General features: G+C 38.0%; 4 protein-coding genes across 5 annotated transcripts; all 4 read right to left on the minus strand.

The window, feature by feature from the left end:
* Positions 1-3,204: 3,204 nt before the first annotated feature.
* On the minus strand, positions 3,205-14,042 carry LOC140541802 (aldehyde dehydrogenase, mitochondrial-like). The gene is made up of 13 exons (XM_072664593.1): positions 13,806-14,042; positions 13,316-13,420; positions 12,669-12,809; positions 11,626-11,705; positions 9,980-10,091; positions 8,770-8,898; positions 7,543-7,656; positions 7,070-7,172; positions 6,698-6,882; positions 4,768-4,932; positions 4,496-4,653; positions 3,899-4,013; positions 3,205-3,694 (listed from the first exon to the last, which is right to left on the minus strand). Exons 1-13 carry the CDS (start codon positions 13,920-13,922, stop codon positions 3,662-3,664), a joined length of 1,557 nt encoding a protein of 518 aa, XP_072520694.1. The 5' UTR covers positions 13,923-14,042; the 3' UTR covers positions 3,205-3,661.
* A 2,294-nt stretch (positions 14,043-16,336) lies between these two features.
* Positions 16,337-29,320, minus strand: LOC140542141 (acyl-CoA dehydrogenase family member 10-like). Of its 2 annotated transcripts, XM_072664991.1 has the most exons (13): positions 29,082-29,320; positions 28,207-28,371; positions 27,761-27,909; positions 27,114-27,308; positions 26,698-26,856; positions 25,546-25,705; positions 22,238-22,367; positions 22,028-22,096; positions 21,706-21,887; positions 20,803-20,953; positions 20,208-20,353; positions 18,423-18,587; positions 16,337-18,048 (listed from the first exon to the last, which is right to left on the minus strand). In XM_072664991.1, the coding sequence occupies exons 2-13, from the start codon at positions 28,358-28,360 to the stop codon at positions 17,939-17,941; spliced, it is 1,770 nt and encodes a 589-aa protein (XP_072521092.1). In that variant the 5' UTR covers positions 28,361-28,371; positions 29,082-29,320; the 3' UTR covers positions 16,337-17,938. The 2 variants fall into 2 exon arrangements, with proteins under 2 accessions (XP_072521092.1, XP_072521093.1); XM_072664992.1 differs by lacking the exons at positions 28,207-28,371; positions 29,082-29,320 and having other exon boundaries at positions 27,114-27,304; positions 27,711-27,852.
* Positions 29,321-32,842: 3,522 nt separating this feature from the next.
* tmem116 (transmembrane protein 116) lies at positions 32,843-42,011 on the minus strand. The gene is made up of 11 exons (XM_072664676.1): positions 41,882-42,011; positions 41,339-41,385; positions 40,709-40,772; positions 40,486-40,614; positions 37,555-37,659; positions 37,389-37,438; positions 36,852-36,935; positions 36,339-36,474; positions 35,343-35,487; positions 34,874-34,953; positions 32,843-34,776 (listed from the first exon to the last, which is right to left on the minus strand). The coding sequence occupies exons 1-11, from the start codon at positions 41,945-41,947 to the stop codon at positions 34,597-34,599; spliced, it is 1,086 nt and encodes a 361-aa protein (XP_072520777.1). The 5' UTR covers positions 41,948-42,011; the 3' UTR covers positions 32,843-34,596.
* Positions 42,012-49,069: 7,058 nt separating this feature from the next.
* On the minus strand, positions 49,070-51,143 carry LOC140541966 (dual specificity protein phosphatase 18). Its single transcript, XM_072664779.1, has 2 exons — positions 51,076-51,143; positions 49,070-50,609 (listed from the first exon to the last, which is right to left on the minus strand). The coding sequence occupies exon 2, from the start codon at positions 50,590-50,592 to the stop codon at positions 50,050-50,052; it is 543 nt and encodes a 180-aa protein (XP_072520880.1). The 5' UTR covers positions 50,593-50,609; positions 51,076-51,143; the 3' UTR covers positions 49,070-50,049.
* Positions 51,144-72,089: the final 20,946 nt, after the last annotated feature.

Consider the following 72,089-nt stretch of genomic DNA (forward strand, 5'->3'; position numbering starts at 1 on the left):
TAACATAACAGTTCATGCTTAACAGCTGGTACAAGTGTTCTTACAATGTTCTGTTGATTTCAGATCCCAGCCCTTTAGAAATATTTTCCAGGATGATTGATGATGTTCTACATAAGCTGAGGCCTTGTTGGCTGCTTTAACAATTGTTGGGGAAGGTATTTAAAATGTCCAAACTTTGTAATCAGTAAGAGGACAAGAGATCAGCAAGACATAAAAAACAGATCCCCAGTGACAAAGCCAAAGGTGACAGTGGCAAGGAAAAAAACTCCCTCAGAGCTGGGGAAAGAAACCTTGGGAGAAACCAAGACTCACAAGGGGGACTCATCCTCCTCTGGTCAGAACTGTTTATAAATTATTCATAAAGTCACCATACCACCACATAAGACTGATCAGGTGTGCAACATAATATAATATATCATAATATAATAATCATAATATAGGATAACTAATATAATCATTGTAGTGATGGTAAGAGTAATGAGAGTAATGATGGTTAATGGTGGTAATAATGATAGCGTGGTTAAGAGTCCATATAAATTTGAACATAGTCATTAGGCAGGTAGTCTGACACAAGTGGCAGGGGACCCCCACGGTCAGTCTTCTAACAGGTCAGGCAGGATGAGTTGAGCAGTGTCAGAGTGTGGCTAAAGGCTCCAGTAGGTCTGACTATAAGGACCTAATTAAAAGGAGAGAGCCAGAGGGTAGCAGAGCCACGGGAGCACCCTAAAACACTGGTGTCCATCCGCTCTACCATAAACAAACCCACCTGTGAGTGATCACATGCAAGCGGTGGAACTCCCTATCTCATATAATTTGAAGACAAATCTTTTACCTTTATGAACTGGTAGCGTTCAGTCAGATCTGATTTGAACCACTGTAGGGCTGTTCCTGTGATTTCAACCATTTCTCTATTCTCTATTCCAAGAGAATAGTGTGATCTATTGTATCATTGGCTGCACATTTGTTATCTTCAATAGAGCTGTCTCAGAGTGTGAAACCAGATTGGAACATGGTTCTTACCCAGGTATGGACAGAGTTGTTGGACCATTGTCATTTGTCATTGTCATTTTACATTTAAGCGGCCAATTTGTTAGGTAGACCAAAAGATATTTTCTAGTCCGTTAGTTAATCTATCTAGCTCTGTTTGGTGTGATGGAGAGTAGTCAATGTATCAAAATGAATGTTAAATTCTCCTACAATTATTAGTTTGGCACTGCACACTGCTATATCTGCGACAAAATAACCAAATTAATTCGTAAAAAAAAAAAATAAAGAAAGAATTCATTTTTATTTATGACCGGATTGAATATAATAAGAAAGTGTTAAAGTGTTTCAGAATAATATTTAAAATATTTTGGTACATAATTATAACCTGCAGAGGTGGCTTCATTTAGTGCCAAATATGTATCAGGTCTAATCCAAGTTTCAGTGAGACAAAAACATCTCATTTCTGATCACTTATAATTTCATTTACAGTGACTGCTTTTGAGTTTAGTGATCTAATATTGATTAGGCCGAGCTTTAGATCTGAGGTGGTGCTGTTGCCGCTGAATGCGACAATTTAACACTGGTTCAATTATTAGGGTGAGCTGTTTAAGTTATGTTTAGATTTCATTCAGGGCACATATACAGTCTCAACATGGTTGAATCTAGGTAACACTCCAAGGCAGCTTGCAGACGGTCGGTTTGTCTTGTCTGCGGTCTGGTCCAGGCTCTGGATTGTCAGCAGTATAAATATATAGTCCTATAAGGACTTTGTACTCTGTACAGGCAACAAGTTCACAGTTATGCATGCCCACAAATCCTATCTAATCTAGAACCACATATGAAAGTGACAAAAAAAAAAATCAGATCTGTCTCACATTAAAGCAAAAACTCAGTTTTGAGTCACTTCAGCCAGGTAATGCTGAAGACACTTCAGCCAGGTAATGCTGAAGACACTTCAGCCAGACACAAGACACAGCCTTGTGTCTGCCTGTGTCATTTTTACACACCACTAGAGGGCAACACAAGCAGTTTATTACACGTATTTTGTGAAATGCTGCTTATGTTGAGTGGAAATGAGGGCAAGCTTCCCATTGGATATAATGGCTCACAATACACACTCTCATCTTAAGAACATAAACAAAATGACAGATTTAGGGACTAAACTAAACAAAAGTGTACAGTAATATTCTTCTAGCTGGACTCCCAGTAAAGACAATCAAATCTGACTCAAAGTGAGTTCTCACTATGAGCAAAATAAGAGGACACATACTGGAAGGTCTCTTTTGTAATATACCTACCAATATGTTATAGAATAGACATACTAGTGGTCTATAAATATTAATGGTCACTGATATGCTGCAGCATTGAGAAGATTTTAACATCTTTAGAGACCAGTGAGTTACTCAAAATATAAAGAACTTTAAATGACCCATGTGTTAAACATGCCATACAGTTAAACTTGCCTTACCATATGGTCATACAAATAAACATACACACAAAACAACCAGTGTTACATTATCTTTGTATACTCAAGCCACATTGTGGGTCAGATGAGAGTGGTCGTTGAGCTGAAGACCTTCCGTTTGCAATTCAAAGAGAAATTCCTAGGTCACACAAATTATGGAGTTTGGACATTTGGAGTGACTAATTCGTTGTGACTGTCACACCTGATTTTCAAGGTGTATTGGTCTTCTATACTGATAAGAATCCTAAGACTGTCAGACACAAGAACAGTTTTTACCCTCAGGCCATCATCTTCATCAACAGCTGATCACCATCATCAGCTATAGGCCATAGCTATTACTTATAACTATTCTCACTCTTATTTTACAATTACTGCATTACTGCACCATTATTCAGTTCACACAAGTTTACACTGCTGTGGTTACACAATATTTAATCTGTATGTAGTTGCATACTGCTTTTCTGTGAATAATACTGTAAAGCTTCTCTGTATATTGTGTATTATCTGTAAATTATATGTACAGTAGCTTTATACTGTTAATACTGGGGAGACACTAACAGCCGTAAACAAATTACTTGTGTGTGAACATCTAAAAACCAATAAATCTGATCATGCATCCAAGTGTATTGTACAACTTTGAAAATCATTCAGAAAATTCCAAGGATGACTTTACATTTTAGTTAAGATTTAGTTAAGATTTACATTTTAGCTACATTAGTACTAATATGATGAAAATGACAAAACCCCACAGAAATGCTTTGAGGCATTTATTGTAGAAAAGCTAGGGTGGAGCAATACAGTTAAACACCAGCGTAAAAAATGTTTGTGATTCAGTGTATCAAAATGGAACAAAAAGAATCATTCAACAGAATGTTTATATATATATATATATATATATATATATATATATATATATATATATATATATATATATATATATATAAATAAATGATCCATAATAGTAAATTATATTTCAAAGTTATTTATTATTTTAGATAATCTTTTTTTTTCAGTTTGAGTGTTTTTAAACAGGAGATTACAAAAATACAGTTTCTCCAAGAACTTCAGACAAGAAACGTATACATCACTAACAAATAATGGGTCATGCAGTTGTGTGCAACACAGAATTAATTAAAATTGCATTGTGCTAACATTGTATGCTTTTCATGCAGAGTTACTGAAGTTTTCTTCAGAAAATGAATGTGCCATTTAGGAATTTTTCTGGGGGATTTTAACCGTTACCTGTAAGGCAAAAACACAGAACACCGTATGCTCAGATTAGTTTTTAATTGATAAATTATACATACATTATATGAGTATGTGTATGTTATAAAGAAGCATACAGTGGCATGCAAGCGTTTGGGGATTCCTGGTCAAAATAAAAATAAATAAGTAAATAAAAATAAACGTGCATGCAACTACAAAGAACAAGTAAGTGTTACATACAGTTTTGACTTCGGTGTAGGCTTCCAGGCCATACTCTCCCATTTCACGTCCAGTCCCGGAAGTCTTGTAGCCACCAAAGGGAGCCTGGACTCCAAACACGTTGTAGCAATTAATCCTGTAAATATCCAATAAACAAACAGGAAAACTACAATGAGATACATTCACTGTTGAAATAGCACTAAAGTTCCCCACCAATTATAGAACGTGTCTACCATGTTCCTTGTTTTTATTGTTACTCTGATATATATATATATATATATATATATATATATATATATATATATATATATATATATATATATATATATATTTATTTATTTAACACTGTTCCCACTGTCCAGAGACGTTCACAATTCATCCAACAACAAAAAGAACCCTTGGGGGCTTTTCAATGGCAGGACAGAAAATATGCCTTTACACAGAAATCTCTCAGGTCACATGTTAATCCATTTGGTCAATGTGGACATGTACATGTCCCAACCACTCATAAAATCACATTAAAAAAACAAACAAACAAACAAAAAAAAAACAGGCTTTTCTTCTTCTATCTTAGAGCACAGCTGGGAGACAAGTGTTATTGGCCTTCTGCTGACATACCAGACCGTTCCAGCACGTAGACTGCTAGAGACATAGTGTGCCTTGTTGAGATCAGTGGTGAAGACAGCCGCAGCCAGTCCATATTGGGTGTCATTCGCTCTCTCAATAACCTCTTCTATAGACTTAAACTTTAGAATCTGCATTACGGGCCCAAAGATCTGAAAAACACAAAATTGCAGTGTTTCACTAAATGTGAACTTCCAATTTAAACATAATTGACCCCATTTTACTTTTGTCAAAAAAAAAGCAGTGTTTATTAGCTTAAAATGTACCTCTTCACGGGCAATTTTCATGTCATCCTGAACATTTCCAAATATCGTAGGTTGGATGAAATAACCACGGTCTGCTGCCGCACCACCTCCAAACATAAGCTTAGCTCCTTCCTTTTTCCCACTGCTGATGTAACCCAGAATCTTTTGGAACTGCTCATCATCAACCTTCAGTCAAGAAATCAAAATCTTTTTAAATGAAACATAACTGAAGGAATAGTGTGGCCCAGATGCAGATCAGCCAGGACAGTGTGGTATCTGGCGTGGTAGATGCTAGGCTAACACTGCTAACAAAGAGCAAAATCTCTTTTCTGTAATTACATACATCTATTGAAAAGCAAAGTAAACATTTTATATAAGGGATTTTCTGAAATTTGGGAAACAGCATGGATAGATCATTTTAATTGGAACTACATTATCAAACTTTCAAACTTGAACATAGAGGGTGTGTTCAAAAGAAAATTAAAAGAAAATTTTGAAAACAACTATGCAGGTATCACTTTTGTTTGTTAGCATAGCTAAGGTTTCATAAGTGTAAGACACATTGCATCTTAATTAAGATAAAGCTAATGCTAAGCACATTATACTTTGTATGTAGGAAACAATGAAAACTAGGTGTAGTCCAGTATTTTATTACCATTTGGCAGGATCAATTACATGAGCAGGGAGAGAGGGGGGAATAAATAAATATATAAATAAGGGAGTTTAAAACAAGTCTTCACCAGTCACTTTCATCAGTGAATGCCAGACTAAATGTATTAAAGGGGGGGGGGGCTGAGCTAGAAAGAAAAAGAGTTCAATCCCACCTCATTCTCAACTAATCCCTAACATACTTGATGAAGCATCATCATTCCAAAGAACTAGGCCTAGTGATTATGCCAAGTTCACACAAGTGGCCAATCATGTGACAGGTGTAAGGAGAGAGATCTAAAACCATGGGAAAAACTTTCAATTCAGCTTTCTGTCTGTCTAGCAACAGTCATAAGTGGGCTTTCAGTCAGCCAGTGTTCTGGGGTGGCACAGAATGTTATCCTGCAAACTAAACTAATGTTAAGCAGCTTGTCTGGTTCAGAGAAGTTTGCAGCTGTTGTCAGACAGATGGTTTAATGTTATTCAGTGATTTACAATTGTGCATGTTACTCACTTAGTCAGTCACTGTGAGCAAAACTTCCACACTGTGGGACTAATGAAGGACTATCTTATGTTTTAAAGTAATGCGGGATGAAATGGTATGAAAACCTTATACTTGTGCAGTACAAGCTACTACCTCCCTACACCTGTTAAATGCAGTGCCGCTTGCATGTCAATAGCTGCTTCATTATCAAGAAATATAATGGGTAGTTTATGGGCCAAAGTGGGCACTTGCATGGAATGTGTTCATAAAACCAAACCTGGCGTATTCATGCTTTCCTGGCAGCTTGCATTTAATGTGCAAACAATCAAACATTCTGCCAAAAATGTTTCTTCTTGCTATTGATTATGTGTCTATAGTTTTAATCGCCCGCAGAATCACACTGCTCAATTGTCATAAGGTAAATGTGGTCTTGGTGGTCAAATAATGCAACCACTATTCAGCTCTGAATACATTTTTTCTTTTGTTTGTTTTTATAGACTAAAGTCATCCTACATCCTAAACTATGCAAAACAAATTAATCTGGTTGAGAGGCTTTTTTGGGCATGTATTTACAGAGAAAAGTGACTATTCCGGAGTACAATTCCAGCACTTCTAAGCAGTGTAAACTCTGCATTACACTTTGGGTTCTAGAGAAGGACACTTCAGATGTCAAACATATCCTGGCTAATAAACTCTATCTGGGGCAAGCGATAAGTCGTGTTGACTAATTGTTCACCAAACTATAGCTAAATGGTAATGCTTTCATCAACATTATATTCACATCAAATGTTTCTATCAAGTTGTGCACCAGGGTTGTACCTGCGGCCCCTGCTCAGTTTGAAGGCTGAAAGGATTTCCCACCACCCTCTTCTTTGCTCTCTCTACACTGCGCTCCACAAACTCATTGTAGATGCTCTCATGCACGTAGGTGCGAGAGCCTGCAGTGCAGCACTGACCCTGGTTAAAGAAGATGGCAAAGTGGGACTGCTCCACAGCTTCTTCCACTGCCAGAGCAAAATAAAAAAGTTCAGTTAATCTTGTTAAAACGCTCACTGACCGTTTTGCCCAATCACCACCCCAAATCACAATTTTAACAACTGTGGCTAAAAGGAAATACATGCACTTTTCCAGACATTATAAAAATACCAGGAGGCATTAAGACTCATAAAAAATAATTCAAGATGTACTCACTGTTTGCATCAGACAAAATAATATTGGGGCTTTTCCCTCCCAGTTCCAGAGTAACTTTCTTCAGGTTACTGGCGCCTGCAGCTTGCTGGATAAGGTGACCTACCTATGGAACAAAAATGCAGGAAAATGTACATTAGCATACGGACAAAGTTACACTTGATTCACACATCCACTCGGCTTGGGTTACATGGCAATCAGATATCAGTGCAAACAGACACATTCACTATGCTTCAGAATTCCATGTTGAGAAAGAGAAATGATCAGTGTGCTAAATAATTTTATTTTATTTCATTTTCCCATTTAATAACAATGACTTATTTCAGGGTATCAAGTGATTGAGCTGTAGGCTTAATTTTCCAGGCATGTAGCACACGGTGCTATGTAGTCATGAAATTCCTATTTGTGAACAAAGAATATTGTCATAATTATGTATTGCACCATCCTAAGTAAATTACAAAAGTCTAAACCCTTGCCTCTGTGGAGCCAGTGAAGGCAATTTTTTCAATGTCCATGTGGGAAGAAATGGCTGCCCCAGCTGTATGACCCATTCCAGAGATGATGTTCACGACACCAGGAGGGAATCCCACCTAAAGGTTTACAAGCAAAGCAGTTATGAAATACGGAAAGCAAAGAAAGATTTTACCTTTGGCTGACGCATGTAATGATACTGTGCAAGTGTATTTTAGTACAAAGACTAAAAGAAGATATACACTATATTGCCAAAAGTATTCGCTCGCTTGCTTTTGCACACATATGAACACATATGTGACATCCCATTCTCATAGGGTTTAATATGATGTCGGGCCACGCTTTGCAGCTAGAACAGTTTCAACTCTTCTGGGAAGGCTTTCCACAAGGTTTAGGAGTGTGTTTATGGGAATTTCTGACCATTCTTCAGAAGTACATTTGTGAGGTCAGACACCTAAGTTGGACGAGAAGGCCTGTCTCACAGTCTCCGCTCCAATTCAGCCTATCTGTCCTATCGGGTTGAGGTCAGGACTTTCTTTGTGCAGTGGTATGCAGTCATGTTGGAACAGGAAGGGCCAACCCCAAACTGTTCCCGCAAAGTTTGGAGCATAAAATTTACCAAAATCTTGGTTCCTTTCACTGGAACCAAGGGGCCAACCCCAACTCCTGAAAAACAACCCCACACCATATTCCCTCCTCCACCAAACTTTACACTTGGCACAACGCAGTCAGACAAGTACCGTTCTCCTGGCAACCGACAAACCCCGACTCGTCCATTGGATTGCCAGATGGAGAATCGTCACTCCAGAAAACACGTCTCCACTGCTCTAGAGCCCAGTAGCGGCATGTTTTACGCCACTGCATCCTACGCTTTGCATTGCGATTGGTGATGTAAGGCTTGGATGCAGCTGCTCGGCCATGGAAACCCATTCCATGAAGCTCTCTACACACTGTTCATGAGCTAATCTTAAGGCCACATTAAGTTTAGAGGTCTGTAGCGATTGACTCTGCAGAAACTTGGCAGTCTGCATGCCTAGGTGCTTGGTTTTATACATCTGGGGTCAAGGAATTGATTGGAACACCTGAATTCAATGACTTGGATGGGTGAGTGAATATTTTGGCAATCTAGTATATATATAGCGCTGTAGAAGAGCTCAAGTGACAGTTTGTCTTTATCCATCTGCATCAAGATGCAGCAATGCAAGCAGGAGTGTGAATTTCATGAAACACACCTCCTTGATTAAACTGGCCACATAGAGTGCAGTGAGAGGCGTCTGTTCTGCTACTTTCATGACTATAGTGTTGCCAGTGGCCAGAGCGGGCCCAAGCTTCCAGGCTTGCATCAGTAGAGGGAAGTTCCACTAACAGAAATAGGGGGGAAAAACAGACAGAAAAAGTAATACATTAAAAATACATCATATGTTCATCAAAATGCAAACATCTGAAACACTGCTCAGGATGCTCCCAGCATACAACATGTTCATTTGCATTTTACAGTCTTTTGAAATATCAGCACTGCAAAAACCTATATTACAATAATGATTAACAAAGTCACCTCAAGTTCCCCAAAATCTTTGTTGTACACTGAATACACTTGGGTTTGAGATAAAAGATGACCATGAGACAAGAGATCAAAACACAGCTCTCATTACCCAATGTTCACACCTAGTTGCGTTAAACTACTACACACAACTTTGGGGGGGAGCAAAGTATGGGAACAGATAGTCCTTAAGCATAGACACATTCTGAAGAGATTTGGGTAAATGGTTGAAAAGAAGATGGCCAAGTCGGAGTCCAAATGCTGTGGCACGACCTGAAGAGGGCAACGGTCCAGAATATTAGATTCAAGAGAGTTCTGGCTGCACTATGGATGTTTATTCAATATGACAAAAAGGCATGAACAAAACAACTATGTGTAGTAGGAGTTTGTCTAGAATTGTTAACAATCCACCTTGTATAATAACATCTTGTCCTGCTCTACACACAAATTGAACACTAATAAAGGGAGAGTAATGCAAATTATCACTAGCAAAGAGAGGAACAACAAACTTTTTTTACATAAGCTGGCTTTTTCCTCAGCACAAGACTCTGGAGTTTAACTCGTTCTCTTGATTTATTTCTTTTTTTTTTTAATTCTTTTTTTTTTAGTTTCTCTGGTCTGTTTACTCATTACTTTCTTATATTTTTCTCTAGCTTCATGTCCATGACCTTTTCCACTTGCGTTTCAACAGCTTCCTTCCTTCCCACGGTCACGCCCACGTCCCCCCCCCCACCAAACACACACCCCACCCACCCACCTACCCACCCCTTAGCTAAATGTTGTAACATTATACACTCCTCAGTTAACCAGACTGTTCAAATGACAGATAATAATTATTAATAAATAAAAGAGCCAAGCTAGAAGAGAACGACGCTGACGAATGTATTTTTGGGAACACTTACAGGAATAATCTGGCCACACACTCCAATGGGCTCATGCCGGGTGTAACAGAAGTAATCACCATCAATAGGAATGGTTTTGCCCTCCCATTTGTCTGCCCAGCCAGCGTAGTATCTGCAAAACACCATGGCCACACACACACACACACACACACACACACACACACACACACACACACACACACACACACACACACACACACACACACACACACACACACACACTACTGAAGCAGAGTACCTCTGGTCACCTACATCCTGATGAAAGTAGTGGTTTCTTGTGAAGACAAGCCAGATTCTCTTCTGATACAGGGACTTGCAAAAGACTTAATACTGCCTACTACAGAATGTTCTCGATTTCAAGTAACATACATAGTACATAGAGGTGCATGTGAGTAAGCATGCCTATATGCAGGTCTTGGCTACACATTAGAAGTGCTCTGTCTGGGAGCTTCAAGATTCAGTTCATTTTTCTATAGCTTAATTACTTACTGATTAGTAGTAAACAGGATTGGGAGGGTTACTTTAAAAACAAGAGTCATATTTATTTATATATTTTTCAAAACGTCATGACAAACAGCAACAACTGCAGCATCTTAGAAACGAGTTTGCTCACTCGATTAGAAATATGGTAGGATGCTTGTATTCGCCCTTTTTAAAAATGTAACTAATCCAATTACCTACCCTTTTACTGTAACTGATAACGATTACTGATTTTGTATCCTGATTACATAATGCTGTTACATGCATCACATTACTACCCAACCATGATGGTGGAACTACTACACAGTATTGCTGTTTATATAATATATTTATTTATTTATTTATCTAATATGGTTTTCTTTTTGCTGTTGTTTGAACTGAAATATGATGTTAATGTGATCTAACATATCCACTGAGTGCTCAATAAGATGCTACACTTCTTCTGGAGGATGCCTTGCTTGCGGCCACATTAGTGTTACCTTGGCAAGACGATGTACACAAGAGATAACCACAGATCATGTAACCAGATTTGTGTCCTAGTAGACCATACTATATTTAGTCTTCTCTAGGTCCTCAGAGTCAAAATGCTTTATAATAAATAATATAAAGATTTATAATAAATAAGCAGGAGTATTTTGGTATTGAGCATCTGAAATATGACATTTTTATAAACTGATATTTTTTGGAAATTCATGTAATCAGTTGATTTTGAACACTTTTGAGACTCAAAACCGTGTTCGGCCTTGTCTGCCTGCATGTGTGCCAGTGTGAGAGGGCCCCTGCTTGCCCCTCCTTCCTGCACTGCTTTTGAGTAAACAGTGAGTGAGAGACTGGAGGCATAGTCGAGGACAGTTGCTGCTTAGCTAGGGTCTTGCTGTTTGCTATGATGTGTCTTGTGTCAATAGATAACTCTGATCCTGAGTTATGAAGCCTAGAATACTGGCGGAATACTGCTGGGATCTGATTCAGTGTATGGATCAGTCTTGTGGATCTGCCTTATTTTCTAAGACCCGATTAGGCTAATTTTATTAGTATCAAGAAAAACAAAACAATGTCCCATTCAAGCATCAGATCGGTGCATCCCTAATTACAACACAAACAAACACACAGGTTTGCCATTCAAATGTGATCCTATATTTACTTTATAAACTGACAGCAGGGCTCACCTCAAGCATTTGACCACCATGGGCACATCAACTGAGTATGCCACAGCATATGGCTTTCCATTGTCCAGAGTCTCCAGCTCCTGTCAAACAAAATGCTTAATGAAAATAAAATGAAACCAAATTGAAAGCACAAACTTCGGCTTTGTTTGGATAGAGATGTGGACAGGAAGCAGACAACAGTGTTTTGTTACATAACAGAGACCTGTCACTGTGATTAAAGAGAGTGGCCAAGCCTGTAAAGAGAGCCACATTCTTCTTTTTTGCAATGTAAGAAACGTCTTAATCCAAATCATTTTGAAATTGTACTGTCAAGTTTGGTATTGTAGACTTTTACAATGTCATAATCATTCAGGCTTTGTATTTTATCCTATTTCAATACTTCAACAAATATTACCTTTGGGTACCATTTGGTTAATAGGAGTTGTCGGCAAACATGACTTGCAGAATCACAAATGGCCAGACTGTAGAGCACTTTACCCTCCAGATAGTGTTAAATACTAATACCAAATAACACAAGGCAATAAAATATTGTGATGTGATGACTGGACAATTCAATTAATTCATGTAACAGGTGTTAAAGCAAGTTGGACGTTAGAGTCATGAAGTCATAACGGTACAACTGTGTAAATACTAGGGATGCCCCGATCAAATACTAGGATTGGATATCGGTCTTGATACTACAAAATTAGCTGGATCAGGTATCAGATAATTAGTCTGATCCACAGGACTGATCCATTCACATAACCAGATTCTCGCGTCGCCAGTATTCTAGCAGATCAGAGAATCAGAGTATCCTAAAGAAATCATACACGTATCACAGCAAACAGCAAGACTCCCTCTAAATCTAAATAGCATTCACAATGTTTGTGAAAACATTTCTGCAAAAATCACAACTATTTTTAAATGCATCACAATTGTCACACAAACAACATCTGTATTGCAGCCTATCAAGGTGCTAGTCTCTGAACAGGTGCTGCCCTAAAACTGAACCTTGCTTTGTGCACATTGCCTCCTCCCTACTCTGAAAACTAGCAATCACTCACAGCCAAGTAGGCAGCGTCTCTCTCAACGGCATCCGCCAGACGGTTCAGGAGCAGTCCACGCTGCGATGCGTCCATTCGTCGCCATGGTGACCCTAGCCTGAAGGCATCCTTGGCAGCCTTCACTGCTTTATCCACGTCCGCCTGAGCAGAAGAGCAAACAGACTGAGAAGTAAGACAGTGTCAAAACATCCTCAAGGTTTTTTTCTAGTGCCAGTCAAAGGTTTATGTTACTTCTTAGTAAAGACTAACACTATTCTAATACTGGGTACATTTTGCACCTAAAAGGTTTGAGTGCTGTTGTCTCTTCAAGATTAATAGCAATATAAAAAAGGCTTCTATGTAATTTGTTATACCACTGCAAACTAACAAATAAAAACAGGGAGGCAGAATGACATTGGAATAATACAATATAAATTGATACTACGAAAAAAAAAAAAAAATGATCAGCTGTAACATCAGACAGATGTTACGACTAATGCTTCAAACTCATATTTAATAATAAGAGCAGAATGTTTAGGTGATGTTGGGTTGCTGTGCTAAAATAAAATAATCTTAATTTATGATTACAAATGTTTGTGGAGGGAAGCTTCTGCCCTCTTGGCAAATTTAACACACACACATACAAACACATACACACATCTACCTACCTTATCTCCCTCTGCAACCTCGCAGATGACCTCCCCAGTAGCTGGATTGATGGTAGTGAAGGTTTTCTTGCTCAATGCATCGTGCCACTCATTGTTAATGAAGAGCTACGAGAAAGAAAGTCCAACACAGTTGAACAGTTTGCTTCTTCCAGACTGTTATATTTCTGTACTGGAAGACTCCCAGCTTTCATTCTCTGCAAAGAACTCCTAACAAGACATAATCTGATCTGCAGTAAACAACTCCGCAAATGTTAGCTAGCTCGCATAATCCCATGCCTGGCCAAGAAAGCCAAACACACAGCTAGCTTTAATATTTCACACTAACAACCTGAATTTAGTGTAGTAACATGGAGTAAAACAGCGCTGACCATACGGCGAGACAAAGTACACACAAGAAATGCTGAGTTTAAACTTTGTGACCCCACACGAAATATATGCGAACTCGGACAGTGCAGGAGTGGGAAACTGTCCAACTTAGCAAATTAGATACCTTGTTGTAGTGAACCTCGGGCTGAGGGTTCGGTGCAGGGATAGCTGCGGCCGAATAACGGCAGACTGAGAGGCGATGAAGGTGTGGGAAGGCTCGGTTTAGCACGGTGCGGAGCATGGTGGATTCACACAACAGGTCCCTCTGGAGTCAGCAACTGTAGAGACGGAGAAACCTTCACACTCTTATATGACAGTGCTGAAGCCTGGGATTTGGCCGGAGCGAAGCTGTCCGCCCCTTTGGAATGGCGGAAAGACGCTGAAATCAGTATTGCGCATGTGCAGAGATACGAACTCAAAACGCTTGAATGTAGTGTGCTTGTTTAGAGAGATATAAACATTAAATGTTCATATAAATGCTCAGAATGAATAAGTAAGTCGCTGCAACATAAGCTGCCAACACTAACGTCAAGCTTACATTTAAAGGAAAACTGAAACTTCTTTTTCAAATCAAAGATCAAAGACTTAAATGTAGTTTTAATGTTGTGAAGATTTTTAAAAGCACCATGCGCTCTTTAGTCCATAAAGTCCATAAATGGAAGCTCAGCTGCAAAAGTACATTTCCTAAAGAACCTAGGTAATTCTTATGTGGCTTCTAGGACCTTGACCATGGTTGCCAGGCGGTTGCTATGGTTGTCTAGGTGGTTTCTTTGCTGTTCCAAGTGGCGCCCAAAGTAGGCTGTTGCTATGGTGTCCCAGGTGGTTGCTGTGCAATTGCATGGCAATTGCTTTCATGTTCCAGTGGTTTGGTTTGCTCTGGTTTTGCTAAGCAGTTGCTGTAATATCTCAGGTAGGATGTTGCAAGCCGGTTGCTTTGAGATTCACAATCACTAATTTACTGTTTTTGTGTAGAACTGTTCAAATGCATCCACCTAGTAGCAGTTTAGCCCCTCTCATTGCTGTGTTGTGTTTCGGACTGATCTGCATTTTTGAACAAGGCACAATACAGAGCAGCCAAAGAGGCTGTTTACAGTATTAACTCTGACCAGACAGGAAAAAAAACAGATGGAGGGAGAAACTATAACTGCTCTAAGGTAAATGTTCTGGGGCATCATCAGGAATCCGCTAGGAATCTAAAAGCTGTGTCCCAAAGGAAGGCTCGCAGCAGTAAGCTGTGGTGTGTTGGTACAACCTGCCGCCTACACTCAAGAGAACACAGTTCGAACAGCACTCCCAAACATTAATCAAATCAGTTTTAGATATATATTTCTGAGATACAAGTGAGAGGTCCCACCCTTAAAATACATTAACATTTATTTTTATTGGCATAATAACAAAGACACTGATTGATATTGAGGTACAAATGGAGGTTGCAAAATGCTCACATACAATTGGATTGGATGAACTGTTCTGGAACATAAACCTATACAAACTTTATAAAAGAACATAATGAGGGTATAATATAGATGTAGGACAAGGGCCCTTTAAAGCAGCGAGCAGATATTGACCTAGATAATTGCACTACACTACAATCTCAGAAGAAAACGTGTGTAGGCTTTACATTTTTTTTTTTACTTCAGTGCCTACTGTGCACCCTGTGTAAGTGTGTAAGCCAGTAGGTACACAGATGCATTTTGTGTAAATAGTCATAAGCTATCTTTTGGAAAGAAAGTTACTAGTCGTTCTGCCACTAGCCTATCAACAATCACAGATGACAACTCAGCAAGCAAGCTGCTCTGAAGTAGAAGGAGGAAGTAATCTGATATGCCACCGTCCCTGCTTATCTCGTTGATCGTGACAAAGCAGATCCACAAACACAAAAATGAAAACCTACACATGTTTACTCAATGACCCATCAAAATACTGAGGATTATTCAGCATGCCTGAACGGTGAATAATTAAAAAGCATGGCCGTTTTACAGTTTTATTGCCCTGATCACTTGCTGTTGAGAGACTGATTGGGCTGTAGTGCAGCAGCAGTGAACTTCAGACTGTCAAACAAAACCTGCACAACGGAACAAGAGCGGACACGCTGGCTGAGTGCCGCTGGTTACATAATGACGAATAAGCTGTGTGTGTGTGTGTGTGTGTGTGTGTGTGTGTGTATGTGCTAGCAAATGACACATTTCAATCGAATATTTTATGCATATGTATACTAATAATACTGTACAATTAACAGACCCGTTCTTCTTAAAATTGCATTAAATAACACTTGTTGTATACATCAAGTCAATGTAATGAATTATTACAAATAATTTATTTTAGAGCACAGAACATTGTTCAGTATGTATCTTACCATTAAATAGGCTGTCTAATACAAAATACAATCCAATACAAAAATATTGTATACTGATCCACATCTAAAAAATAGTTGGTTATGTCTCTAATTTTTATCAACATACTAATTTTGCTTTTAGTTTAACACCTGCATTATTTAAAATCCCTGTATTGTGGCTTTTTTGAAATGCAAACATTGTTTAGGTTTAAAGAATGTCCTGAATCCTTTTTTCTTTATTTATTTATATACATTTATTATAGCTGTAGCTATTAAAACTTATGGCTAACATAATAAATGATAACCTTGTACAATTAAAACATGATATATTTCTTTATTTTAAACAAGATTGTTTTGAGTCTTTTACAGATTCAGAATAACAAAAAAGGAAAAGGTTGCAAAAGTACATAAGTACCACAGCATAGTAGCCTTTGAATTCTTTTCATTTTTTCATCCTCAGTTCCAGCTTTGTTTACATGGTGTATCAGAATTTGCTGGTATTTAATTGAATCAGTTTTAACTATGAGCTAACTATAGGTCTAACTATGTTATATTAAATGTTAAAGTTAGCTGTTGATTTGAACTACAGGGGCTCCTAAATGGCGCAGCTATCTAAGTGCTGGAAATTCAGTTCTGGGATCAGCTTGATTCTCAGTGATGAATGCCAAAGAGAACAATCCTTCAGATAGGTTGGCTATCTCCCTCACCATGACTCAGCATTATACTAGCCAAAACAGTTTATAAATTAGGATTATAAATTGAACCATATCTAACATTTGGTCATTTGAAATTCTACAGAAAATGGTTCTATTAAAACATTCATTTCCAGTATGTATTCATTTCCAATCTGTATCTGGTGTATATATTTGTATTATGAATCATGTATGACATTTTAACAGCCTTAAAAATAAAGGGCAAAATGTGTATGAATAATCCTCTTTTAATACTTCTAATCCAACAGGCCTCATCAAACGATTACAAACGATACAAACAACTTGAGCTAAATGAGCCCTATTGATACAAGTCTGACTGTCTTCCTTCAGCTTTACAGCAAATCAAATAGCAAGGTTATGGAAAAACAAATCTGTATGGAGAGGAGCCACAAGTATTCAATTTCCAACTGTATGTGCACGTTATGCACATAAAGATGTTGTAGTGCTTATGACTGCATCTGATAACAACTACTATATATATGTGTGTGTGTGTTTATTATAGCTTTAGCTATTAAAGCTAACATAATAAATGATAACCTTGTACAATTAAACATGATATATTTCTTCAACATTTTAAACAAGATTGTTTTGAGTCTTTTACAGATTCAGAATAACAAAAAGGGTAAGGGCCCCAAAACAAATTTCTGGCCACCAGCTTGATCCTCAGTGATAAGAGCCGAAGAGAACAATCCCTCAGAGAGGTTGGCCATCTTCATCACCATGACTCCGCATTATACTAGCCAATGCAGGATCATAAATTAAACCTTATCTAACATTTGGTCATTTGGAATTCTATTACAGAAAATGGTTCTATTAAAACATTCATTTCCAGTATTTTACATTTATTTTGTTGGCTCTGTATCTCATGTATATATTTGCATTATGAATCATGTATGACGTTTTAACAGCCTTAAAAACAAAAGGGCAAAATGTGTATGTATAATCCTACTTTAATACTTCTAATTCAACAGGCCTCATCATTACAAATAATATTTGTGTGTGTGTGTGTGTGTGCACACCTGCTTCTTCGTGAGTAGGTCTTACTTTTGTCTGTAATTATTACTGGACTTTTGTCCACAAAGTGAAGCCATATCATATCACATTACATATCACACAGTTCCCTGATCTGATTCTAAGTGCACATCAGGACAAGAATTAAGCTTCTTGGTGAGAAGTCTGCATGTTCAGCTGTGAACGGACAGTTTTTCTTTAAAAGCCTGCTGCCCTGGGCATAGCATTGAAGATACGAAAGCCCTCCTTTGTAGCGAAGTCCCATGCCACTTCTGCCATATCTTCTATGTGTCTTGTACCTGCAGTGCCTGGACAATTAGAAATTTAAATGTTAGCCATAATCTTAAAAACTATTTAAATGATATGAAATGACAAATCCTATGTCCTATTAATTCTGCTTTTATGTGATTTTCTAAATTAAAAATAAGTAAGTTGTAAGTTGTTTACCATGTTTCAAAAGTTTGGGAGTACTTTGCCTTCTTGTATAGTTCAAATTTAATTTAGTTATAGTTGAAATTTAATTAGAATTTCTTTAATTAGAAATTATAATCATCCTGTTACATGGAACTGTTTTTGCTGCAAAGATGCAACAGTAAGCCAGACATTTGCAAGATGTGGGAGCCTGAACAACCTTTACATTGAGGTCAAGTTCTTTAGACCTTTAAAAGGTTTGTTCAATTACCTTTGAGGAAGTTTGTATTATGATTCTGCAGGATAACAGCCTGGTGGAAAAAGCAGAAGGCCATGAAGAACTGCCAGTTGGGAATGCTCTTGAGTCCCATTGCTTTGCTGTACAGCTCAAACATTTCCTCTGCACTGGGAATGCCCACTGAAGCATGCTTGTTCTCTACGAAGGCACAACAAAAAGTCAACAACTTGCCTTGTGCAAGGTCAGCACCAACATTAAAAACACATTTCAAAAGTTTCCTTTAATTGTAAGATGATCAGTAAGTCATTACATTGACCATTTGACCCATAGTTTTAACTAGTGTGGAGCAATATTGGTAAAATCCAACATCACCATTCTTTTTGCATATATAATGGTATCAGATGTTATCAAAATGTTTCATGGTCATAACATTTTTTGTCTGCTGTTTATGTGACATCATTATCTTCACCAAGAATTACTGACAAGAAGATACTCATTCAAAAAAGACACAATAATTTTCTTACCCAACTGTTCACAAAACAGACTTTATAATCAAACCTTAATTAGGCACAGCCTTTGGTGGTATCAGAATTTGTAGTATATATTTTGTTTGATAAACTGAGAATGTTTAAATGTTGAAAGACGTAAATGCAGTTTATACTCTACTAGTCGAATAGTAACTCAGTACAACAGTAGCTGTGAGAAGCGGGTTTACAGTCAAAATAAAAATCTGACTGGATTTCATTCTCATTATATGTATTTAAGCTGTACCTGGAACAAAAACATTAGTAACATCTTCCACTAGCTGGGAAGTACAAATGACTGGAGAGTAAAAATCATCATATATTCTGTCATTTCACTTACATTTTTGTTAAAAAGTAATTAGAAAGGTTCATTAGAAAGACCAGCTGAAAAAAGCCAAAAAAGGTCAACAGTGGTTTTCTATAGAGCTTCCTTCACACAGACTTTGGCTCCATCTGATCTAAGTGATCACTGCCTACAGAGGTCTTTGATTCGCTGAATGGGCTGTGCTGCATTTGGGTTGGAGCTGTAGGTGACTCTTTAGGGGGCGGGTTGAAGACCACTGATTTAAGTAGTTCATTGATGTTACACAGTAAGGCATAATCACAGCACAGGATATGACTGTCTGCCAGTCATGCTAATGCTAACCTCAATCATTTAAAAAGTGCTTTGTACTCAGTGATCATCGCTGTTTAGTACTAGTTAAGTCTATAGCAAACACTAGTGGTGTAATTAATCACAAAACTCAGGGTTCGGATCAGATTCAGATTATTTTTTTTGGCAAGCAAAATAAGAAAAAAAAAAAAGAGGCATATTTTGTGTTACTGGTTCATTTTTATTAGTGACTTGTATGCCATTGCTAAATTTGCAACCAAATGTGCAACTAGAGTCTTTCTCAGACTAAGCTTGTCTCAGACCACCTTCATTGAGCTTACAGTGCTGCCCTAAGGACCTAAAGCAAAGCGGATATTTCCTCTGGATACCCCGTTTGTCTGGTAAGTGGAATGTTTCAACAGTAAAAATCTAAGTTCGACTACAACTCAGCTTCTCCATGTAATGAACAGAAAGTATCCTTCAGACGGTCTAGCACGATAAAGCAGTATAGTGTTTAAAAAGTTACATATAACATGGCTAGCACAGATTAATCAATCAACAAATTAGGTGATTATAATCATTTTCTTTCCCTACTCTGTTTATAGCCAGTTCATTTCACACCATAATTAAGGAATACACTTAATAACCTTTGACCTAATGCTTAATGCATCAATGGTTTGGCTGGACTGGACCTGCTCTTACCTGGTTGTGCAGAAGTGATAGAAGGTAAGTATCGGGGCATACAAGAGGAAGCCACATCCACAAGCGGGTCTCCTAAAGTGGAAAGGCCCCAGCCCAACACTGCCGTCACCTCTGGCTTCTCTGAGTCAAACACCAGGTGGTTCAGTCTGCAAAGGAAATCCAGTTAAAATGCAAAGTCAGATGATCAGTTTGGACACACATGAATGAATTAATGAATTTTGATCTTAATGGTTTTTGCTTCAATTCTTGAGATTTGTTTTTAAGGCAAAAATTAATAGTGAAGTGCATGAGTACATTTATTAAATTTGTGAAAATAAGGCAAATGATTTGTGAGTTTATTTAAACTTGAGCGATACTGAGGCTGCTAACATTACAGTGATGCAGGGTGCATGAAAGCCTCTGTTTTTGCTTAGTGTGACTGATTCACTAAGTCATTGTGCAATTCAGTGGGCCCATGTGAATTAAGTACCTTTTCACTCTGAAATGCCTGGTTGGTTGTTCAAATGGGATGATCATAAATGATCATTTTAATGTTTGAAGCCTTTGATAATTTAGTTTGTACCCTTAAAACGAGTACTGCAAATGTGTCTCCAACCTGAAGCTTCCATGCAGCAGTGTGGTTCTCTGCTGCTTAGGGAGATGTGACAGGAGCCACTCTATCAGTCTATTCATGGCTGGAATGGGCTGAGACTCATGAGACTTATACTGCTGCACCAACATCTTCACTTGAGATTCCATAAAGTTCACTGAAATACAAGCCATTCAACAATTTCACTTTCAAACAATGTTTAGTTTTTTTTGTATAGTTTACAAACTTCACTGTCACATCTGTCATATCGTCGCACATGCAGGGAATATTAGATAAAGATTAGATAAAGGTTGCAGATTCATGAACACAGGGAATTGTAGTAAACTGAGATGCTGGAGCATCTGCTTCCATGCAATCACTCAGATTTGTGGACGGTGGAGCAGATGGATGCTAGTGTTTCAGGGTGCTCCTGTGGCTCTGCTACCCTTTGGCTCTCACCTATCAATTAGCCTGTAATAGTCAGACCTGCCGGAGTTGTCAGCCTCTCTCTGTCTCTTTACCTTCTCTGAGTAAATGGCCGCCCGCTCATTTGGCCCAATCTGTTAGAAGACTGACTGCTGGGGTCCCCTCTACTGGCGTCAGACCAGCTGCCACCCACTAGTCCAACCACCAAGGTCCCCCATCACTTGCGCCACGTGTTTGGTCTTGTTAAAATCTACATGAACTCTTAACCACCTGCCACTACTAATATTACCACTATTAACCATCATTACTCTTACCATTACTACTGTGACTACATTTAGTTATACTACACCATCATTATTATGGACTTATGGTAATGGGTAAAGTACAACATTACATGTTGGGAAAAGTAAGTAATAGTTTGAAAAGGATAATGATTTACTTTTTGATTAAATAAATAAAAATAATTCCCTTATTTTTCAATTTACATCTTCAATAACATTCTACCTGGTTTTCCAAGGTCCTGTAGGCCTGTGGCTCTGAGGTCCACTCGATGTATCTGACACAGTGTTTGAATCATAGCCTCATACACACATTTCTTCCCATTAGCATCCAGTTCAGGTAGAGAGGGGTCATTAAACACTCGTCCTGGGGAGTAAGATCTCAGGTAAAACGGGGTGTCCATGACACTGGCAAAAAAGAAAGTAATGAAAATTGAATGCAAATCATATTTCAAAGCTCTTAAAAGACAAGAACTAAAACATGATTTACACATATTCAAGTCAACTTTTACTGGATAAAGCTAGTTCTGATATGAACATACTCCTACCTGGGCACTTCGCACTGAGCAATAATATGCGGTACAGGAACTCCAACTTTTTTAAGTGTCTTGAGAAGACTGCAGAAAAAAAAACATTAATACTCACAAACACACATGAATTCAACCCTCTCAGTCACCTTATTGGCAACAATGATCTATGTTAAATATGAATGAACGACCTTATTATGAATAAAACAACTCTTAGGAAATAGGGCAAACCTGCACTCATTCCTCAGACCTTCAGTATCGGATTTCTTTTTTAGCACAATCTGGTGCCCTGAGGAGGTACAGCTGAGGAGGTATGTGGAATCTGAGTGACTATGGCTGAATTGTCGGACTGTAACTGGTTCTGAAATGAAATAAGCAGAATACCAAGAAAAACAGATTTCAATATTATAAAAAATACATTTGAATTTAGAGTATTAAGTATGACAGATTCTTTTAAAAAGATAAATACATAAAAATAGTGTAATTTAAAATAGATGTTTCCCTCTTTTTGTGTGCGCCCATTTTAGATTGGAGGTTTAATAAAAGGAATTGGATTCCACACTTTTAGAAGCATAGTAAAAGAAAACAGAAGGGATTTGCAAAAGTCCAGAATCTGCAAATCCAAGATAACATGTTGGAATACTAACAGACAGACATTTTGTGAAGTGCACTGGTTCTTGTCCATTTAGAGCTTTAAAAACACGTGTAAGGTCTTTCAAATTTATCCTGAGATATGTGATGTGTCTAGTCAAAGCCATTTTATTTTATAAATGAATTATAAATCCATTAAAATTCAATCAGTCAAAATATTTGAAGAAAAGATACATAATGTATGTAATAATTACACTAAGATAAGGTTATCTGGATATTTTTATAATGTTGTTAAAGGGTAGAGATCTGGTCATTATGATGATCTGGTGATCATTATGTACCATGCCCCTAGAAGGTTCCTACATAAATTAAAGGTAAAGGTAAAGGTAAAGGTGCACGTATTTGTCACTGTACAGTGTACAGCGAAATGTGTCCTCCGCATTTAACCCATCTGGTAGTGAACACACACTCACACACACACGTGTTAGGGGCAGTGAGTACAGACACACACCCAGAGCGGTGGGCAGCCCGGGGAGCAGAGAGGGTAAAGGGCCTTGCTCAAGGGCCCAACAGTGGCAGCTTGCCGAGCCCGGGAATCGAACCCACAACCCTGTTATCAATATCCCAGCGCTCTAACCGCTGAGCCACCACTGCCCATTTTAAATTAGAACTTGACAAAGTCCTACAATTAGATAAAGAGAATTAAATTAAACAAGTGATGCACAACCAGTATAGGAATTAAGAGTATGTGCAGAGAATTATAATTAAATGATCAAACCTTGATGGTGTGTGCAATAATTTCACCAAATTTGATGCTAAGATTTCTACACCCAGTAACGAATCTTGTAACCTGAGAGTTATCCAGTTACAAGCTTACCAGGCTGGAAAAGTAAAAAAAAAAAACATTTATAAAAAGTTAGCCTACACTAATTGAGAAGCAGATTATGTATAAATGGAGGAAATTCAGCAATTATGTTACTCTCCCAAGGACTAGCTGTTACCCCAAGGCTGCAGTACATACTAGGGGATATTATGGAAAGTTCAAAAGAACTTGCCATCAGGCAAACACTGAACGAGAATGGTGTGTGTTGCAGGATAGCAAGGAGGAAGACTTTCCTCTACAATGAGAATACTGCTGCCTGTCTGAAGTGTGCTTAAGATCAAATTAATAACCCAGAAGCCTACTGGAATAACTTTCTATGCACAGAATAATCCAAAATAGAAACTTTTTGGTCCAAAAGAAAAAAGTTATGCTTACCAAAAACACAAACACAGCATTTAAACATATAGTAAGAACCTTATCTCAACTGTTAAGCATAGGGGTGGCAGGATCATGTTTTAGGGCTGCTCCCTTGGTTCAGAATTGCTTGCCATTAGATGAAATTCACAGGAGAACAAGTTATCTATTAATGAACTGAAGCTTATCCATAAGTGGATCATTCAGCAAGGCAACAACAAGTAAATATACCAGGGAATGGGTAAAGCAGGATAAAATTTTTGGAATGGGCAGATTCAAATCTAGTTCTTAATCAATATAAATGTTGTGGAATGACCTAAAAATAACAGTTTATGTAAGGCCAACCACCAACTTCACTGTTGAAGAAGTTTTGTAAAGAGGAATGGGTAAAAAAAAATGGACTGGATTGATCACCATTTACCAGAATTTTTCACCATTTACCAGTTACTAAAAACAAAGGTTCACATCCAAATTTCCACAAACATTTCTAAAACCCTTCTAATGAATGACACCCATTCTAGTGAATGCATTCAGCAAATGCACACACAGCTTGTCTAATCCCTGTAAATAAGTATTGCCTATTGAATAGAAGAAAAGAAGACTCTTTGGAGCAGTAAAAACATAAACCTATTGGCACAATAGGATACCAGGCATGGGCTAGAGGGGTATAAAGCCCCCAGCATTTAGCTCAGGTCTGCAAACTCCAATTCACATTTACATTTTAATAATGTTCAAACTGGTGATATACAACTACTATATTTCATTGTGTAGTTACTGGCGATGTACAACCACTGTTTTACATTAAGTTGTGTAGTAGCTCATGCAAAGCAGTCTCAACACACACACACATACTTGATAATTTAATGAGAAGTCATGTCTGATTGCGAGGAGGAGAGTCATGGCCAACCATGGTCCCTTCTCTAATGCAAAGGCTCAAGTTTGTAGCCGCCAATATCTCTATAAAATGGGTTTTCCCACGGCCTCTCAATGGAGCTCAGCCATGGGGACAGAGCATGCATCACCCGGAATACCGATCCGACTGGGCACCTGCCAGAGCTGAAAGGGGTCCAACTTGTGTATTTGCTTTGCTTTCCTGTACATCATTGCTGTGCCCTAACACCCTTTTTGATAAGTGCTGTATATCTTTTATACCTTTTTATTCCATTGCTATTAATAAACAACAGTAACTGCAAACCAAGTGTGCCCATATTTTAAACAGCCCTTAACTTGAGGCTTGGACTGATTAGGACTCTTCTTAAGCACCTTCGTTCTGGGTGCTCTTTGTAAAGTCACGGTTATACTACAAATTTCTGGTGTGGCTCTTGGTCTGGATTATGGATTTGCCTGTGTTGTACATGCCTACTCATTTCTTGACGTCTGCCTGGCCTAATGTTGAGTATTGCTATTGCCCTAATAAAGTCTCTCTGCACATGCAGCCTACCTCAACCCATTTGTTACAAAATGATATTACCTACTGCTTATTACACTTTTCCCATGAGCCTCTTATATTGCCTACTTTTGCTGCTATTATGACGATTCTGATTTGCAAAACAATCAATCAAGTTGTAAAACCATTTTGCAATGAACCCTGACCAGACATGAGTTTAACTAATGTATGAATACATCAAAGATGTAATGAATAATAATAATGAATATACACAAAAAGGGACAGCATGTTCGACACTTAGTTTCATAATAAACTGTAGTGTACCTGTGTGAGGAAGCTGAACAGCCTTGCTGAGATACTGGGTTATCTGGTCCATAGGAAACTGTTCGGTTGGTCTCACAGAGCGGGATCCTGGAACAAAGCCAGATAAGGGCACCTTCAGAACCTGCTCCAGCTCCTTGACAGCCAATGCAGGATCTCGGACCTAAAGACAATTACATTCATTACATTTATGGGTCTGTTTTAGTTTTCAACTACTCCGAACACTAATTTGACTCTCTTTAGACAGTAGTGTCATGGTACAAATGGTGCAAATCTGTAAACACAAGCACATTAATAAGCACAGTTGGCCTTCAGTCACAGTAATGAAACAGTTAACACTCTGTGGTGATTGACACACAAACAAGTTCAGGCATTCACACACAGGTCCAATGAGAAAACTACAGTCATCAAACCTTGATTATGGTGTGACTGTGAGAAACACTGACCAAAGACTGAGCTTCGCTGATATTTAGAATGATCAGAGACAAAAACAATTTACATGACACTACAGCTGTTATTTGCTATTGTATATTTCAGAATGCACTGTTGCAGCTATGAATACAAAAATATTCTATTCTACAACATCAGCCACTTCAGAAATGTTTTGGTTTCTAAAATATATTGTCTCATTGTGTAATTAACTACATTTCTTTCTATAGGAGCTGTTTTAGGTACGTTTTCCCTCAATAAATAAAAAAATGTGCATATCTTCAAATTAAAAATGTTGATGTAGTTTCATTTGTATGTGCAGTGTAAACTGTTACTTATTACAATTGATATGATGTGTATTAATAACCATGTGTTCAGTTTATTGTACCACTATACGTTAACAACAAGTGTGAGAGAACTTATGAACTTGGTTTGGCCACATGGTGGTGCTGAACAGATACGTATCAGATTCTGACCACTGTCATCAGATATGGATGGGGCTGGTTAATTTTTGGCTTTGTAAGTCAGTCAAACTTAGTCTGACTTTGGTAAAATTAAAACCCGTACTACTCATCCTGTACTGTGTGAAGAATAATAATTTACTACTGAAATAACTAATAATTGCACAACAACAAAACATTGCAACGACTACTGTTAATCACCCAAGCATCTTGTATTTAACCAACACTTGAAACTACAATGAAACTGTGTTTTTACAGAACTCACCGTGATACCATGCATTCCTAAGTGCACTGCAGCCTCAACGTTTTGACCCAGATCATCCAGAAACACGGCTTCATGAGGGGAGACCCCTAGTCTGTTAACACACAGTTGATAGATCCTGGGATCCGGCTTACATAAGCCCACCTTGCAGGACTCCACAATCTAATGTTGAGATAGAGAGACAAAAAACAGTATAATCAAGAAACTGTTGCGCTCTGATTGCAAATGGAAGACTGTATCCTATCAAATGTGATGCCACATTATGGTGATTTTCAAAAACAATGTCACTATAGCTGAGGTTATTAGTTAGTTTTAACTTATGCTGTTGTTTCCTTGAATGGTGCAACAGTGGGCACAGTGTCTAAGTCAGCGCGTGTTAATTTCATGGCCAAGGGACAAAATGAGGCTAAATCATTTACCACATCAAACAGGGAGCGGTCCAGAGGCATGTAAGTCTTTCCTCCAGGAAGCAGAAAGTTGTTGCTAAGTACAGCGGTCTTGAAACCCTCCGCACGGGCACACTGCACAGCTTCCACCATAATTGTGAGAGGCTGTGTCATGAAGTCACTGGTTAAAGCGGAGTGGAAAGCACCAATATTGACATCGAAGCCTGCCTGAAACAACAATATGGGAGATGTGATCTGTGACCACTGATGCAGTTTCAAATGACTCAACATTAAAAAATAAAGATAAAGGTAGAAATGGCATTTTGGTATTGGTGGGCATAGGTATTGTGCAAATGTTGGATTTGAGGTTTTTATAAGCAGACAGCAAACAGTATTCCGATCTTCATCATTTTAATATTGGCATTTTGCCCATTAAGTATAAATATAGGTTTTATTACAATAGCAATCATATAAATACATACTCTGCTTGTTTCCCAGAATGCACTTTTTATCAAATCTGCATTCAAATGGAGCCTATAGATAAATAAGGATTTTGACTGTATGCCGTACCAAGATACTAAATGGAAGATCACTCTATTATTCCAACGTTATTGACATGGAAAACCTTACTCATAATAGGCCTTTCTTTCAATAATCTCAATTTTCTGCTGACAACATACGATTCTACTGCAGTCCCGGCTGAAGGCTTGCACAAACTCTTTTGGTCCCAGTTCCCCTCTCATGTACTTCTTCCAGGTGTTCCCACTGCCCCCTGTTCTTATAGCCTGGCCTATAGTGCCATGCGGAACACCATTCTTATCTTCCCACTCTGTCAGAGAAAAAGATATTCCTAATTAGTGTAGAAACAGTAAACACAATTGTCAATAATGGATCACATTGAATTGAAAAATAATATTATGCATAGCTAAATAAGATTACATGAAAGGGAAGAAAACAGCAGTAAATCAATATTAAGGCTGACAAGACAGCTGATATGTTCAGGATATGGCAGTGATTCACTAAATCACATAACAACTCTGTGCTGAAGCTGTCTGTTGCCTATTTGATGCAGGCTTATGGAACTGTTTGACAGCATGAAACATAGAAAGCACATTGTGCATAGTACCTGTTGCTATAGGGAGAGGTGATGGTATCAGCACTCCAAACATATCAAATATTATAGCCTTATGGGTAGATGCCCAAGCCACACTCATATATGGATGTAGGAGTCTCTTCACGCTAAGCAAGCGCAAAGCCTTCCCTGAGAGCTGCGCCATCATTACAGCACTACCTGGAATATTAACAGCAAAAAGACACACATTCTCTTAATGACAAGGGCTTTAACTACTGAACTATTATCATAATACATGTTCTATTACCTACAAAAAAGTTCTTAAGGAAACTTAAAATAATTTATTATAAATAAAGAAATGTATAAATAGTTATAAATAAAACTGAACTGAATTAATTGTTGTTGACAGACATAGATTTTTGCACATTAACAATTTCCACTACCTACTCTCTCTAGCAAAAGAACTGAACATACAACCCATACAAAGAACATTTCACATGTTCAAATACGTTCATAATTGTCTAAAGTATGTTTATGCTATTGCAGTTATTATTGCAGTTATACAAATGTTAAATTACTGACGCGTTTGCACAGTATTGCATCTTAGAACACTTAAAAATTTTTTAGAGTGAATTTAAGAAGAATTAAAGATTAAATAACGGAAAGATGAATTAATCAATGGTTATAAATATTAATATTGGGAAACGGATTGTCACTGGAAACGGAATTTATCGTTGTAATATTAAATTAAAGGTTGAATAATCTTATAATGTTGCATCACATTTTGAACTTGTGTTTCATTATTTAGGTTCAGTACGACGACAACTGGAATTTCTTCCCCACATTTTAGCGTTATATATAGTGTGCCAGCCGAGATCTGGTGTAATACTACACGATGTAGCTGCATGACACATCGTGCTCATACTTACAGTTATCGAGCAGTGATCTCGAACAGAGCACGTTTGGGAGCTAACGCTACTACCTAAACCTCTCAAACCCCGAGTTTAGCGTGTTGTTTGCGCGCCACCAAGTCGCTAACCTGCCTCATTCACATCTTGTACATAATCGGTTCACTAATTTTATGCCAGGAAATTCGCAATTATTATTATTACGAAAAAGTCGATTTTCAGGTTAACTTTGCTGCCATCGAAAGCAGGACACACACACGTGATGATATTATTATATGACGTAATGATTACTTGTCAAAATAAAAGTAACATTAAAACGACGTCATTTTCAAAACAATATGTAAGGGGTCGTTGTCGATGTTTTAGCAATATATTTCGTAAAAAATAATAATGATATAAGTTCTGTGTAAAGGGCCATTTAATTGTGCAATATTAGAAAACATGCAATAATTCCCTCGCATGTTATAAATTGGTGGTATGGCTTTGCTAGAAGTGACCATATAGGGTCTACAGCTGACATTAATCTTTGATTCCACTAATCTTTAATGATGTAATTCTGCCTAACTTTCTTTTTAAGCGCATTAATGCATGTGAAATATGCTATAAATTACATTGCAAAATTAGGCTTAATAAAAAAGCAAATTAATCACGAGTTAGTTATTCTCTTCTTTAAATTAACACAGAACGTCCCCCCTTTATAGGCCTACAAAAATAAAAGCATGTATTTATTATTTATTGCTTAAAATGTCCTCCTGGTGACACAGTGTGCTTTGTCAGTCCCTGAGCGTACTCATGAAGTTATGAAGGTAATGTTTGAGCTGGAATGTTTGTGTGCTGATCGATTACATCTCTTGCTTTCCATGCAGAAAGAACAGGTTTAACGCTGGAAAGCACATCAACATTCCCAGTGTCATCACATCACTGTGGCACTGTGTGTGTTAGAATGGAATTTTGGAAGTATTGAAATTTGATTCATTGTGCAGCAGTATGTTTTAGAATATAGTTTAATAATATAGATGAGAGGAGCTCATTCAGGAAAAAATCTTATCCAGGCATCGAGGGACAAGTATAGTAATAATATAATAATATTCAAATGTAAACAGGTTGTTTAGTCCCTGTAGAGAAGTACTGGCAATAGAATGTGACTATCTGGAGCAGATAAACATGAACCTATTGGCACAATAATGCCAAGCATGGGCTAGAGGGGTTGAGCTGTGGAGCAGTAGAACTGTGTTCTTTGGAATGATGGTGCTCCATTCAATACTTTTGGGATGAGTTGGGAATGGGAACATTGGGGCATTTCTTGCTAAGTAGAGGATGCAGAGTTGCAGGGGTGATAAACAACGTTTTTTGGGTCTCATGTATGTGAAACAACTTAATTGGGTTTACGACTTAATTGGGTTTCATGTATGTTTATAATGGGTTTGAGTAAGTCAGAAAAATGAATACACTTGTTAGCTAAATTAGCCTATTCACAATAGGCTCAAGTTCACAATTTACATTTGGAAGATAAAAATTAAATTCAGACACCAAATAAGTTTTCATTTCAGGTAAGGGTAAAACTGTGTAAATACTGTGGAGTGGTAAGAAATGCAGGTTTAAGCTTGGCTCAGTTCATTCTAAACCTGGATTGTAAAGAATTGGGTCAGCCATCTGTAGATGTAACAAAACAGTGCCAGAGGCAAAACATCTGTTTGGGAAATAGAAGATAGAGATGTTGGGCAGATGAGTTTTGAGAAGTGGAGGCACGCTCTAACTGACAAGATGAGATAGAAAACATAAATGTCTCTGTAGCTAATTGTATAATACAAATTAGCTAATAATAATAATAGAAGAAAAGGTAGAAAGAAGAAATGCCTGAGTTTGGAGAGAATTTGGTGGAAAAGACTCCACAGCCGAAAGCAGCATTTATAGGAGTTTATAGTTTGTGAATGATGGAGCACAAATAATGAAGGATAGGAAGGTTGCATTGATGGTTGAATAACTGGAAACTGGATTGTCCTTGCTTTTTTTTTTTTAAATGGAAGAGTTTGATGTGAACATTATTTAAGTTTCATGCCCATACAGTGTATGTATAGTTTCAAAGACAGCACAGTTTGATGTCATTATAGTCATGATGTCACAACCATGGACATGTGAACTGAGAAATGTGCTTTCTCACACACAGTATGCAGTAAAACGTGTTCCACTAAATGAGTTCAAAGAAGACTCATGTTCTTTTCAGTGGCATAGTTGAACCACGTGATAAAACCAGTAGAGGCTGCCAACAGTAGGCCTTGTTAAATGTGTATTGAGTGCCAGTGCTTCACAATTACTCATTTAATATGAACGCAAAGAAAATACAAAAATAACAAGAATACAAGTCATTGTACTGTTTTTCAGTCCTAGATTTTAAAGTACAACATAGACCTGTTAATAGTTCTTTAAAGCTATTGTATAAAGTCACGTTTCAAACATGCTAGAAGCAAGAAGCATGAGAATAGCAGCAACTCAACTGTGTAAAGCTCTGGCCTGATTTTCTACTGCCACACACAATGGGGAAAAATAGTGAATGCTTTTGTGATCAAATTGCTAATAGACAGCATGTTTCCACTGGCTTAGAGAGGTGTAAACACCACTCCCGAATGCCACACAGTGACCCTTGTCAAACACTCACTTCAGAGCCAGGCCGCATCAAAGGCCGTGCCGTCCAAGAGGGCCTCTGCGCATTTTCAGCACGATTGACCACGGGTTCATTGAAATTGTGAGCTCAGCCATTATCATATCTAGGATTCCTGGATACACAGCAGCTATAGCTTCATCTCACTGAAATGCAAATACAAAATCAAAGACATTACTGAATGTTTTGACACACAGCAGAAGTAGTAAGATATACTGTGAAAACTCATGACAATATGACAATATTCATTTGATTCATTTGACCATGCTCTTAACATATGGCTATACGATACGAGATTGTTTGTAGGGCGAAAACTCTGAGAGGTTGAGCTGGAGTTCTAGGTGGCTTCTGGGGGAACTCCACCAATGTTCCTCAATTTCTTAAACTGACATTGTTAAGATGTAAAGAGTGGTTTGATGTGACATGCTCCGTTCTACACAAACTTACCAAGTCAGCCTACCAACTTACCATCCTCACAGTGATGAACCAGTGATGAACCAGATGATGTCTAGTTAAAATTTGGAAAAAATGCCATTAGACAAAGTGGTTATGAATGCATTGTCTGATGCCAGGGTCAATATTTTACAATATTGTTCAGACCTCCAACTATGGTCATTTCATAACTAAGTGACAAGAATAGAATGCATGAATATAATGTGACAGTCATGGTATTGAACAACACATGTGCAGATAACTGGCTCTGAAACATGCAACGAGCAAAGCAAACCAGGCATTTCAAAACACATCACTCAACCACTAGAAAACTGGAAACTCCTGTTATACAAATGTGTATCTACTACAAACATAACCTTAATTATAAGGGCATTCCCATAATCTCCAATATTGTTCCTCTAATGAAAACAGACTAAACATGTTTCACAATAATATCTCAAAGTAAAATCTGCAATAATGCAATCATAGAATTATGTGCTACATTATTACACAATCATACATTACTCATTTTAACATCCTGTGGCTTAATTTGTCTCAGTTACCATTTGTGAATTAAGTTGTGTACTGTTAAATCATGAACACATCAACACATAACCGCCTAACAAATGAAGGGGCATTTTTAGCTCACAGTTACACTGCTGTATGTCAACAATAAAGACAAATGCATGTCTAATAAAACAATTTGTTTATTTAATATTTGTTACAGTTTATTTTAATAGAACACAGTCAGAGTATCTTGATGTGATCTTGGTGTGGTGCAACATATAACAATACCTGTCACTGAGCTACCACACCATGCGGGAGGCTGGGGTTCGAATCCCGGTCTGGGTGACTATGCTGCACTACATCAATAAGAGTCCTTGGGCAAGACTCCTAACACTACATTGGCCCGCCTCTGTAATACGAGTAACCTTGTAAGTTGCTCTGGATAAGAGCGTCTGCTAAATGCCATAAATGTAAATGTTGAAATGTTCAATGCTTTAGAGTGTACTAATAAAAAAATTAACACAAAATATACTTATAATATAAGTCCTTCTGTGTAAAAAGAACAAGAAAGTCTGGATAAAAAATATATATATATTACTGCATATTACTATTTTACTGCAATATATTATTATATAACTGCATTCGTGCTTGCCTTAAGTTTATTCAGTTAAATCTAAGTCATCAAACATCAACGTGTCCAAGCTCACAAAGAGCTCACACTATAACTGTTTGTGTGCGAGTGTAAGCTTGACACTATGAAAGGGCATTTTTTCTGTATGGAATTAAAGGCACTGTAGCTCTCTCAGATCCTGTTTCACAGTGGTCCTTCCTCAACTCGTAATCCCCCTCGGCCTTTCCCCTCACCACACACTGCACTTATGCATTCTCTACTTGTGACACTTTTAACGTAGCCTAGGTTGACCGACCAGGTCTTAAGACTACTGCTGAAGCAATAAATAAATCCCAATAAAATAAACATGGAAATGTTAATGCTATATATAATAGCTTAACATTTTGTATTATTTTAATTACATATCCATTAAACTCTGTTAATTACATTAAATTCCAAATATAATGATTCAGAATTATTTGGAATTTAATTCCAACAATTTCTGGGTGCAAGAAATGTAGGTTTCAGACACCATTTAACATTTGGCCTGGGGCAACAGATGGAACCTCAATAATTCTCATTAGCACAAAATCAGGCACCACATTTTCACTTCACCTCTTTGTTCTCATCATCAGTGTTCCAAGGTCCTATATGCATTTTGTCTTCTTTCCTAGTTACACTAAAGTGCAAATGAACCCACAGTGGATGTATTTAGTCTGCTGTGTTTGAGAACACACTCACCGTAAATGAATTCACATGGGTTGGTAGAATTTGTGATGTTTGCTGTGGGACTGTCCAAGAGACACTGAAACTCCACAGTCCCCATGACACATTTTTATAGAGTAATTATACCGAATTTATAGAGTAATTATACCGAATACCGAATACAGAGTAAGAAAGCAAGCCCTATCTCACTGTTCAGTCTCTATGCATATTTAAAGTTAAGTGTGAAGTGTACAAAGATAGTCTCAGTCACTGGAGAGGAATTCCCTCGCTTTAGCTTTTGGGCAGCAGGTGCAGCGGCACAACTCATAACAAAACCAGCACTGGAAACCTTTCACGTTTCGTGTTGCTTAGAAGCCTGTCTCAGATAAGGCTGTTTGTCCTTGCGTTTAACCCTGTTGACTGGCCACCTGGTGTTGCTGCCATTGGTAACAGGTATGCTGACCCTTGTGCGACCTCAGAAGTCAAAGGAAATCCCAACTCTCCTAGAAAAAACTGTGCTTTGCCCCCATAATTCCAGTCTATGAGGCACAAGGCTGCCTAGAGATTGGGCCAGGCTTTTGGATCTCTTTTTTTTTTAAATCTCTCGTTGTTAACAATGTCCCTCAGATACTTTGCAGCTGGGAGCTGGATGAGCGGAGGGTAGCATAAGTCCGTTTCTGTGAGCGCAGTAGCGGCGTCTGCGTGTCAGCATCTCTCATGCCAGTACTGCTGGAGCGGAAATGCTGCTGAGTCCAGCCGTACACTAAACAGTTCAGTAAACCCTGAGAGGCAGAGGTGAAGGCCTACAGAAAGAGAAGCAGAGTGAGTGTAAATACTTACTGTAAGTAATTAAACATATAAATGGTACAACTGCTCTTGTGCAGATTTATTTTGGCTCACCTGTAAGATATACAGGATAACTCCCACCCATCCCTTTACTTCTTCTGGTTTAAATAACATCATGGTGGCCAGGAGAATTGCTGTCCAGAGAAGGAAAGAGGAAGTTGTAAAATGTTTTACTGAAAGGATCTGGTCCTTTTCACATCTGCTTTTCCTGTTTTGAGACTTATTATGTTACTTTAAAGTAACTGAATCTACTGTGTGGTTTAGTGTCTGGGTTGTGTAAAGGAGCAGAAGGATGTCTGCTGTGTATGCCACTGTTTTGTGGTCTCAATGTTGGGAAAACGTCCCCAAAATTGTTATATTAAATGCTACTTTTTACTTTGATTTCCTTTTGGTAATTGATGTTACATGTTACAAAGTTAAAAGTAGGCAAGCAGCAGAAAGTTATGTAAGACATAACTTCCTGCTGCCATTTAGTAGGAAACCCCTGTTTTCTTGAGTCTGTGTTTTCAAAGTTTGTGTTTACCTGGTGCCCAGCAGAAAAAGAATGCTGTGGGGTAAAGGACCATACGGACCTCCAACACACGAAGTGTGGCCCACTGACGGTCGGCAAGAAAACCGTGGGAAGTAACACAGCGCTTGTACAAAGAGCGAGCTTTAACCATGAACACCTGAAGTGGGAAGAACAACACAGTCAGCAAAGGAGTGGCATGATTACAGTTCAGTATAGCAGTGGAAAGTACATCTCTTCCAACCATGATGCTGTTTCCTCATTTTTCATGTCTAGAGGTGGCATTTATTGTTAATCTGGTTATGCTTACAACAGGAAAAGCCTTTGTTACATCACTTTACATTACAATGACAATGTCAAATCTTTTTTTTTCTTTTTTTCCAGTTATTGGCTTCACTGCTGCGTGGTGATAATAGTTTGGTGGCACTTTATTTGGAGTGGTCCTTTTTAGATTAAATACTCATCAGATTTAATGGGGCAGGGTGAGAGTTAAGATTAGGTTTGGCTTGGGGTTAAGGTCAGGATTAGGTTTTGGGTTAGGAATGGTCAGGATTAGGTTTAAATTTGTGTTTAGATTAGGATTAGGACTTAAGGGTTAAGGTTAGGTTTTGCTCAATGGAAGTAACTATTAAGCCTACTTGATGTAAACATATCAACAACGCTCTCGATAAGAGCTCTGGATAAGAGCCTCTGCTAAATGCCTTTAATGTAACCATACATGTACTTATTGTAAATAGAGAGTATGTATGTTTTCCACTCAAGTTTACATCTGTGTAATGTGACGTGATAATAAAAAGTGATTTGATATGATTTGATTTAATGTAAGTGATGCATTAACAGAACATCAAGATATCTACCTCAGTAAATTGACATACTTTACTTCTTTACTTCTGAGCAAATGATCAATAAGATATCTAACAAACTGACAACCTTACTAACAACTATGAAATTCCTCATAGTTAAATGATTAAATAGAAATGAGTAGTTAATGATTATCAGAAAGGAGCTCACCACAATCCCTATGAGGGTGATGAAGAAGGTGATGAGGAAGATAGTGATGGTGTAGTCACTAATGATCTTGCAGGATGGAAGCACCTCATTCACTGACGAGGTTAGGAAGAGAGCGCCGGTGTACAACAGCAGACATCTAGTAGTAAAGATGCAGAATGCTTCATTCAAAAACTGCAATGCAGCTAATAATCTATGCAATTCACCTATACAGATTAGTCATGTTTGTTTTGATGCTAAATGAGAGCTACATGAGGCTAATGTAGTTAATAAGCAAGAGTAGCTTTTACTCAAAAGTGCAAACCGCATGCCTAAATGCATGTTCTCCAATAAATGAGTAAATTAGTAAATTCATCATTAATGGACTATATTTGAGGAATGCAGAAAGCTGCATACATCCATTTAAAAGCTAATATGATCAGATGATAACTGGGAATAAATTAATAAATCTGAGTTACTTTCCATGCAACAGAGCCGCCATCTACACAAATACAGCACACTTGGAAGCAAACATACTTGTAGGGTTGGGTGAAGTTTACATAACACCGGTCCACATTTCCTGTTACGAAAACTGGCATTGTCAGTAGCAGCGGCAGGACACTGGAAGGAGAGTGAAAAAAAATTTGACTGAATGACAGAGCACATGTACTTCTACAACACTTGCAGTGTAAAAACACAATGTACAATGCTGGTTGAATGGCAATACAGTACTAGTACTAGTATACATCAATTTGATAAATAAATTGGGCTATGCCAAATTTCCAGGTGGATTAGACAGCTGGAGCTGATAAACTGATCATACATCACAAGATTACACTCTCCATGAATGTAATTAGTCATTTGTTGGAAGTTGGTAATGATTATAATGCATATTATAAAATATCTAGATGCTCTCTCAGTAAGAAAGAGAACATGGCAGACAGGGCAGTGTATAAACATATTTGCCAACATGCCAATGTGCTTTCATATTTTTAAATGAATTGTCAAATTAGTAACATAATCGATAGTAACATAATTCATAGTGACAGCCCTTGTAGAAGATAATAATCTTACCATGACATAACTACTGCCAGGCGTCTGCAAGGTTTCACTTGAGCTGGATGCTGAAATAAACAGGAAATTCACTGATTGTCACACATGGACACAGGAGTCAGTAAACCACACATTATTTTGCTCAGCTGATAAAAATAGGTGTTTATGAATAGGGCTGGGTGACTACCTGGACAGGGAAACCATTCTGTCTCCGATGATACTTTTCCTTCAGGCCAGTGTAGAGCACCCATACATAGTTCAGGGTGTAGAAAAAAGAAGCCATGTAGAAGGTCTGTTAAATAATAAGGGGGGTAACAGAATGGGAGGGCATAAGAAAAAGAGAGAGACACATGCATTTTACATGGTCCTGCAGGCTGAAAGACACAACCATGTGTTAGTGCTCTTTTGCTGCATCAGTTTTCATGTGCCACATGATGTGGGTTCACTTTTGCCATCATGGTATTCATGTTAAACCACTGTGACAAGAGGCTGAACAACATTCCAAGACAGTCCAGGACAGTACAGGACTGCCTCGTCACCCCACATGTCTGTCTAAGGTAAATCCCAGTGACTCAACATAAATAGTTTGAGCACTGTGAAGCCCAAACTACAATAATATTTGTCATTATTTATCAGGATAGAACAATACTACTGTTTATTTTTTTCATACAGATACTGAAAGTGTCTTGATGGAAAGAAAAAAATGTCAACTTTTTTTTCTCTCATAAACCCACATGTTACTTAGCAGTTTCATAGTGCTCACTGAATAGTTAGCAGAGCATGTGAAATAATAAACCTTGAAATCATTAACTACATCCTGTTAACTACATTCAAAATGTAGTTCATTTCTTGAATTATTTGCATAAGCTCAGAATTGGTGTTACAGTGCGAATAGGTTTATGCATAGTTCTGGTAAATCCAATCGTAGACTGTCAAACCTTTAGCTAACTTGACCTTATGATACAACCTAATATACTGCATGTAGGCAAGACTTTGTTCCCCCTTTGACTTTACAACTATACTATACAAAACATCCTGTTCAGTATTGCACCGTCACCACCCTGGTCTATACATGTGTGTGGGTGTGACATGCTGACTGTTATCAGAATGTACACTAACTTACTTTATTTAAGTGTATGATGATCTAAGATCAGTCTGAGGTAAATCAGGGTTTTAGCATTTAGTTTTGTGACAGCATGGCAGAGCAACATGAGAGCTGGACAGTGTATTAATAGGGTACATATATACATTTTTAGCTTTCTGTTATTGTAAGACTGCTATTACAAAGCTGTAATCTGTGGATACTGTCTGAAGAATGCACCACTGGCTAACCGTGTTAGGTGAAACAGAAAAATCCTATAAAAATTCAAGCTAGAAGTTTTCAAAGCTAAAAATAAAGGTTAGAGCAACATGCATCAATGTATCTGTATAACTATCTTATAAAAACGTACATTTAATTAGCTTTTATATGCCTGACAGATTAAGAGCAGGAAGGGTAGATTCTGTTTATATATCAGTTTATGTTAGGAGACTAAAACCAACTGTGAATAGGTTTTATCTCTGTCCAGGACATAAAATGACCCTTTCAGCAATGAATACTGTGTCCCTACATGCCTTATTGTCTGATACTGTTTGCCCATTCGTTAGCTCATTACGCTGACCTAGTGGGATACCACAAAATCAATTAGTACTCCACTGACAGGCACGTGAAGAGCCCAAAAGTGGGACACATTGTTTTGTTTTTTAATGTCTGGAGCAAATTTACTGCTCTACTTCCTTTTTGGGCCTGCCCCACTTGGTTCCATGTCAGAACCATGAAATGTTCAGGGAATTTGTGATTGTTTACTGGTACAAACAAACAGTTGTAGAAAATTGGGGAAATTATGAGGTGTGTTTAGACTAAGCTGCTTGTATGCTGGTCTTAGGCCTGTTAATAATGGATAGTTTTCACTTTTATAAGTGCTAATTATGGTAGAGAATGTTTCATAAAAGCAGCTAAAAAAAGTAACATAAGCAGGCAGGCAAGTAAACACAACCACAATGTTAGCTCTTAGCTCACAAAACTCCTACCCTCAACTATGCCTTCATGACTCATTGTTTCAGCATCAGAATGGGTTCCATAATTTAAGCCAGACGTAGGAGCCTTCGGTACACTGCTAACATGCAGCAGCATGTAGAATGATACCAGCCAGGAATGCAGCTTCAAAATAGACTTGTGATGTGGGCAAGCATCCCAATATCCTCCCAAATGAAAACAAACAAAAAGATGCACCCCTTTGCACTTTTGCAAGATACAACATGTCACATAAGTCTGTTCAACAGTGCATATAAGGACAAGATGGGGGAAAAAAGTAAGTAAGCACCTTGCACACACAAGCATTCTCTTTTAGGCAGTGTGTAGGTTAATTTGTGTCATGCAAGTTATTTTGTATGAATAGCTGGAGAAACATCCAGCCAGGAATTTAAGGGGTAGCACAAAGGCCAGTTCAGGATCTCCTCTGATTTTACTAATGTAGAAATCTATATAAAAAACTAACTCCTGAATAGAGCACCAGACCTAGGCTATGGTCCAACAGATCAAGAAGTGCAGTCTCATATGATCTCTGCTATAGTTATTCAATGCACTTAACCTGAAGTTCCTGCAAGGGGACCATCCCCTATAGTTCACTAAGGTAACCCAGTAACCAGTCACTGTTAAATCACTACTGAAATCATATACATACATTGACATTGATTTCATGACAAAATTTTTGCTGGAAAATGTGCTTTTGGACAGTGCCATCAGCTAAATAGCAGAAAAAGGTAACCAACGACACATGCTTTAACGTGTTAGCACCAATAGCATGTCACAAATCATTAACTAAAATGCATTCCTATATGATAAATTATGAATGATTATACTGCACGTCTCACAATTTTACATGGAAGTTAAATGTCTCATATTTCAGTAACTGTATTTCTATGTGCTTTATATTTCCACGTAAATAAATATATGAATAGCATATAGTGCAAGAATACAGTGAATACAGTACCTGAAAAGAGAAACTTGCCAATGACAGGAATTGCACAGTTATTGTTAAGTAAATGTAATATTTTAGATGATACTATTTCTAATTACCTGCTCCACTGTGTGGAGGTTGTAACAGGTGATATAAGAGTCACAGGAGGTGGTGAAGAGAAGAGCACCACACAGCCAGCTAGCAGCCAACAGCAGGTCTGTCAAACTCAACAGGAACAGAGGCTGCACCTGGGAAAGACAGCAGAGTCATCATGGTCATCAATTGGGGTCAGTAATTAGTGCCATTTCAGAATGAGAGGATCAAATATTAAAGATTTCTTACCTCAGACGTTCTTACAAGCCTCTGAAAAACGGCATAAAAGATTATAGAGCCTGAGCCTATGATGCTGAAACCAGACAGAAAATGTCAGTAAAGAAACAAATAAAATAACCAACCATATTATCATTATTAAGTCAGCATCATTAGTTTGGGTGCAACGATTTAAAAACAAAAAACTGCATTTGAAACAAAACATTTCAAAATATGAACCATACAACCTAAAAAGAATTTGTAGTAACTTATTAATGCCTTTCCACATATTTTCATTTAAAACTAAAATGAACCCATCAGATATTACTTTGAAATTGAGAATGATTACAAAAAAGCACAAAAAGTTGATATATTTGTATCATAACACATTTACATTTATGGCATTTAGCTGACGCTCTTATCCAGAGCGACTTACAAGGTTACTCGTATTACAGAGGCGGGCCAATGTAGTGTTAGGAGTCTTGCCCAAGGACTCTTATTGGTGTAGCGCAGCATAGTCACCCAGACTGGGAATCGAACCCCAGTCTCCCACATGGTGTGGTAGCTCAGTGGCAACTAGTGGTGTTATCTGTTGCGCCACACCAACCACAACACCCATTATCATTCAAATATTAATGAATCAATGCCCGGTGAATGCCTCACCTTAGTATAGCCATTATCATTTGAATCCACCGCACTGCCGAGTAGACCTGTGCAGAGACATTTCAAATCAGGAAATTAAAGTCATCATATGGACCTGAAAAGTGTGTTCTTCAGAACCTTATTTGACCCAGATCAAACAGAGTCAGACTTCTGAGTTTTTTCCTAAAAGTTTACAACAGTTTTAAAGGGTTAAGCCTTTTCTTTCTCACTGTTTATTTTCATATATGGCCCACAATTGGAGGAGAGAGCTGGAGCTACTCTGCCAGACACAAATCTGTGATTAGGCTGTTAGTTGAGCATGACTCCAACACACATTTCTATTGCTGTGCGCAGTACTGCTGTTCAACCTCCCCGCCACTCCGCCGCCCACCGCCTTAGAAATCTCAACAGACTCTACACGACTAATCAAGAGCGTTAACGCTGACGGTAGCTCCTTCATAATGTAAAGACATGCACATAATCTTACAGCTGCTGCATTCTCTGGCACGTTGTGAGCACATGTGGAGTTTTTAGGAATCGTGGAAAAATCTCCTAACTACTTACAGATGTCCAGTTCTCAGTTGGAAGAGAGATGTTCTGTACGGAATTGTTTTGGATGACATTGTCCATCTTGCAGTTTTTCTTTAAAGCGCGTATTAAAAGGCAATTTATAACAATTCGATTGCTTTAACACAACACAGAGTTTTCTGCTTTGGCAAATTACACCGCGTCTGTTCCCTTTTCTTAAAAGATATCTGACAAAACCCCGCCTCCTGGGCTAAGAGAGGCCAATCCAAAACAGGAGGCGTGGCCTAGAACATGAGGGCCGAACACACCACGCCCACAGCTGGACTATGACTTAACTGGATAATGACTTATCTGTGAAGATATAATCACGGCTTTTTGTAATTACAGACCATTTCCTGTGTGAAAAAACCCACGGATGCCCGAACTGTTCAAACGTTAGCCACATTAGGGAAATCTATCATAATATTTATTAAATGGCAGGCCTTATCTATAGTGACTTATTAATTAATAAAGAATAAAGAAACAATAATGAATGAATGACACATATGTGTAAACTACAACCTAGTACTGTAAGCCAAGCACATCTTGGCATGCTAAAGTAATAAATCGTAGGCTTTACTTTTTCCAACCTCTATGTGAAGAAGGGTAGCCTGTTGTCAAGCCGTCATTGAAACAACAGCTCATAAAACAATCATTTCAATCTGTGGCACCGTTCATGAACATAGCTCCTAATGTTTCTGCAGTCCTCTCTCCAAGCTCGTTTTGCAGCATAACCTTTAGTGTGAGAGGAGACACAACAGTGTTGGTGAGTTGGGGAGCTGAGGCCATGTGGATAACTAGAACAGGACCAAGTTGTATTCAGTGCTGTGAATGCTGTGTTAACATAATCCCTCAGAGACTCTTTCAAGACTAGTCACTGATTTCCTTTCTGCTCAAATGTGTGTCAGTAGGGACTGTTGACAATATCATGGTTTGCTTTTGTAGGTGTGCCTCAGAAAAGGTGAATCAACTCACCCCCCCCCCCCCCCCCTCAACTCACCAGTTTCCCAGAACATTTCCTGGGTTAAAAATCAGTCAATAATCAAACTAAACAGAGCATAAAATGCAGTAAGTCAGTAGCATCAAACACTATTTAAAAACCGTATGGCTATAAGGTTTTTCTGAGCAAAAAAAAGGTCTGTATAACGGTAAAGTAGCTCATGTAAGGTCACTGCATAAACATTCCTACTCTCATCAGCCATCTGAAGAATGTCAATATTTACCAAAGAACCAAAGACTGTGCATTTGGTTACTGGTATCATTTACAGTCATGTGAAATAACTTCAGGTAAATGTTGAATGATTTACCAGTCTCTGACATCAACTGAAAATGTTTTTCCCACTTCTCCATGCAGAATTCTTTCAGCTGTGTGACGTTTTAGTTTGTTTTAGACAGATGGCCTCACATTTTACTGAAATGGCATCTGATACAATAAAGAACTCCTAGTGGATTCTATGTTGGAGAGCTTTTCAGGCCCTACTGCAGAAAAGCCACCCCAAACCATGATATTTACACCTCCATGCTTCACAGTTAATATGGGTTCTCAAATGTTGTGTCTGGTTTATGCCAATTGTATCCTCTCTTACTGTGTCCAGATAATTCAACTTCGGATTAATTTTTCATAAGCACATTGTTCCAGATGTCCTGGTCTTGGTGTTCTTTAGCTTTAGTTCTTTTCTGATGTTAGATGCTGTTTTTTGACTTCAGCTGTGGCATAAGCCACAATAATCAATACCAATTAAGAGCAAACCAAACTAAACGTCATCTGCAGCTTAATCTGGTGCACCTGATTCTTAATTTTAGGCAGTTGAAGAAGTAATACATTTGGGGGGAATGTTTTTTTTTTTTAATGATTAATTACATTTTACGACTGATACTGATGTCTTCAGTTAACATGTTTAGGTATAAGTATCCCAATATTGTTCAAGGGAAGATCAATTCTCCATGTTTTAAAATATATTTTAAAAACACAGATTTTTGTGGGGTGTCCTACCTTTTTCACATGACTATATTATTTGTATAAGTTGAAGGAAATATTTGTACACCACTTCATGTTTGGTATCAGTTAACTACAGTGAGGAAAATAAGTATTTGAACACCCTGCGACTTTGCAAGTTCTCCCACTTAGAAATCATGGAGGGGTCTGAAATTTTCATCTTAGGTGCATGTCCACTGTGAGAGACATAATCTAAAAAAATATATATTCATATATTTATTAATATATTTACCTTATATAAGTAAATATAAGTATTTGAACACCTGTGAAAATCAATGTTGATATTTGGTACAGTAGCCTTTGTTTGCAATTACAGAGGTCAAATGTTTCCTGTAGTTTTTCACCAGGTTTGCACACACTGCAGCAGGGATTTTGGCCCATTCCTCCACACAGATCTTCTCCAGATCAGCCAGGTTTCTGGGCTGTCGCTGAGAAACACAGAGTTTGAGCTCCCTCCAAAGATTTTCTATAGGGTTTAGGTCTGGAGACTGGCTAGGCCACTCCAGAACCTTGATATGCTTCTTACGGAGCCACTCCATGGTTATGCAGGCTGTGTGCTTTGGGTCATTGTCATGTTGGAAGACCCAGCCACGACCCATCTTCAGTGCTCTAACTAAGGGAAGGAGATTTTGTTCCCCAAAATCTCGCAATACATGGCCCCGGTCATCCTCTCCTTAATACAGTGCAGTTGTCCTGTCCCATGTGCAGCCCCCAAAGCATGATGCTTCCACCCCCATTCTTCACAGTAGGGATGTTTTTTTTGGAATGGTACTCATCATTCTTCGTCCTCCAAACACGGCGAGTGGAATTAAGACCAAAAAGTTCTATTTTGGGCTCATCTGACCACAGAACTTTCTCCCATGACTCCTCTGGATCATCCAAATGGTCATGGGCAAACTTAAGACGGGCCTGGACGTGTGCTGATTTTAGCAGGGGAACCTTCCTTGCCATGCATGACTTTAAACTATGACGTCTCAGTGTATTACCCACAATAACCTTGGAAACAGGGGTGCCAGCTCTCTTCAGGTCATTGACCAGCTCCTCCCGTGTAGTTCTGGGCTGATTCCTCACCTTTCTTAGGATCATTGATACGCCACGAGGTAAGATCTTGCATGGAGCCCCAGTCCGAGGGAGATTGACAGTCATGTTTAGCTTCTTCCATTTTCTAATAATTGCTCCAACAGTTGATCTTTTTTCACCAAGCTGCTTGGCAATTGCCCCGTAGCCCTTTCCAGCCTTGTGGAGGTCTACAATTTTGTATTTGGAAAGCTCTTTGGTCTTAGCCATGTTAGTAGTTGGAGTCTTACTGATTGTGTGGGGTGGACAGGTGTCTGTATGCAGCTAACGACCTCAAACAGGTACTTCTAATTTAGAATAATAAGTGGAGTGGAGGTGGACTTTTTAGAGGCGGACTAACAGGAATTTTTGCTGATTGGCAGGTGTTCAAATACTTATTTGCAGCAGTAACACACAAATACATTATTAAAAATCATACATTGTGATTTCTGGATTTTTTTTTTAAGATTATATCTCTCACAGTGGACATGCACCTAAGATGAAAATTTCAGACCCCTCCATGATGATTTCTAAGTGGGAGAACTTGCAAAGTCGCAGGGTGTTCAAATACTTATTTTCCTCACTGTATGTCTTCACAGGCTGACTTTACCAGCTGAAAGATATGAACTGAACAATGTTCGGCTAGCAATGTTAGCAAGCTGAGGTAACAGACCACTAGCATATGTCTGTTTAAAAGACACTTTCTCTGTGTCCATTTCAACTACACATAATCTGATTTACTGTGGCTTTCTGTGTTTTTTTTTATGGAGATTATGGAGAAAGATATCCTCCTGTCTGTGTGGTGATAAAAACTAGCGTCTGACTTAGAAAAAATGGAAAATGTACCATTAGCAAAGGGAGATTACTGTTTAAACTGTTGAAAATGCTCTAAATGACTGTACATCATGACTCTGATCTACACTTTTTTGTTAGGACTTTTTTCAATTTGAAAAATAAGTTCAAGTGTTCATAGAATTATTTCCTTGGGTCAGGGCAAATGCCCATCACAGAGACTTGCACTACCACATTGCTGTATAAGTAAATCACCATTTCCTTGCAGGACAAAAGGGAGTGCCCTTGCCTCAACCCCCTGATGCCACATTCTATTAATGATGAAGTGGTCAGGAACAATGAGACAAAAGGGTTAATCGCCCTAACAGGGCCCTGTTTTTGCAGGCTATAAGGTCTGCTGTGACATGGCTAGGAGAAGACAATGGCAAACAATTTGACAGCAGCTTGATTCATAAAAAGTCCCTAAATGTTTTGGGGGGGGGCTTGAATGTACAGCTCTGGGAAAACATTTTTTGGGGAAAAATTGGTTTAGAACAAAGTTTTTTTTTTGTTCAACTTTAACAAATTAGCACATCTTATAGAAATAATAAAGGAAGAAATATTAATTGTAAGATATTTCAGAAAACTAAAGATGCTTTTTCACTTACTGCCTGGCTGAGAGATTGACTGACTGATGAACTTTGTTGAAATTTATATGCGCAAGGACTTCTATATATGTACATATAAAACATTTTCTCATACTGATGGCCTGAGAACTACATTTTGCCACGAAGCTAACAAGTATATTTGCCAAAAGGAGACATATTCTTCGGTCAGCTGATGTTAATGTTTGTAAAATATTATTGTAAAGGGAAGTGGTATGAAGACATACTGTGGCATTAATGTGTCAAAGTCTGTAGCGACAGCAGGTCGACACAACATCGCTATTGTGGCATTGGCATCGTTATTGCACCATCGTTAACATGCTGGCAGCCAGCATTGCCAAGCATCACAACCATGGCGTTAACATCACTAGTGCAGGGTTAGCATTGCTAACTTTTTCAAAATAAAGAGCACATATATATATATATATATGTATATATTTGTAATATATAAAGAGCTTGTTTATTTTGGTTTTAAGATCCATTTTATGGTTTGTTGGAATGTCCTAAAAATCCAAATTACAGAGAGCATCTTCTCATCACAAACTGACAAAGTTCAAAGACAGACAAAAGCTGTATTTGTTATTGTCCATAGTTCTGCAATTATTGAGTTATTGTACTCTACAAAGAGCTTGCATGAAAGAACGGATGAGGGAAGGAAAATAGTGAAATGAAAACAGAGAAGAGAGACACAAGAACTTTCCCTTCATGATCATATTTTCAATACAACATGCTTGGTCTTTTATGCTCTCTCACTCTCGATCTCTTTCTTCGTCTCTCTTACACACACAAATAGGTGAAAGGTGGTCCAGTTTCAATGCTCTAACATTCAGCATTCTGCTGAGGATGCAACATGCTAATCTAATGCAATGGACACAGTAGCTATAGGACAAATTTGAGAGCGTCATAACATTCATGTGTAGAACTGTATCTAAAGTTTAAGTTTATTTATACAGCGCTTTTAACAACAGACGTTCTCACAAAGCAGTTACTCAAAAAAGATGTCTGTAAAAGATGCCATTTTGGTCAATGGAAAGTCACATTACCAAACTTTAGACGTTTCCTGGTCATTTTCATAGCCAACAAGTCAATTCACCAATGAGGCCACCATTTTCCATGTCCATGAGGTGCTATTCACAAAGACCATTTTGTGCTGTGAAAAAAATGTACCTTACTCTCATATTGTAAAGGTGGCACTTCACTCCTTAAAATGTTTTCCTATGAACAATTAAAGCATAAAATACTGGCATCTATATATTACTCACATAGCTGACTGATCAGTTACTCTGCCCTTGAGCGGACACCTCACAGATATCAATTCATTACATTAATATTAAATTGAATGCTTTCACAGACTCGACAACTAGAATAGAGAACTAAATGAATAGTCATACACAACTAGGGTATGACTAACAGTGACAGCATAAATAAAAATGCGGAATACATTGAATAGCTGCAGAAAAAAACCTATACCGTCTGTGCCAACAGTAAAACTTTCTTGGAAGTTGTACTGGAGTTTCCCCCGGCGATTTAAACTGTCTATTTTTTGTCTATTTCTGAAATTTTACTTGGCCTAGGCTGGAGCATTTAAACTAGGCCACACCCGCACCCATGGAAAAAAGGAAAAGCAGTGGCGTGGTTTCACTTTTTCTTTCTTCCCATCTTGAGTAAAGAACCTAAAATACATGGCCCTGAAGACATGTACAAACATTCCAAGAGAAATGCCATGGCCCCTGGCTTGCACATTTAACCGATTAAATTGGAAGTGCAAATATTTAGCACCTTTGTAGTTCAAATAGAATTTCTGAAAACTTTGAAACCACTATAAAATATATTCATAAAAACTCTCTCAGTGGATGGCTACTATATCTATTGCACTCCCTATAACGTGTCCAAATATTTCATACAGAAGCATGAAACAAAGCTTGTAAACTTAACCTACATTCCACCTAGATATACTTTCTTCAAGTAGATGTGTGAAGATACATACATCAAAGTGAGAGGCAATAAGAGGCAATCATTTGGTCAAGTAAGAACTGTAAGCCCATGATTAAAAAATCTTCATTATATAAAAATCATTATTATATACACATCATGTACGTTTTGTGTCCCTAACTGCCAAAGAAGGTGGCATAACATTACCAGCTGACGTCATGGCGGTGTATCCCCTCAGAGACAAAGCCAGGGCAAGAGATGGCTATTCACGTCAGCAAAAGACTCACAAATGGCTGCATTGTGCACTCTACTGAATGTGATTTAATGGGAGTGTGTGTTTTGACAGCTCCAGTGTGCCCCAATGCATACTGTATATTCCTTTCACTAAAAGACGTCATGTTCTGTTGAGTGGTAAACAAGCAATGTACCATGAAAAAAAACCCTTTTGAGCTTCACTGTACATGTCCATGCTCACAGAGTGGAAACTTACATTATATGTACATATATATTTATGAAATTAGAGTTCAGTTCAATTATTTCACACCAACATGTTTAAAAGTTTAAAGTAAACCGTTAAGATAACAATTAAATAATACTTTACAATAGCACAATAATCTGTTAAATGGCCAAAAATGTGACTGAATGGAAACTTCTAGCTTAAAGAACTACTCTGCCATCTTCTGGTAATTCAGTGCACTGCAAAAACACAAGGGCAGGCACAAGAAAATGTTTCACAACAGCTAGGCATTTAAAGACTAGAAGAAATAAAATAAACATCTTTTATTATTATTATTTTTACATCACAATTAAGTACAATTTTATAAACAGAAATCAGAACAATTAAGTCAAAAAAGATGAAAGCTAGGTAAACTGAGGAAACAACAGGCAATAACTGGGTAAGAAATGTGAGCTTTCCTCTGAATGATTAGCATTAGAGTTTACTGCCTGTTAAATGTTTAGGCACTGTTAATTGTTCTTCACAATCCTGTAACTGCATAATGTTACTAACTGTACCTAAGCAAACATGATTTTGGTGTGCATGTTCGTTTTTAATAGATTGCCAGTCACAATCACAATGTTAATGACTTATAGCATTCTGTCTATATTGTGCAGACCCCCTTAACTACGTCATACTGCACTGTTCTACAGACTTTTTAACACTCCGCATAATTCATCTGCTGATAAAACAAAGTAATTCAATGTGCTTTAATATGAAATATTGTAGAGAAAGTTTTGTTTTTCTTTCCTTTTCAGATGTGGCGATAAGAGCCAGGGGCTTTGATAAACACATCAATGTTATTTACTATCCAAACCCACCAGTTCTTATGTGTCACACTCATGATGTTGATGGTGTAATAGGTGCAAATCTGAATACTTTTCTTTTTGCTATCCACATTCTCTACCAGGAGTGTATTTAAAAATATATATTTTTACAGATTATAACCTTATTACACGGCATTGTTAAACATAACAATAATAAACATAATAGTTTCTGAACTTTTAGATGCATTAAACACCACCACCACAAATTGAAGATTCTCTACAACAACTGCACATCAAACCACTTTGTCTGCATCTAAACTGACGGACAAACTGGATTTTTGACAAACTTGTGGATCTCCTTTTAGTCCGCTTGGTTCCAGTGTTTTAGCTGGATCCCAGGAAACATGTGAAGCTTCTATGTTGGGTTGAGATGCATTTTGACCACCAACAATTTAAAAGGCTGAAACTATGTAAGGTGTTTATCAAAGTGGTATTAACCCTCTAGTTTCCTTCTCATACAAGTCTGGAATCAGCCCCACTGGTGACGATACCATCACCACAGAGCTTGTTCCTCGCAGCTTCACCTCATAGTCAATCAGTTGTTTCCAAAAACCACTGTTGGGTCGAATGATGGGTCTCCTCGACTTCACGAGTTCATGCGCCTCCGTCAGAGACATGCCGCAGTGTTTCATGAGGAAGGCCAAGCACAAACTGGCTGAGCGGCTCACGCCGGCACAGCAGTGCACTAAAACCCGACCACAGTGATTTCTAACGTCCTGTATTTTGTCCGCCACGGTGTCAAAATGTTCTTCGAGCGGAGTTTCAGGAGAGTCGGTGACAGGCACCCAAACATACTCGACAGAGGGCAAGGAAGGCTTACCGTTGTCCTGTGTGGCATTTATAATACAGCTGATGTTGAGGCGAGCTATAACGGAACTGTCCTTAGCTGCCCTACCGTTGCCGATGTAGAGGTACTCTGTTATCTGACCCAGTCCAGCCAGTCGAGACCGACATGGCATTTCCATCAGGGAGTTAGCTCTACCTACAGTGAATTCACGTAGAGAAAGATGGTCACTTACAGTCCTGAGAGGAATTTCATGGCATATTGTGTTGGCACCTAATCAACGCAAATTCAACCCCATAGGAATCAGCAGTTCTGGACCTCAAATCTAAATCTGAAGCCTTTACACATATAGCTCTAGCTAGTCATGGTTAAACACCACAAGGATCCATTATATCTGCAATAAACGTGTTGGCAGCTAGCTAGTTAGATAGTTAGATAGATAGATAGATACAGAGGTTTACAACTAGTAAACACGACTTTGTGGTGGCGTTCGTCTGCGCTCAACTTGCAAATAGCTAGCTAGTGCTAGCTACAATATTCCCTACAAATCTGGAAGGCAGTTTACATGTCCCATAATAATAAATACTAAGTAACGTTAAATATAGTAAGTACAATGAAAAATGAAGTATACGCAGTACAACAAACCGCTAGCTAGCTGACTTACACCAGCTAAACGCACAGGGGTATCTCCGTAGTTGTTCCTGTGTGAATTAGCCTAGCACAGTACTTTTGGTATGAACTACGTCGTCTCTGAAGGGTCAAATCGCGTTGTGGTTTAGTCTGTGAGCATTTGCTGCTCTGAAACACACACACACCGTATTCTTCTCTTCTCCCTCTCTCCTTATCTTATCCTTCTCCCCTCTCTCTGCTCTCTCTGCTCCATTTCCTCTTAATTTCCTGTAAGATTCAAAGTAACTGCAATGTTTTTTTCTTGACAGACGTTGAATCAGTATTAGCTTTTATATACATTTACATTTGTGGCATTTAGCTGAGCTACAAGGTTACTCGTATTACAGAGGTGGGCCAATGTAGTGTTAGGAGTCTTGCCCAGGGACTCTTATTGGTGTAGCGCAGCACAGTCACCCAGACCGGGAATCAAACCCCAGTCTCCCACATGGTGTGGTAGCTCACTAGCAGGTAGTGGTGTTATCTGTTGTGCCACACCAACCACTATGTCCTACTTTAGCTATTATATTATATATACTAATTATACTAATATTACATGTATAGTTAGAGAAATAAGGTTCTTCGACCTGATTATTATCATCTTAAAATCAGCATTACAACTACACTAGCTGTGGGCTTCATTAAAATTTTATTTCTTGATGGACAGTTAATCAGCTTTAACCTTTTCCCTCTCGTGTCTCCTTACCTCGCGACTCCTGACCCCTCGCCTCGCGCCACTCAGCTTTCCAAACAAATCTCTTTTGGAAGTCTCCTGCCGCTCTGCCGTTATCTCGTGCTGCGTTTACTGCACTCGGACATTGATAACTTTTCTTTTAATTTGTTGCTGCCAACTGGGGTTGCAGCAGGGGTGGCAAGATCTTCTTTTAGGGTGGCATTTGCCACTCAGTACCACCCTGGTAGATCCGCCCATGACACAGGCCCACAGATGGGACCACGGCTGGAGGCTGACACTTGTCCTTATCCACTGGGAAGACACAGATCCAGGCCTGTGCAAATACAATTCTGACGATAATGCCTAATAATCGGGAAGCTAAAGAGAGGCTAGTGGCACATAAAGACCAGATGCAAAGCAGATAAAACTTTGAACACTTTAAACACACAGTCTTTATTAGACCCTGTTACACCGTCCACGTGTGCTGAGTGCGCGTGTCTTAGTGGAGGAGCCCTGCCTGTGCCCGTGGGCTCTACTGGCAGCCCCACCTCTCTACTGCTACAATTAAAAAATCTTCTTGCACTTAAAATTGTGTTAAATTTCATGAAACAAATCCAAAAATCCCACTAAAATAATGCAAAGTAAGTAAAAACTATAAATAATATAATATGCTTCGCCAAGCTTTACCTGACAAGCCCCACATTTCAGCTTTGAGTTCTCAAAGGCAAGAGTAGAACTATTCACTCCATGAACTTCATAGCAATTTTTGGAAGAATACTTTCAGATAGTAAGTAATGAAAGTCATCTTTATACATGCTACAGATATTACAATATTAATATTAATTACAATAATATTTACAATAGATTTACATATATTATAAGAATGACATTGAGTGTTTGTTTTTGTGAGTTTATTAAGTTACTTTTAGTTACACATGTACTAAATTGAGTGGCTTATCAATAGCAAAGAAAGCCTAATGTAAATAACCAGACTTGCTAGTTAGCTTCCCTAAAACTCCAATTTGCAAGAACCCAACACACAAGGCTGCACATACTGTACAGTCCCCTGTCAGTCCCCCTGGGCTTATGTTTGTGGATATAGTTTATATTAACCTGCTTGCTATGACTGCTGGTCTAATTCCTGAACAACCCTCAGTTAGGGCACTTGGTGTATGTGTCTTACTGCCGCTGACTCTTTTTAATTACAGTAACCTCTATGACTATAAATGACTATATAAAATCAACATATTTTACTTGCAAAATATTTCTATGGGTGCTTCAGAGATGGTCAGAAAGGTGAACTGAAAACAAATGCAGACGTCCTATATTCACTTTACATAAAGTAAAGCCTTTTTTTCTACTACTGACTTGAGAATCTTCTGCTAAATATGAATTACTGTGTGTTTTTATGTGTCTGTGTGTTGAAGCAAATGAATGTTATTAATAAAAGGGTTTAGCATCATCCTGCACGGTCTTAATAGTGATATTGACAACTGGGTTGCATGAGCAAGCAGAATAATAGGCATGGACAGGCTACTCATTGCATAAGAAAAGAGAAACCAAACACAGACTGACTGACAATTAGTGCAGCTGCCAGTTTCTGGGTTTCTGGTTTCACAGTCTTTGTTGTTGCTGAACAATAGGCCTGAACAGCTCCTACACTGTCCACAAACAATAGGCTCCACACTTCTCGCTGAAGTTAACACAGGCTCCAGCTACACACATACTGCAAAATACATTGCAATCTAAGTTTTTCAACACACACTGCAAATTAGGTTCACTAGCAGAATTGACAAACTTTCAGCTGTTTGCAATGAATCAATCAAACAGGATAATAAGACAAATAATATAACTACAAGTGTTTTCTCCCAATTCAACACAAAATGCCACTCCTGCTCTACTGCAGTCTCAGAATTATTCAACCCCTTGACATGACATGCGTCTTTAGTACTTAGTAGAACAGCCATTTGCTGTAGTGACCTGCTGCAAATGTGGTACATGGCCAGACACCAGTTTCTGGCAGAGTTTGTGAGGAATCTTGGCCCATGTCTCGTGGGCAGTGGCCTTCAGTTCATTAATATTCTTAGGTTGGTGTGCTGTAACCACCTTCTTTAAATCCCACGCAAAGATTTTCTATAGGGTTCAAGCCAAGAGACTGTGATGACCACTCCAGAATCTTCCAGGACTTCTTCTGAAACCAAGCCGGGGTGGACTCTGGAGTATGCTTGGGATTGCTGTCCTGTTGGAAGGTCTGAGTTGGAAGGTCTAAACAGACGGTCTTGTGAAAATGGTCAACAACAATCTTACGTAAGTGGACATCCACCATATTTCCAAATATTTGTGGACACCCCTTCTAATAAATGAATTCAGATACTTTAAGTTAAACACATTGCTGACACAGATGTCGAAATGCGCACATGCACAGCTAGTCTAGTCCCTGTGGAGAAGTATTGCCAATAGAATAGGACTTTGCAGCAGATTAACATTAACCTATTGGTACCATACCTAATGCAATCACATCCTTACAGCAGTGCTCCAAAAAAAGTTCATCACATTTATTTGTATAGCGCTTTTTACAACTTTACGTTATCCCAAAGCAGCTGTACAGGAATATGGTAATAGGACAAGAGAACAACAACACATAAAAACTATAAGGGGCAGTGGGAGTCCATGTAAACATCAGAAGAAAGCCTTCCACGAACAGTAGAGACAGTTGCTCCAACTAAGTCAGGAAATAATATATTTTTTATAACCATTGATTTCAGAAGAAACAATGAATGAGCAGCTGTCCCAATACTTTTGACCACATTGTGCTATGTACTTAACTAATCACTCAATAACTCCTGTTTGCGTTGTTAGGTTACTATTAGTAGCACCAGGACCTTGTCACAAAAAAACGCTAGAAAGAGGTTATTATTTAGAAGCAGCTTAAACAGTCATTTGTAGTTTATTATTTTGAGGATCTTTTGACCTTTGTTCCTGAATTCTTTTTTAACGTATTTGCTGTGCCCCTAACGCGCAGGCAGATGGCCGCAATTCATCTCCATTGTAAGAGGCGAGGAGCGCGTGGCAGCTGGACTCCACGCGCACACACACACACACACACACACACACACACACACACACACACACTAAATTCACACACCTGCGGCTCGCGTCATTAATTCTCCGTCCACAGCCGCTTTGTTCTTTACTTTCCGCCCCTCCTTTATGTACTCGGGGATTGGCTCCTTATCCACCACATGTCCGTTAGCACCGAGGCTACAGCAGCGTCTGTACATGATCCCACATCTCCACCCAGCCTCACCAGTACACACATGGGCCAGTAGTTCAGTCCTTTTGTTCTTGCATCTTTGTGTTTCATTTTTGAGCAACATTACGTCCTTTCTATAGATCAGTCGTTTTACTATAAACTACGCAAACTGTAATAATGATGTAAGGGTGCTGTTAAATATTTTATTTTATTTTATTCAAAATCTATTCCTAAGATATTTGTAGATATATAAAATGCATCGCTATTACTGCTGTTGTCAGTTATCATTTCTGTCTAATAATTTGCTGTATTTTCCATACTGTTGATTGGTTTGGTTAATTGATTGTCAATAATGCACCCAATTAACCACTCAGTTGAAGTATGCTGATTTATTGATCTAGATAATGATAAAGAAATTGTCCATATATTGTTGCTGTCCAAAAAGAACAAAAACCAAACACATAAACATTTAATTTTAGTGATCCGTTTATCACGAAATGTTTACACGAGGTAAAATTCAGCTGCTGTGATCGAGTGTACACTGTAGACTGCGGCGACACTTTTAAAACACACACGAAATTGAAATCATATTTAAAATCATATTTAAAATTTCCTGATGGGCAAACGTTTTACGGGTCAGAGAGATTAAACCAGACGACCTAAGCCAGTTTCTGCCAGTTTCTGATGGTCAAATATTTCTAGGCTGTAAAACAGCCACGTTCTCACTCATAATGGGTTACTTTAGGCTGGCTCGATCATACCCGACGTAAATGTAGGCCGTAAACCGTCAGTACGGCGTAGACTCGGCGTCCTGTCGTCCAGGTGCTGGGCTATAAATACTGCAGGGACCTCGTTTTTAGTACAAACTAGGCTTCAACAACAGCATCATTTCCATTTGGTTGCCAAGGAGACTGCAAATATATTCCACATTCTCTTCCCCCACGGGATGGACAGCGAGGTGAGAGGGGGGGAGTGGGGGGAGTGGGGTGGGGGAGAAAGCAGAAGACGTGCGGGAAGGGGAGGGCTTTCCAGTCTGCCCAGCTGATGCTAATCTTCACCATATCAGATGTTTGAACGGTCTCTGGCTGCAGTGCTCACCTCGCTTCACAGGCTGCTTCACAGCCATCGAGCTTTGTCCGCTGACTCCGATGTAAACCATCTGTTCGCGTGGGACCTCACTGAAACACGAAAGGTAAACGGCTCGTCGGTATACGACATTTTAAAGCGGATTGAACAGCGAATCGTTTAGCTTTTGTTGGCTTTAACTACATTGCTGGATCGGCACCTGCAGCTGGACACGAACCGTGAGCTAAATCCATACATGGGGATTTTGCTGAGTGGGAAACTGTCGACCAATGAAACAATAGTTAAAATCTGATTTTCTAACAGAAATACATATTTTCTTGTTACAGGTCGGGGATACGGAGGCTACATCAGACGTAGGCGCTGATAACCCAGTTTCTGTCCTGCTTTTAGGGGGTGTGGTGATGCTGCTGAAAAAGAGGTACGAGTCAGTGGTGATTAGGTATAGGAATATCCTTTAATTTCGGTGATTGCATGAAATCTCTCATTTTAGGAAATATTTCAGATCATGTCACATATACCGGGATTAGAAGTTAAAAAGAGAGGGAAAAAACGTCTTTAATGTCGTGTTTCATTTCGGAAATGAAACCAGGCTGTCATTTTAGGCTATGCTTCTTTCTGAATCCCCTCAATATTAAATATTCATAAGCCGAGCTGCCTACGATATGCGTCATGCAGTTTTGTTCGGCAGGCTCAAGGGATGTGAAAGAGGGTGGATTGAACTAAAGCCACGCACTGAGTGGGCAGAGCCACGCTGCTGAAAATAATCATTAAAGACAGCAGTCTAGAAATTAAGTGCTATTTGCAGGGAAAGGTTGCTTACGTGCGCGCTCTCGCAGGTTTAACATAAGACCTTTAAGCTACTATAAAATCAAACAGTGACAAAACAATGCATTTACAGAACTGCATCTCAGGACATCATGCCCCGGAGGCCTCGACGTTGATCGTTTAAGCTCCTGAAAAGGTGGGCCCATAGATTGAGGTGAGATCCTTTTTGGTCTCCCCAAACACTAACCTGTAGTACGTTAGCTTTGTTTTATATGTTGCTCAAGTTCTTATTTGCAAACCTGTCAGTGTAGGTGTATCCCCAAAAGACAGCGATGGAAGTAAGTCAGGTGCGTAAGCCATGTATTTCGTACCAGACATAAGTGTGCAGGTACAGGATGGAAGAGTGGGCGGGGCGAACGTTATTTCTATTGGTGGACAGTGCTGTCAAGACAGATCTGCCAGAATTGCAGATTTGACAGAGCTTGGTGGACAGTTGGTTGTTTTTTTTTTTTTTTTTTTTTTTGTTTTTTTAACAGATCTATCTAAATTTCTCATATAAATAGTCATTTATGGAACATGCAAACAAGTTAAATAATTAAGTTAATTAGTAAAGGCTACTGAATAAATTATTAGCATGCCAGTGATATCTTCATAAAATGCGAACATTATATTCTACGTCTTCACAGATGTAAATAATGGCCTACAATGCAGGTTTAGGGACGTTGTCCCTTAAATTACACGTGGGATCATCTTGAAAGGACTGTCAACATTATTGAAAAAATAAATCTGTCTAAATTGGAACCTTGGAATTTTTTCCCATGATGAACCAGCATGAGATTGCATTGTAGTTGTACACATTGTTGGCTTCCATTTTTTGCTGCTCTTTTCTACTTTTTTCCTTTTCAGGTGAGTCGCAAATAGGCAGAATGGGCAAGAAAGCCTCCCTCCCCTTAAGCTTTACTTCAGTGTCTTCACCTTCAGTCAGTGAATAGTCCACCAAAAACATTGTGTTAACACAGGTAAGGGTTTCATGATTAGGGCAATTCTTTAATTAGGGAACTTTTGACATAGAAATGTATATGTCGGAAATACTTATATATATAACATTTATTGCACACAAAAATGCTTTTTTTTCAAAACCAATATTTTGCTACTTTGCTTACCTGTGAATTCAGTGTTTCAACTGATAATATTATTAGCATTTTAATAGACTGCTTTAATAAAAGTTAATAAAACTTTAATAATAAGCCATTATGTAATCAATATAATGCTCAGATTAGGTTGCATCATAAGACGGTCAATCTTGCCAAAAACCAAACGCACGCTTTGTCCAGTGTGGTTGGAAAGTTGGTTTGGCAATGGTGGAGTTCAGGTTTTGGTGTAGTGTAGCCTTCCCCATGGCAAACTAGGGTTTGATTTCTTGGTTTGAACAGACCGCTGTGCAAGTTAGATTTTGTTTCATCTAGTGCCATATAGTCTACCCAATAGAGGAAGTTGATACAGTCTGTAGTGTGGAAGGGTTAGCATGTTCAATGTGTTTCCACACACCAAGAACCGCTGCCATGTGGTTCTCGTCCAATCCACCTAGATTTTATTCTTTGAATAAAGAAGTTAAAGCCCAAATTTCTTTGAAATACTTGGTTATTTTTAGCTTTTCAAATCCAAAGGTAAGAATAGTGAGAGATAAAGAATAAATAAAGCATAGGAGTCAGTCTCTGCATGGAGGGGTGTGTTACCACAGTAATACTCCTAAACCAACTACGGTTCCCACATTACCATGCAAATCCAACGGGTTACCACTTAAGGCCCTAATAGCTCATACCATGTATTCTTTGTGCATTTTTTTTGTTGTGCTTGTATTCTCTGTGCAATGCAATCAGACATTTTCTCCTAATTAAGACCTCTTTTGTTCTGCTTTTGCAGAGGTCATGAAGTGGGGCATCCTTGCTGATGGTACATTGGAAATGCTGCAAGAAAATACAACAACCGCCCCTCAAAATTATGAAAACGTTATGACGTCATGATTTAGTTTTTGTGAACATCACCTCATGTTCTAAGGCAAACCAGTCTCTTTTCCTGGGTATAACACAAAACTGATGCTTTATGAGTGACTTGTTCATTAACACCCTATTTAACTCAATCATCACCTTCCTAAATCTGAGATCATTATGGGATGGTAACAACAGACTAACTATGTAGCTGTGTAATTAAAAGTTGGGAAGTGTAATAGAAAATATATCCAGATACACAGACAGAAACAGAATGTTTTTTGTTATAGATTCCCTCTACAGTAATGCCTGTCTTTCCCTCAAATAATGCTAATGTCTTTTTTGGAAAGGATAAAAGGGAATTGTGGGCTACAGTAGTAGAACCTGTAAAAGGATGCTTATTTTAAGCTTTTATATTTTCTGTAATAAGAACTTGCATATTACTGTGCAAGAGAAAATACCAAAGATTTTACCCCTTGCGGTTTTACACATTGCACATTGTGTTTAGCCTATTGGCAGTTTAGAACAGTGTCTCTAGCTTCTGTTATATGTAACTTCCAAAATTAGCAATGTAATCGAGATGCCCCCAATGACCAGACTATCCTACCCAGACTACCCTGTCACTGTCCTTGCTTATACCTATACTGTTTTTTCCTTCTACCTTGTAAACAATAGAAATGTCTCCTAGTTTCAGAGCTTAAAGCACTAACGCTGGAGATCACTAACCCCTGCAATGCTTGTATCTTCCTGAAAGTAACATCGTGCTTTGACTTAATTGAAACTGCCTAGAAGCACTGTCAACTTCCTATTACTAACAATTTCTAACAACACTAACAAGGTTATGTGGGCTGGGATGGCTTTCATCAAACTTTGGACTAATACAATCGTAATAGTAAGTCCTTCTACACAATTCAAAATAAAGGTGCAAGATATGGAGCTATGGCATAAAAGAACCAAATCTGATTCCCTAAATGAAATCAAACTACAATTGTTTTTGTGAGTGAGATTAGTGAATATTCTATAGCCTTTATTTTTAAGAGTGTAAAAGGAACTTTGTGTATGCTTGAGATTGTGTGGTAGGCCATAGCTACCTCCTCTAGGTCTGTCTACAAAAAGTGTATTTTCGATGGATGATGCATGTATGCGTGCCACCGATGCTCCACACCAATTGTGATGATGGAGATTGCAAACGAAGCGCAAGTTTACTAACCACATGACAAAGTGCCGCTGCCTGTGATGCAGCTATTTGATGCTTCTGTCTTGCGACTAACTGCCAGCTTTATTCTCTTCCCATCTCTCCTCCTCTGTTTTATGACGGTGGGTAGATGTTGTACAATTCTTTACTTCGATGGTTATGTATTGACATCCTAAACGAAAGAATAGGGGGGAGAAAGGAAGATGTTACTAACAGATATTAACCAACTAACTGCATTAAAACCTTTGCTCTCGATATCTAACTTTCTTCTCTTTCCTCCCTTCATTTACACTTCCTTCTGGTCTTCAGTGCTGCTGTTGACTTTCATTCTTTTGCATGTTTGTGCAAATGTTGGTTGTTGGAATTGTTTTGGTTGTCGACATGAAAATGACAGACTAATTGACTAATTATACTGCTGTAAAACACTATGCTAGAGGCAGCTTTATCTACTAACTTGCCAACTCAAATCTTTCTTTCTACTAACCAGTGCACTCTGTTGCTTGGTCATGCAGACTTGCTCATCTATGTCCTAACCATGTGAAGATGGTCCTATCGTACTTTGCCTTTAACCATTCAACCGTTCTGTCATTGAACTTACAAGAGGTGAACTGCAACAGCATTTCTGGGAAATTCACATTTTGAATGGATTCAGCCTGAATGCAGCTACGCATATCCATGCACAGACAGTTCTGATTAAATTTACTGAAAGTCGAGCCACAAGGCAATATTAATGCACAAAGTTGTTGCAGTTCGCCTACTACACACTCGGATGGATTTCCTTCCTCTGTGTGTGTGGAAGAGGAGTTATGAGGCTTTCTTTGGGTTACCCAGGAGCCGTGCACTAACTACACTAATACCTACTAATAACTAACTAATACTAACTACAACTAACCAACTAACAGACTAAATCACCTTCTAACACATCAACTGGTAAAGCAACTGATAATGTCTACTAAAATGTCTGTGTTGATGAAGATGATGATAACCTAAGACCTCTAGAAGGTGAGTGTTCTAAGGGGATTGCAAAAGCAAGGCAAAGGCAACCCAGGGAAAGAGTCTCGTTGGCCTTACCATGAGTTTGTGATGGTACTTTAGGATTGTTATTTTTATGGAAGAAAGAAAAATCTGTCTGGCACATGGGGTGAAATACCATTGGAAACAACATAAAGATTGTATTAAATTCATGCTGATGAAACTCTTATTTGAAGATCTCTTGGTATCATTTTCTGCATAGTAGCACCATCTCTATGGGTCCTGAGAGTAGCCAGCAGACACATTTGTCTCAGAGCATTAATTGAAGAAGATTAATTCAAAAACATTAACACACATGGCAGCATCCTGGATCTTGCTTTTTGTAAAATAAAGACATTTATGTGAAATAAAGACCCTACAAACGTCTTTGTCCGTTTACTCATAAGCGTTTGTTAAATCAGGAGAAGATCATTAATTTGGCTCATTTAAACAGTGTAGGGGGAAGTCAAATGTACATAATTTTCCTCCTTACCCTATTCATAGTTCATTGTCCAAAATATGCACTAAAACTAACTCATGTAGCTAAAAAGAAAAAAAAGCAATTAAAGTCAGTCACTCAAAATCTGCTTGTGTTATATTCTCAAAGAAGAAAATGTTAGCCACCAAACTCGTCTTTCATTTATCAGCTGCAATTTGGGGAAAAATTATGTGAACCTGATTTTTCAGTCAGTCGTTACTTTAAGAACTATGGTTGAGAATCACCTTGTTCTCTCAAAATGTGGATTATGAGCCCTGTATTGTGATTCCCACTTCAAGTTCAAGTTTATTTAAATAGTGCTTTTAACAGTGAATATCACAAAGAAGAGACCCACGTTAGAAATATCCTCTTAAGGTAATATTTTTAACAATTTTTGTAAAATCATGTTTACCCTTAAAAAACAAAACTTTAAAATAATAGCTTGTCTATTGAAGATGTACCCATATATTAATAAACTGTGCCCCCCAGTGGTGTACTATGGCTATGTCTAGGGTACTATGGCTAAGTAGGGTATGCACAATACTGTAATCTGATTCAGTTGACAAATAAATAAATAACTGAAAGAAGGTCACTACTTGCACACCCATTTTCTACTGTGAAGACTATCATTTGAGTCCTGTTTGTAGAAACGGTAATATTTAGATCAAATTACACGCCTGTACTCTGCTGTTCCCTTAACCAGTCAATCACGTCTGTATACATGATGACCATAAAAACTGTGAACCTTCAAAAGGTATTGAATGCCAGCATAACGTTGACTGCAATAAAGACGTACTTTCATGTGCCTCTTCGTAAGTTTAATTACAGATCTCAATAAAGTCTTGCAATGTGCTCAGATTTGTCAAAATAATAACACAAATGCACAAACACTAAAGGCAGTCATAATTTGAACCAAAGCCTTTTTTATTCAGGACTAAGAACATTTAAATTGTTATAATGTGATTTATTCTTTTTGGGCAATTTCATTCATCTTAATAGCTGTACATCAAACAAATATATGAATTCACCTTTTATAAAACTATTTTGCAGTATCCTTGTATCCTTAAATCTTGATCAAATAAATCATCATCTCTTACTAGATGCCCATAATCAAACTGAAGCTCTATTATTTTAGACACATTGTGAAACAAATCATTCACTGGAATCATTGGAACAATTTTACGAAAAAAACAAACAAACAAACAAAAAAACATGAAGAGGATGACCAGCAACAAGACTGAAAGATATAGACAAAGGAAACTGAATGAGCTATTAATAAACCTGAAAAAAAAAAAAAACTAGAGGACAGAAACACTATTTATATCATTTTTCATACTATGAATTGAGTAATGTTTAGCTAAATTGTAAGCTCAGTCCACATATTTTACTGAGGCCAGGACTTTGGGACAGCCATTCCAAAAGCTTAATGTTAGCCTGCTTGTCCTGTTGAAATACCTGCTGTGCAATGTTCAACCGTCCAACTGATGGTTTAAAGTTATGCTGATGAATTCTGAGGTAGTCCTGCTTCATTATTCTACCCACTTTGTGCAGTGTTCTTGGCTTTAAATGCTCTCACCTTTACTACGCCAAACATACCTCTGGTCACTGTGGTCAAACAATTGACCATAAAATTCTCCTCCAGAAGGCTTGTTCTTTACTCATGTGGTCCAGTTCATGGCAGGCCTGGTGGTTCTCGTGTTGTTCCTGCCCATTCAAAACAATTTCCTCTTAGCTGAGGGTAATATTTTGGTTCTTTTTTCCAGACTTTGGCAAAAAACTTGTTTGAACTGGTGATCTTGGAATCTGCAGTTGTTTAGAAATGTCTCTTAAAGACATTCCTGACTTGACAATCTACCTTCATCCTTCTCAGTTTTGACTAAACTGACTTCCTCAAAAACATTTTGGTTTTACCATGTTAAAATTACAACACTTTATTTTTACACAGCCCCCCTCGTTTCAGGGCACCATAATGTTGACAGGTACATAAAAGCAATCATGCTTAGTACTTAAGTCTTAAGGTCTGTGATCCCATAGACAAGTTCTAAGTATCTCTGGTGATGCTTTGTCATGCCACTAATGCAGCCATCTTCAGCACTTGCTTGTTTCTCAGCCTCTTTATATCGAGTGAATCTTTTACTTTTAAAAACACCTGTGTTGACACAGGAATGTGTTTGTGTTCATTATCTTGCCATAGGCCAAAGAGCCGCCCAGTGGGTTTGGAGGCATTTACTGAAAATTGAGCAGATAAGATGTGCCTATACACACATGGACAAAATTGTTGGTACCCCTCGGTTAATGAAAGAAAACCCCATAATGGTCAAAATCTGACAAAAGTAATAATATATAAAAATGCTACAAAATGAACAAATGAAAATCCGACATTGATTTTTAACCATGTTTCAACAGAATTATTTTAAAAAGTAAACTACATGTTGACAAGCCCCAAAGCTTCTGGGAGAATGTCCTATGGACAGATGAGACAAAAATTGCCAAGTCACATCAGCTCTATGTTCACAGACAGTAAAATGAAGCATATCAAGAAAAGAACACTGTCCCTACTGTGAAACATGGAGGAGGCTCTGTTATGTTCTAGGACTGCTTTGCTGCATCTGGCACAGAGTGTCTTGAATCTGTGCAGGGTACAATGAAATCTCAAGACTATCAAGGGATTCTAGAGAGAAATGTGCTGCCCAGTGTCAGAAAGCTTGGTCTCAGTCACAGGTCATGGGTCTTACAACAGGATAATGACCCAAAACACACAGCTAAAAACCCAAGAATGGCTAAGAGGAAAACATTGGACTATTCTGAAGTGGCCTTCAATGAGCCCTGACCTAAATCCTATTGAGCATCTTTGGAAGGAGCTGAAACATGTCATCTGGAAAAGTCACCCTTCAAACCTGAGACAACTGGAGCAGTTTGCTCATGAGGAATGGGCCAAAATACCTGCTGAGAGGTGCAGAAGTCTCATTGACAGTTACAGGAATCGTTTGATTGCAGTAATTGCCTTAAAAGGTTGTGCAACAAAATATTAAGTTAAGGGTGCCATCATTTCTGTCCAGGCCTGTTTTATGAGTTTATTTTTTTTAAATAATTTTGTTGAAGTATGGTTGAAAAGCAATGTCTGACTTTCATTGGTTAATTTTCATAGTATTTTTTATTATTATTACTTTTGTCAGATTCAAGTTATTTCCGTGACCATTGTGGGTTTTTCAAGGGGTACCAACAATTTTGTCCACATGTGTACACCTCAGCATTCATTGTATGACTTCAGCAGTTAAATGATCAAACATTATAGAGGTCAGAAATTAGATGGACTGTGTAAAAAAGTGGTGTCATTTCAACATGGTGAAACCAATAAAGTCTGGAATGTGTAGTTAATCACAACTGATTGATTTTAATTACATATTTTAAACTGTACAGCAGTGGGGCATATCAAGGAAAACATAATGGAGAACACTGTATATGATTTACATAGTCAATCATGGTAAAATTGTTAGGAGCATTTAGGAGCTTTCAGCACAACATAATTAGTAACATTATACAATAAGTATATGCATGCACATTTTTGATCTTGTGTTTAATTGTGTTTTTACCCTTTACTGATGAAAATAAATACATTTTCACCAATTTCAAATGCAGAAAGAAATTATTGAAAATCCAATATTGCCATAAAGTAGCCCTTCTGACCATTAGCCACATTAGCTGGAGAGATGTAGCACTTTCAACAACTCTACTTTCCAACCTTCTTCCACTGCACAGCTCTTGATCAGACTTGATGGTGGGATGTCATTGTATCCCCAGCCCTCTGATTGCTGTAATCAAACTAGCTTGATTATCGCTATGGGCAACCACTGACATGCCGAGAGCTCTTAATATGCACTCTAGGTAGCTACAGGGATTAAATAAGCTTGTCCTGATAGAGTATGAACTAACACTCTTACAATGTCTGTACACTCTGTCCATTGCAATTATTATTTTTTTTGAATAAATGTAGAATACCAAAATAAATTAGTCTATTTCTATGGCAATATGTGTTTAGGTTTTATATACATCCTATTTTTACCAATACAGAATAAGAGTGTATAGGAAGAGGATTAGGTAAGTATTAAAATGCATTGCAATGCTTATTTAAAATGTGCAACGGATATGCCAGTATTCTGGCTTCAGTAAAGTTTTAGACTCCCAGCACCAGAACAGAAGGACCCTGTATTACAGGGTAATAAGAAATACCCAATATCAACTTTATTTTATGTACATCAGCAGTCACATTTCTCTCATATACCGCTTCACCAACATTTAAAATCACTTGTCTTATTAATAATTTTTGCTTTTTTTTTTTTTAATTCAGTAGTGACTTTTTAGGTTGGTTTTCCAAGAAGGATTTACGACTGGAGATCCAATGTTCAGCTGTTTGCAATTAACCAAACAAGAACAATTTAATAGCTCAACACATCTAATTTAACAATTGGTTTCTCCAAATCAACATAAAATTTTATGACTACCACAGTCTCCAGAAGGAGTGGCCATCACAGTTGCCTGACTTGAATGTGATTTGAAGGGATTTGAAGGCAACATGCAAACACATGAATATTAATGAACTGGAGGCCTCTGTGAGGTATGGGCTAAAATTCCTCAGGAAGGCTGCCAGAGGATGGTGTCTGGCTATGCATCACATTTGCAGCAGGTCACAACAGGGAGGGTTGAAGGGGCTTAATAATTCTGAGGCTGCACTTGTTATTAAAAGTCCATTGTTTGTTGTCTTGTTTGACTGGTTTATTGCAAACATTTATAACATATCATATTGACTATTTTTTAACTTAATTCTAGTTGCTAATCAGCTCTATATGTACATTATTACAGCTTCCTACAAATTATTAGAAACCATACAGCTGTGCAAATAGGCACACACAGCTTGTCTAGTCCCTGTACAGAAGTACTACCAATAGAATAGCACTCTCTGGAGCAGATAAACATGAACCTATTGGCACCATACCTAATGCCAGACATGGGGTAAAAGGTATAAAGCCCCTTTGTACTAAGCTGTGAAGCAGTGTTTTCTCCATCCTTTACTTTTAGTTGAATGAGTTGGGGTGGGGTGGTGATCATGCAACATCCTGACCTCATTAATGCTCTTGTAGCTGAATACAGTTAAATCCTCACAGCAATGCTCTGGTAGAAAGCTGTAGAGGCAGTTACTCCAAGAAAAGTAGGATACAATCTGTTTTAATAGCCTTGATTTCAGAAGAAACAGTGCATGAGCAGGTGTACCAATACATTTATCCATGTAATGTATATGCACACCTGCAGCAAAATAGTTTTTTACTTAAGTAAAAAAAACAGCAAATCCAAACACTGGTGTATAATCATGTAAACGTCTTTAAGATTAAAGCTTTAGCTGTTCTAAAATCAGAATATTTTCAGGATGAGAAGGATATATAAGGTTATAAAACCCCAACACACAGTGAGAAATGTCTTGCAGCAGCCATTTTGCAGAGTATTTTGGACCCTTCATAATACAGCAGGGGGCAGCAAAGCTTTTTACTTCATCGTTTGAACACAGGGGTTTGTGAATGACAAACAAACTCAATATGATCTGAGATCTACTTTGAGAATCTGCTACGTAACTCATGTATGGAGTCAAGATGTTCTTTGTTGCGAGTCCAGGACTACAACTAGATGGGACAGGGATTAAATAGAGTCAAGATAGAGTCTAATGGTGCCTGAGACCAAATTGGGACCAAGTACAAGCAAGAGTGAGTCAGGACCTCTGTAAGACTAAGCATTAATTATCTGTCTTTAACTGTCACAAATTGCCATTATCTGTATCCAGCCTTTAGATTGTTTGGTAAAGTTTTAAGAGCGATGAAAACACCCTACCAATTTGCTTATGGATTTCGACTCAGTCAGAGTCAAATCGTTTTTTAGTCTTGTTATGACCAGCAGGCTCTGTACTGAACCAAAGGGAATCCCTACTAAACTGAAAAAAAACAACAACATTTGACCAAAGTGGGTTAGTCTGTAAAGCAAAGTATAGCAAAGGTCCTAACTGCCTATAATAATTGCTAAAGCTGAAGTTCTATAAGTTTTAAAAGAATGTCATCTGTAACTTGAGAAAGCTTCATTCTGTCCATCGAACTGCCAAGTTGTTTTTGAAAGGCTTGTTAACTGAAGCCATACAAAACATTTTCCAAAATCAAGGCAAAATCATGTTCAGTTGATGTTTTTATTCCGTTTTTGCAGGAAGGTTGTTGGTCTTAATATAAATGTTCTGTTGGTTTGAGTAAGATTTAAATTTCCTGCCTTCCTTGTGTTTAAGAATCCATCTACTTATGTAACAATACTTCTATCAATAAATAGTTTATGCTACTTTTTTTGTTTACACACACATAGTTTTTTCGATCAACTATATTCTACCTTAATTATTTGGCAATGGCTGTTGGTTTGTGTCAGGTTTAAATTTTCTGTCTTTGTGTTTAAGAACGGTCAAAATTCATTGACCTGAAAATAAAAAACACCACATATTTCCTCAAATTTGACAAATATTTAAATGATGACAGAAGAATCACTTTTCATTCCATTGATTTAAATTCACGTAATGTAAATTATTTGAGGATCGTGTGCAAATGTGTAGTCTAGACTAATGTGTGCACTGTTAAAAATAAACGTTCCAACAAGGTTCTTTGAAAGGACGTGATAAAAGAACCCCATTTTTTATGCTCTTATGTTCAATCTAATCTTAACCTGTTTATATTATGGTCCACTTTCATGGACAATAACTCTGATGCATCGTCAACATGTGGTACATAGAAGCACAGAAAGCACTAATACATCAAAACATTATCTCTCAAACTTTAGGATTGCACACCTCACAAAAGTTTTTCTACATAATTTTGTGTTTTTCTGGCTCAAATACATTTTATTCAACTCACAAGTTTGATAGAGACTGGCCCTCCAGGACAATTCCTATAGTAATTATATACAACCTCAATTATATTATTGAGTAATATTATTAATATTAAAAATAAAATTTGGCCATGTTTGACAGCATAGGATTGTTCATAATTAAATATTTAAAGTAACATTCGGCCATCCATTACTAGTTTTTCATCATGAAGTATTCATTGCTTATTTGTTACTGTTACTGTAATCCACTGTTCTAGCTTGTGCTATTGCTATGTTTACCTGCGAGTTCCTGATTCTTAACAATGTACATTTTGTATTAAGCAGCCCTCATGTTTTAGTATTCGTAGTATTATTACTATTCTTTGTATTATCTCTGCTTAATGTTTTTTGACTGTGTTTGTTTTGTATATTTTTTTCTTTTCTTCTTTTTAAGAAACTTTCAGCTTGCACATACACGCATCTCCAACACCTCCCTTTTGTGACATAACATATCAACATAACAAAACATTAGTGACTTGAAGGAAGGCTATTGTAAGTGTTTTTAATCAGGAGTAGTGTTGTTATCTAGAATAAAATGAAATAAAAAAAAACTATACAAACGAGAAACAAAACTGCCATTGTAATGACTGTGCACAACTTCTTTGCACAATTTTCTTTGTCACAGCTTAAAATCCCTAGTGTCCTGACCAGTACTCAGTTGCCAATTTTTTTCAGTCATTAACTACCTGAAGTTTGTTACCAGTAGACATCACCAGATGGTGGATATCTCCCTCTGGTGATGCTCTGCCATGCAGCTATTTCAGTTTCAGTTTTTGTCTTCAGTCTTGTCCTCAGTAAGTGAAATACTCACCAGGGATGGTACCTGATAAATGCTAGTATTAAGGTCAGCTAAGTATGTTACAAACAGTCTCCTATATGAGCATGTATGATGATGTATGCTGGATTAAACATGAGACAACTGTAGAGGCAAGGTAATGTTAACACTAATTTTAACCAGGTTAATTACTGTTATATTGTGTTTTGTGTTTTAGCTTGAGTTGTGTGAATGCTTATTTATTATTATGTTTTTTAGCCAACTATAACCTTGCGTTTCTGTTCTTGAGCACTTCCGGTAAAACCCTCTGAGGTTAAGAGGGTTTTGTTTTGTTTTATTTATATGTTTTTCCACAAGGATCTAGATTTGTGCTATTGCTAAATCACCAGTATGGTTTTACTTCATGATATTTCATGATATTTTGACAGACAACAACCACAGACGTAACAATATTTCTATCAAAAAATGAGTTTATGCTACTATTTTTTTAACACATGTATAGTTTTTCCGATCAATTATATACTACCTTAATTACTTGGCAATGTAGATTTTTACTGCATCCCTGATGAGCATACAGCACATAGGCTCCATAATATTAAAGCATGTTTAGACTTAAGCTAAATGCTAATTCTTGTTAGAAACATCAAAGAACCTATGTGAGCTATTTTGGCTTTGACCTTATCTCGCCTGCTGCTCCTTTAATCTTGGTTCTTATATTTTGAGAAAATGAACATACTGATTTCTAAGATTTAAAAAAGTGTATGCTTCTAAGCATAGGTCTCTGCATGTTTCCACCCAACCAGGTCTGTAAGAACACCATCAAAACCAACTACTGCTCTTTGTTGCAAAATGGCAGACCTCGCTTTCACCACTAATGGCCAGAAAGCAGATAAAAGGCCTGAGTGCAAACTGCCTCATTTATCAGCTGCCAGCGTAAGTGATGGACAGTAATTAAAAGTTAGCTAATAACCTATTCCCACCTGACATTTCAACAGGGAGGTGGGCTGGGGTTGCTGGACACTACTATCTACATATAGATTAAAAGCCGTAATTGGGACAGAGATAGGGTTGGAAGAGGAATGGAAGGAAAGGATGAAGGAGGGGGGGGGGGGGGGGAAGCAACCCTGGCCGTTGTCAGGCCATTAAGCTGGAATTTCTGAGTGACACTTTGATTTCTCTGCTTGCCTTAATATGATGAGGACAGGGCCGAGCTAAAACACTAAATGAATGGAGGTTATCTTGGTGGGCTTATTAATAGGGCAAACAGTGGCCATGGAAAATAGCTTTAATTTTGTTATAATTGCTAGGTGGACGTGAGGTGTCACGGAAAGGGTGCTGTTGAGAAGACCAAATCTTCTAGAAATAGAATGTGGGGGAGGTGATATCTAAGAACCTTGGCCTCATTAAATTCACAAGAAAAACTGTGTTTAAAAATGTATTCTTCTACCATCCTACCATCCTTTTGGATGAATAGATACCATCCTATGTATTGGAATAATCACAGAATTATTGGATTGTATTTAATGTACTAGCTATTATGGTCATTTTTAGCAAACTGTTGATCTTCTATCCACATTAACATTGTGAAATATCCACACGTTGGCTATGTATCTCTTTAAGAAAAGTTTGGCTAAAATGATGTAGCACAAATCAGCTTTATGAAACTTATTGCTATCGGTCTTGTAGTGAATGTGGGCCATGTGCATCTGTATTAAATCCCTATGCTGGTGATGAAAAAAGCACAGTGCAGCACACTTTGAAACTGAATTACTCACTCTTAGCTAATTTTGTGGACAGTGCAGATTCTCAACTTTCAATAAAAAACAGTTTGTACACAAAGCATGAGAAGGCGATAAGAAGATAGCAAAGTGTTTTTATGTAGCTGTTTCTTTAGTTTGCAATGTTTCATTAATTTGAGGACTGAGATAACTGTCTGTTGAATTGCTATGAAGACCAAAACCACCAAAACCCAAATCAAAACCCCTAAAACTGGAGAAGTGGTCTATTGTTCTACTCTGCAGTGACACTTTATAAAACAAACAGACAAACATGACCATTATAGAAGAATAATCAGAAGAAAACCATTTCTGCTTCCTTACCACAAACATCAGACCCCCCCCCCAACATGCAGAATTTCAAAACTTTTGCTTCAGATCCAGCTTTCTTTTTTGTTATTTTAAAATGGTACAAGTTTTGGAAATAATTACTTGCTTAAAATATATATGAAATGTGTAATATTTAACGTCATGCCTTTTGAAAATCAATTCATCTTTTAGGTTTTGCTTTGCTATTTTCAGTAACAGAAATTTTAAACAAGGGTGCCCAAACCTGTGAACTCATAAATATGTTAGAAAAAAAGTGGCTGTATATGGAAATGTATATGGTAATGGAAAGTGGTCATCAATAATTTTTTTTTTTATCAATTAAAAAAGATTTTATTACACAACATCCATTCTAACTTATGTGTCTGGATTACTTGAAAGAATTGTAAGAAATCTCTTGTTGCCATTGGAAACATGGGTATTCCTCTGTGGTTATCACTCAAATTAGGCTTAGTATGTAACCTTGCAGGCATGATCAGGTGACTTCACACATGCACACACCATGAACACCACCTTGTGCGTGTGTGTAGGGGGTGGGAGAGTTTGTTGTGTGCCTTTGGGGGTGGAATTGTTTGTCTGAATGTACTTTAAATTGGTTTAAGTTGCATAGTGCAGTTAGGGGCCTGGACCTGGAGAGCTCTCCAACACAGAATCCACCAAGAATCCTTCATTATTTCAGTGGGTGCTTGTGGACAATGTGAGACCATCACACATCTGAAAGTATTCTGCATGAAGGAGTGACTA

The sequence above is a fragment of the Salminus brasiliensis genome, chromosome 20 (genome assembly GCF_030463535.1).
Source record: "Salminus brasiliensis chromosome 20, fSalBra1.hap2, whole genome shotgun sequence".
NCBI classification, from domain to species: Eukaryota; Metazoa; Chordata; class Actinopteri; order Characiformes; family Bryconidae; genus Salminus; species Salminus brasiliensis.

Bases quoted from the DNA above. Each gene is read 5' to 3' on its own strand.
- LOC140541802 (XM_072664593.1), bottom strand. From the start codon at position 13,922: ATGCTCCGCACCGTGCTAAACCGAGCCTTCCCACACCTTCATCGCCTC. The intron at 7,173-7,542 runs GCAAGGGTTTAG...TTTGTTCCATAG, and splicing joins CCTTCACTGGCTCCACAGAG to GTAGGTCACCTTATCCAGCA. The intron at 4,654-4,767 runs GTACATTTTAAG...TGTGTTTTTCAG, and splicing joins TGAAAATTGCCCGTGAAGAG to ATCTTTGGGCCCGTAATGCA.
- LOC140542141 (XM_072664991.1), bottom strand. From the start codon at position 28,360: ATGATGGCGCAGCTCTCAGGGAAGGCTTTGCGCTTGCTTAGCGTGAAG. The intron at 20,954-21,705 runs GTAGAATGTTAT...CTTGTATTTCAG, and splicing joins ACAGGACCTTGGAAAACCAG to TGAACTTTATGGAATCTCAA. The intron at 20,354-20,802 runs GTTGGAGACACA...TTTCCTTTGCAG, and splicing joins CTGCTGCATGGAAGCTTCAG to ACTGAACCACCTGGTGTTTG.
- tmem116 (XM_072664676.1), bottom strand. From the start codon at position 41,947: ATGGACAATGTCATCCAAAACAATTCCGTACAGAACATCTCTCTTCCA. The intron at 40,773-41,338 runs GTGAGGCATTCA...GTCTGGTTTCAG, and splicing joins ATGATAATGGCTATACTAAG to CATCATAGGCTCAGGCTCTA. The intron at 36,475-36,851 runs GTATGTTTGCTT...CTTTACTACTAG, and splicing joins AACTTCACCCAACCCTACAA to ATGTCTGCTGTTGTACACCG.
- LOC140541966 (XM_072664779.1), bottom strand. From the start codon at position 50,592: ATGGAAATGCCATGTCGGTCTCGACTGGCTGGACTGGGTCAGATAACA.